Source organism: Chrysemys picta, chromosome 3 (assembly GCF_011386835.1).
Source record: "Chrysemys picta bellii isolate R12L10 chromosome 3, ASM1138683v2, whole genome shotgun sequence".
NCBI lineage: Eukaryota > Metazoa > Chordata > Testudines > Emydidae > Chrysemys > Chrysemys picta.
Genome location: NC_088793.1, coordinates 130415904 through 130471596, shown reverse-complemented (window position 1 = coordinate 130471596; position 55693 = coordinate 130415904). Strand labels below are relative to the sequence as shown.

At 45.1% G+C, this 55693-nt stretch overlaps 1 protein-coding gene across 3 annotated transcripts; it reads right to left on the bottom strand.

Annotated features, from left to right (window-relative positions):
• Positions 1-203: 203 nt before the first annotated feature.
• Positions 204-17109, bottom strand: CCSAP (centriole, cilia and spindle associated protein). 3 transcript variants are annotated; one of them, XR_006174010.2, is made up of 4 exons: positions 16629-17109; positions 9445-9713; positions 7753-7920; positions 4752-4959 (listed from the first exon to the last, which is right to left on the bottom strand). XR_006174010.2 is itself a non-coding variant. In XM_008169738.4 (3 exons), the coding sequence occupies exons 1-3, from the start codon at positions 16963-16965 to the stop codon at positions 4786-4788; spliced, it is 780 nt and encodes a 259-aa protein (XP_008167960.2). In that variant the 5' UTR covers positions 16966-17092; the 3' UTR covers positions 204-4785. The 3 variants fall into 3 exon arrangements, 1 of the variants encoding a protein (XP_008167960.2); XR_010600174.1 differs by having other exon boundaries at positions 7803-7920; XM_008169738.4 differs by lacking the exon at positions 7753-7920 and having other exon boundaries at positions 204-4959; positions 16629-17092.
• Between the last annotated feature and the right edge of the window lie 38584 nt (positions 17110-55693).

The following is a 55693-nucleotide window of genomic DNA, read 5'->3' as shown; positions in this document are numbered from 1 at the left end:
TGTGGTGGCTCAGAGTACAGGGTGATAGCTAGGTAGGGTTGAAGCCAAGGTTACTGAATTTTTAAATAGCCACTTGATGACTTTTTTCCACTTTAAGGCCTGCAAAGTCAATTAGTACTTGGTTAGTGAAGAGGTGGTTAGATTCACAAAGCTTTACCCCCACCTTCTGTCTGTACCACTGTTTAAGTCAGAGTCTAAGCCAGTTAAGTCACTAAATTTTATTCACATGTACAAGTTGACCCTACATTGTGTTAAATACAAATACAGAAGCTTTAAAAACATTCTAAAAAAGTCACATATTGCTTCAAGCTTAGATGGTATTTTCCCCATAGTTCTTAAAGTGAATTCAGTGCTCACAAAAGCTAACTAAACAGCATCAGGCCACTTCCCCCCCACTTCTACCCCTATTTTTAGAGGAGCCAACTGTAGAGTTGAGTCAGGCTCCATTATGGCTTTGCTGCTGAGTGATCTAGGAATGGACTGAAACCAACAACTCATTGCACATAGATCCTCAGCTTAACTTTTGGTCACTATAACCATATGTCCAACTCAAAGACTTCTAGTGCCAGTACATTAAAAATATTTTTTTAATGTAAAGACTGATGTACTTTCCCCAGAATGGAAAATTGGGTGGTGTACATCTGCTGCCTCAATTAAAGTGGATCAAAACAAGTTACTAGGAATAAGACATCACAAGTCAAATTTGGCTCTATATCTAGACAATATCCCTTTCAGCATCTTAAACTTTGATATTTGTTACACTGAAATTTAGATAATTGCATGATTGAACAAGCATGCTCCTCTATTGTACAAAGGCATTCTTTTACAGTTTTCATTGTAACACTGTACACAAAGTACACCAAACTAGTCTTCATAGAACTTGTGAAGTTGACAAACTGCAGCATTATATTAGTGAAATCTATCAAGTTTCACTTAATGTAGAGTGCTGTTAAGTATCTAGTGAATGAAGGGACACCCTTCAGAGTTTTAGTGAAGGCTTTGGTAAATATTTCATAGTATTTTTTGCAAGTATAAAACAAGTCTTGTCTTTAAAATGAGGGTTCATTAAACTGGTAAATTTACTGTCTCTAAACTGAGAGGGTTGTGACATTTAGTCTAGCTGGATGTTTAAGTTTCTCCTCATCAAAGAGGCAGTCTGCTTCAGGTGAATCCATCTCTAAAGCAAAGTAGCTGTAGCTAGCTAAACCATTATAGGTATTTAATAGGAGTTTGCTTTCCATCAAGACTTTGCTCCAATATCACATTACCACGTTTAGTTTAAAAGTGGTTTACTGCAAAACCTGTGTTTAAGAAACTGTCTTGGGAATGATCAGCCATGACCACAAGTTAGAGTAAGTCTACATTTACAGTGGCATGTAGAACAGATACTGCTAGCACAGGTGTGAATAGTAGTGTAGACAGTGAAGCACAACTTAGGCAAGTAAAATGCCCTATGCATCTCTCTACAGGCCCAAGCCAACCTCCCACCTCTACACTGTGGTTTTTAAACAGTATGTCCCACTATCTCCCTGCTGCTGTGAAGGACTCCAGCAGTGGGAAAGGCTCAAGGCAGCTCCCCGTTCCAGAGCCTTTCCCCAGCTCAGTGAAAGGTTCCGGAGCAACTTCTTGCTGCCAGAGCCTTTCACTGCTGCCTCCCCCATCAAAGCCTTTTGTTACCGTGTCTTGGTACACATCACAGTGAGTGTGGGTGCAGCCTGCCTGTCACTGCAACATGAAACTACACATACTCTACACTGCCACAAGTGTAGACAAGCTCTTAGATGTCAACGCTACAATTTGTGCCCACAATTGATAGCAAACTCCAAGTGGTCAAGATTAGGACTCTTAAAAATATGGCCTCAAGTGTTGACTGAGGTGTTTATTTTCAAATGGTTATCTTGAAGAGTCAGAAGGATCAGCAGCTTTCCCAATTTAAAAAAAAAGTCTTCAGAAAAACCTGCCTCTCAACTCAGGCTTTACCTGAGTTACCAAAAGTCAGTCCATGCACATAATTCAATGCTGTTTTTAGCCACAGCCTGATACTGCAGAACCATCCAACTGACAGACGTATGACCTGATTTTGTGACACTACTGCCTTTTAGCAAGTTAGTCAACAGCTGTTCCTGTCAAAACTAACTTGGCCAGAGGGTGAAAACAGAACAACCCCTTTAAAAAAAAAGTTGTCAACATAGAAACTGATGCTGTAGCTTAAGTAGGACATAAGCCTTATATAGGATATTTAAGCAAACCTACTGAACCTTTAAATACCTAGAAGACCAAGGCAGTAGTTTGGCTGATTTGATATCTGCACTGAAAGTATGGAACAGAGACTAAATATTAGGTACTTCAAAATATTCCAGCAAAGCCAGAGAAGCACCCAATGTTCTGAGTAAAAGTAGTTTTTAGTGAAGTCAGTAGAGAAACAGGCACCACCACTTGTTTATCCAATATAGTTGCTAACATACAGCTACTGGAGCTTCTGTGCTGTTGTCTAGAGGAGACAAACTAACCCTGAGAACAGAAGAGGACATTTGAAACTAGACCATGTTTACAGCAGATGTATCTTGAGGGAAAGTAAACCCAATAGTGGAAAGATCTGTTAAGTTAAAAAAAATTGACATGCAATGGACTAGGATGTCCTCAATACTGGGCATTGATCTGGAGGAAGGGAGATCTACTAAGCAGCATATTTTAGTCAGTTACTAGCCACAAATAAAATTTACAGAATATTTTCAACTGTAGACAGAAATTAGTTCTGAAAAGCAAATGGTCAGTCTATTAAAAAACCTCTAGTGACTAGTTTTAGAAGGCTAGGCTTGTAGAAAGTTGTATAAAATCTATGTTTTGATTTTTGTAATTGTATTGTAAGTGAAAAGCTTTTAAAGCCAGAAAATGAGGCCATGTCTTAGTTTTATTAAAATACAGAAGGATTTAATAAGTCAGTTTTAATCATCTCTGGCCTCAGTGACATACAACTTTCAAAATATTATTTAACCTAATAGTATCCCTTGAAACTTAAATATGAAAGCCATGCTTGCTCAGTCAATTTGGCTAGTTTAAGCCAGGCTTTCATTGAGGAAAGCCTGACTATTCTAGACTGAATCACACCAACTCCTATATTACTACTAACCTTAGATTTTTGGATTCCAGTTTACTTATTGCTGTTTACTTTATTTTCTGCATTTCACTACAGTGAAGTTAAGCAGACTGGTCAAATGCATTAAACACACTGTTACTACACTTCCAATAATAGGGGCATAACATTTCTCATAATAGATTTTAAAAGTCTTGTTTAAAAAAATCTGAAATGTGAAGTGTGATCAAGCGATGTCCATGATCCCAAAGCAGCCTGTAAAAGAATGAACCTCAGAACTATTACATTACCACCACCGCACTTCAAAGAGATCTCAAAAAGCACACAGCTACTGCAAGGATCTGTTTAAGCTCACATTTACTACAAAACTAAAAGAATTCCATTTAGAACAACTGAGTAAAGAAACAAATTGAGGATCCAACATCAATTACTGCCAGTCCTATGTTGTACAAAAAACAGCCAACCAAGTAAAAATAGCCACAGATTTCATTAGTCTCCAGTTACTAAGGGGTTTATTTTCTTTCCCCTTGGCAGGAAGTTATGAACATGCCTCCAGGACAGATATGACCCCATGAAAACTTCATTTGTAAATGTTTATCAAAATTGTTCTACAAATTTAAAACCTCTAAGTATTAACCATACTAAACCAAATGGAATGCATACCAGTGAAATACACTCTCCACTCTCCAGATACAAAACATTAAAAACAAACAAGACTTCACTAATGAATCAGCTGGTGTCTGGTCAAAGTATATTTTGAAATATATACAGTCTCCATTGAGAGGCTGGTATCAAAGTGATTAAGCATAAAATGGGTATTTTTACTAGCTCAGTATGAGGTTGTCAGGTCAAGAGTGGTACAGCAAGCAACTATTGACCAACAGCCATCATATAATGATTGTCTACATCAGTCATTTGGTGTAATAGTCACAGTAATTGCAAATTAATCCAGTGACTTCTCACTTGGAAAACAAATTGCCACAACAACTGGATCATATTAATCTATTCCACTGACATTTTAAAACAGCAATGAAACAATTGAAGAATATGTGCATGATTCAATAATTACTGAAAGTTTAGAGAAATATTACCAAGTTTTTAAAAAAGTCTCCAATATATAGCAGACAACCCCTAACAGCTGTCTTCATTAGGCCGGTATTCATTGTGTCTCAGAGCCGCTGGCTTCCAGGCTGGATATTGTAATCTACATGGTATTTTGAAGGTGTTGAATCAAGTATTTTAAATAATACAATGGCACATACACCACACCCTAGGAAAGGTTTCCAACTTCACCATGATCACATGATTTGAATTAAGCCCCCCCCCTTTTTTTTTTTTAAAAAAAAAAGGGCAGTTGAAAGTTTGTGAAATGAACCAATTCTAAAAGATTTTGAAAAATTTACTTAGACTTTCAGTATTTTGAAATCATAGTCTCAAAAGGTCCATTGAAATGCCTCTTAAAAAGACTTCAGAAAAGGAGAAATATTTAAAAATTTAAGGAACTATATTTAAAAACATCAAATGTTATGGCTCCAGCTCTACACTCTACTGATGAGGTAGGTAGCCAAAATACAAACGATTATAACCGACTGCTGGAAACCCCCTATAAAAACCTTGCATAAGTAGTTTGCACCAATGTCCTGATCTAATATAAATATTTAACTTAGAAAGATGTCCAAGCAAGTTTTGATTCACCGAGCTCTTGCTGAGTAGCATCTCATGTACTCAGTCATCCAGGGATTATCTGGCAGGGAAGGCTTTACTCTCCAGGTTCGATCCACATCTGCAGAGCGCACTCGCTTTTGAGACAACTTCCTTTTCTCCACTTGCCTTCTGTTCTTTGCTCGTAGTGCAGACTCATGAATCTATCAAGGATTTAGAATTACAGTCAATTTTGTGGAAAGAGGAAGAAGTCTAATTTTTATTCAAGAAAACAAAGGTTATTTAAAAATTGACCCTCAACCTTCACTCCCCAAGTCAAAGGGAACAATTTGATTCCACATGACTATAGGATTCCAAAGAGATTCTAGAACACCCTGGGGTATACATGTTGCTGCCACCAATCACAAAAGGGAGGCATTTTAGTGTTTGTGGTCTCAGATTAGATGAAACTGAACTTTACAAACATTTGGTATTTCTGCCCCCTCTGTTTTTCCTCCCTTCATGATTTCACTCCAAGGTAGAGTTGAAGTTGCTTGGGAGTCTTGAGTTTGCATTTCTATACCTTAACATGTTTGAATCTGTCAAGTGTAACCCTAACTGTGAATTTTAAAAATTATAACATCCCTCTAATTTTAGTTCACCCTTAAACTGGAGTTACAGTTGAGTACATCTCTAACACTTAATTTTTCCTTCCTCTTGGAATTTTTGGTTTTTAAAAATAAAAAAAAAATCATACATGAACACCAAAACCCAAAAGAATACAATCATAAGATATTTCTATTGATTTGGAAAATGAATCAACCAGCTTATTTTTATTTTAACTTAAGGACAGATTCACCAGTACACCACAGCAGTCCTTAACATCCAAAGCATACTGTACTTACACAAAACTGATCCTTAGTTTGCAGCTGACATATTGGTTTAAAGGGCAGTGTTTGGAGACCACAAAAAAGTAAGTAAAAGAGAAATGGGAGCCAGCCCCCAAGTCCCAACATCTGGGCCTGCACTCCTTTCCTCAATTATCCCAACAGTACTCGGAGCCATAGGGAACCTTTCAAGCACTGATGCCCAAGCTAGTAGGCAGCTGGAGAACCTTGAAGGAGGATGTGTCAAGTCTCCCTCATACTAATCAGTCAATAGAATGGTTACATGCAAATAAGCTGTAGAGCAAGGCTGATGGTTGGCTTGTGTGAACAGCCCCACTTCAGAGTCCCCCGAGGTGTTGAACTGACCCTGTAGAATCATAACAGTTAAATACAATAATTAATGTAGCTTAATTACAGCCCAATTTCTTCAAATGTAATTATGCACAAGATCTCCACAATCTTTAAGTATATGGAAAAGTTAAGAATGTTATTCCATTCTTATCATTCAGAAAAGAGGAAAGACTACAGCAAAACTTTCTTAGAACCCACTGTTAGCTTGAGTTTTAAAATTAACTGATTTGCTTGTACATTTTAAAAGAATGTCATGGTGTACTCTAAGTGCTCTAGGTTCAGAGAGGATATACTGCATTTTTCATAAAGCAACGATAGAACCTCAGTGTAAGAGGAAGACAGAGCTCAGCCTTATCTCCATCATTTGGCCAGCATCCATGAGTATCCCAAGATTAGCCTAATAAGGTTCTACATTCTACAAGATAGACTAAGGAACATGCTATAGAGGGGGGGGGAAAAAAACAAGCAAGTCTTTTTCTATATTAAGAATGATTAATATGTGGACTTCCAAAAAGTTGATTGGGGGGCTCATACAGGCTGCTATGCAATAATATACGTTTGCACCTATTTTCAGTGGCATTGGTCATAACCTCCCCCGCATCCCAAAAACCTGTTGGAATAATGCTTCTGGAACACATGTATTTGAGAACAAAGTGATACCATATCCCAGCAGACCTAAGTGGCCAATAGTTACACCAAATTAAAAGGCAACATGACTGAGGGGGTGAGGAAACAGTCACTCTGTACATAAAGGCCCTATATGCAGAGCGATTATGCAGCTGCACAAACCACTACCCACTTGCAGATGTTTAATCATAAGCCTTCAGAAATATCTGCTTCTTCATGAAAAGAGTTCTGGAACCAATGCTAGTCATCCCAGGTCTGCATGATGTGATCCCACCAATCTGTGCTTCTGGTCCTGCTCCAGAAGGATCAGCCTACATATGGGGAACTTGTGACTGAAAATAGGCACAAGCAGCTTCAGTCAGTTGCAGCTGCCATGTCTGTGACCCCCTGCCAAGAGATGCTGTCAATAGGATAATTACTGCTGCCAAAACATCCATCAGTATCTCTCAGATGCTCTGCCCAATTCCCAAAACAGGAGAGAATGTGAGCTGAAGGTCTTCCTCCAATGCTGGATCCAAGTTGATGACTCTGGATGCTAGGAGCATGCAGACTCAAAAAGCGTCTTGCCTGGATGCATTGGCAGGCTCCCATCAAGTTCAACAGGATGGGCAGAGATGTTCTCCCACAATACATGAACCACCAAGCCCTAGAGTGTCCGTAGCTAACCAGGGTGCTGAGAAACCTGGAATATGCCCCAGAAACCTCAATGTCTGACTCTGGTGTAACTCTGGTCTGCGTAGTGGAGTGGGGATGCATTGGCATGCCTGCGAGACTCATAGCAATGCAGTGTGGAAATTTGCATGTGAGCTTGGAAAGAATGGGTCCCACAGACCCAGGTTTGCTATGCATTATAGCCATACCCTTGGCCCACTGTCACGGGACATCAGGCCTTGACATATTCAAATGATGAGACCTAGTCTTTGTGCATCAAAAACACCTGTTGACTTGAGCAGGAGTTTTGGGTGAACAGGCTCAGGTCCAAACAAGGTCAGCCATTCTGTAAGATAGTGCGTTACAACAGTCAGAACTTTCACCATTTTGGAGTAATGAGTTGTTATTCAGACAATGTTTTACTTGCCAGCAACACTATCAGACTCAACATTTACAACTTCATAACGTTATTCAGCTTCCAAGGGATAGACAGGAACTCACTCATCAATAGCTGAACCACTTATGTCATTTCTAGGCTTGAGCTAGTCTACCTGTCTGCCTGCTTTGGGACACTTGCTGCTAACTGCCCACTTCTGATAGACTTTCTTTCATGGAGTTCAGACCGTGAGGGTACATTTATTTCATCCACTTTTTTTTTTTCCAGTAATGCTGAAATAAGACAAAGAACTATGCATTAATCAGAGACTGCACCAAGGGGTCATTTAGTCTGGAACCTTTTGAAAGTGATTGGCAGTTTAGAAATTAGGGGACATGGCCTTAGTCTACATTTAAAACTTCTATCTGCACAGCTATATCAGGGGTGTGAAAAACAAAACACACCCCTGATTGACCAGCTATGCAGACAAAAGCCCTGGTATAGACACAGCTGTACTGACAGAAGAGTGTTTCTGTTGGCATAGCTATCATTTGGGTGGGGGTGTTCCTACACCAGCAGAAAAACTTGTCAGCATAGGCTGAGTCTACACTAGGAGGCTATGTAGACATAGCCTCAGTTGTGTGAGAACTACAGCAGTATTCTTAGATCCAACCAAAACCAGCTAGAAACTTAGTCAGTGGTTTTCTTACAGTAGAAGCTACAGAAGTAATCTCTGTGCTTGAAAAATTAGTGATGGGACCAAAGTATCGGTCCAAGTTCATTTGGAGTCTTCAGACAGGAGATTTTGATTCTTCATAAGCAGTTGCTCTCCCCACCCAAGCTCTATAATGAGACAATCATGTCCAATGACAATCAGATAATTGGCATCTACATAGATAACACGACCCAATCTTCAGCATCTCACAGGAGCAGTCCCTTAATGAAGAGGGGAGGGGAGGGGAGGGTTGGGACGTGCGTTCACTATACTATTTGACTAGGAAGAAGTTTATAAATTATGTAGTGTATGACAAAGTAGCACAACCACTACAGTTAAGACCAAGGCCTTTTAGTTCTTGTGATCACTGAAATAAAGGCTTGATTGTGAATTTGATTTTCTTCAGGGTAGAATTAAGGTAGGTTGCATTCCTTGTTTGAAGAGTGCAACATTAACTGAATTTCCTGGAGTATTTTAAATTCTAATGTTCTTGAAAGGTACCATGCACTCAAACCACTGGTTTGACTTCAACCTTCGAGTTTGAATTGAAATTTATATAAAGAACGTATGCATTAATACACTGGGGCAAAGGGTGAAAGCCAATGAAAGGAAAGGTATCTATTAGCATTTCTAACATTTTTAGGAAGTGGCTGATTTTTGCTGTTTAAGCCTTAGCTTTGCATGCATAAACAGTAGTTGTCCTCTGCCCTAAGTGAAAGAACACACTACATGGAACTCAATTTTCCTAAACTTGGAAAAGTTAAGGCCAAGTGAATCCTGCAGGACTCAGGCCTGGAGCTCTAGAGAATTTAGGAATTTCAGACCTAATGCCTCCCAGTCCACCATTCCCAAAGTATCATTCCTTCTAACTAATACAGAGTGACAAAATAGCATAGCAGGACTAAGCTAGGAAAACTTTTCAAGACATTAATGCCCCAAAGTAGTCCTGGATGCAGGTTAAGGAAGGTTAGTAAGAGGGTAGTGAATTTTATTTATAAATAATCAGTATTATTCCTCTTTCCCTATAGATGTGGGGGGAAACTAAACTGTAAAAAAAAGTTTTATATATTTATATATATATATATAAAAAATGTTTGCTTACTTCCTGCACTGAAGCAGAAGCACAGACGTTGTGAGTTTTCTGGCTCCCTGTATCTGTATGTTTTTCTCCCCAGCCATATAAAGCAAATGGATGTTTATGCTCCTTTGCTGAATCTGTCCTTTGAGGACTCTTAGCTGATCTTCGATCGTTCCGACTGGACAAGGCACTTCGATTTGGATGTTGTCCTGTACGGCTGGTTGATTTGTCGGTTTCTTTTACCAATGTCTGTTCTGCAACTTTTTCTTGGTTGTCTCCCTCTGTCTCTTTCTCTAAAGGGAAAAGAAGAAATCAGTTCAGCTTTAAAACATTTAGTTGAAAAGACCGCATACATCTACGTGCCTGAACGACAGTTAAAAAAGCTCTTCCTAAAGTTGTATTGAAAGATAGAGAAGAGGAACAGCCCCCAGTTGCATGACTGCAGATACACCCCATTAAGTCTTGTTTATACAAAACATCTTCCCCTCGTTAGTGTCAGACTGGCATAAGGAGTATGCTAGTCGTTCTGTAGTTTTGGACATGAAGTATCAAATACTTAATATAAGGGTGTGACCAAAGCCACCTAGCAGCACATGATGGCTCTCATGGTACTCAGGCTATCAACAGCATTTCCACAGACTCCCTAGCCTACCTATTCCATCATCTTCTTGCAACTTTTTCCACTTAGCCAACAAATACGTTGACATATGGCATTTAAACTCTACCAGGCACACTGAAGATAGCAACAGATTTCAGAGTATGTGAAATATGACCTCACACTATAGGAGCATCTACCCTTAAAAAAGGTAGCTTTGAATTTAGGCTTCCTCGTGAAAGCTTGTGCTTCCTGATTACACACACTTTTGCCAACTGTATCCTGCTGATATTTTCATGGGAAACACTCCCCAAAATAGTCTGATGTCTAAGTGTCCCACTTAACACACACTGCCATGCTTGGCCCAGAGCCTGTAATACTGCTCTGTTAGCTTTTGGTGTTTTGAAAGGAATCTGCAGAGTTATATATTTTTTTTAACCAGGTATTTGAGGGTTTGTTCTCTTTTTCTGATGTTCTTTTAAGTAAGCTGTTGTACACTAGTGTACTTAATATGCAAGTGAAAGAATGGCCAGCAAATTCAACTGTCCAGCACTGCAGGACTTCAGTGTTGGAGAAGCCATCTTGCGCCTAAAAATCAAGTTTTATTTCACAATCTGCCGTTGCAAGAAAAAAAGTTAGACTATTGCTTGCCTTCAGATTACCTAAGCTTAGTTAGAAAGCCTATGCTCATTCTCCCCTGCCTCCATCAGATCACTAACATTCAAACTGAGCCCTAGCCTCCAGCATGCCCAACTGTGTGCACTGCTCCCAAGACATTGCTTTTGACATCAGCTACTCTCCATCATACTCCACTCTAACTGGCAGCTCTGCTCTAGTGTTTGCATTGCTCTTCCACCTCCACAACTGTTCATTGTGCTCCACTTCCTCTCAGCCTTTCCAGACATCCCCACTCAGACTAGCAACTCATTGCTGTTGTCCCTGATGTTAGTCAGCCTGCCTGCAGCACCACCTGTTGACCATGCACAGTGGGAAGCAAAAGTGACACTTTACCAAACTGCATTTCTACTTGTCCTGAGTGGACACTAGGATTTTTCCACAGCCTGTTCAGAGATTATGGAAGGACTGCAGAATAGTCTATTCTGCGAGTTCTACTTTAAATAAAAGCCATCTTTCTACTGTTCTGAAGACAACGATCACAGTGTAAATCAAAGTACATCCTGTTAGTGGTCTCTATGCCCAAATGAGCTAGACGACTATGGAAGTCAACAGGAGAGGGGGAAGTTTAAGAACATTACAAAAAGAAGAAACAAATTCAGTAATACGCTTGCCTGCAAAGCTTCACAAACAAAAGGGCAGCATGGAAGGCTACAAGAAGGTAGGGGTTAGAAAGAATATCATCCATACACATCAAGTACAGGATGAAGAGTCTTCCGAGTACAATTCCACAGTAAACAGCAGTCATTCTTGCCAGCCTCTTCTCCAGCACAGCACTATCATCAGATCAACACCTCTTTAAGCAACTTAACTCTGGATTGGTCATGCTACAGCTATATAGCATTTGAATAATTCTCCAGCACAGGCCTTGTCTGCACAAGAACCTGCACCAGTAAAAATTACACTTAATAAAACCAGGACAAGTTCTCGTGTTGACACATCCATATGTGTAAGAGGCAACAGGGGATTCTTTAAGGAGGATGAAAATTGAGATGTCAATCTATATCCATCAGTGACCTTTGCAGTGCCATCATCACCTCCACACCAGAACCCTGTTTATGACAGTTTTTTTAATATGGGGAATAACTTTTCAGCAATACTACCACCTAACCTGTATCTGAATGAGTCAGTATGATGCAGTTGCTAAGAAGGTTAATATTCTGGGATGTACTAACAGGAGTGTTGTATGTAAGACATGGGAGATAGATATCCTGCTTGGTGCTGGAGTGCTGTGTCCAATTCTGGGGAGCCACACTAAAATAGATACGGAAAAATTGGAGAGAGAGCTTAGAGGTGATTAGCAAAAGTGATAAAGGCTTTAGAAAAACCTGACCTATGAGGAAAAGTTTAAAACCTGGGCATATTTAGTCTGGAGAGAAGACAACTGAGTGTGGACCTGACAAGTCTTGAAATATGCTAAAAACTGTTGATTAATTGTTCTCCGTGTCCATTGAAGATAGGCCAAGAAGTAATGGGCTTAATCTGCAGCCAGGGAGATTTAGGTTAAATATTAGGAAAATCGTTATAACTAGAAGGGAAGTTAAACACTAGAATCGTCTTCTAAAGGAGGTTGTGGAATCCCAGTCATTGGAGTGTTTAAAGAACAGGTTAGACAAACGTCTGTCAGAAATAGTCTAGGTATACTTGATCCTGCCTCAGCACAAGGAGCTGGACTAAATGACTTAGATCCCTTCCAGCCCCACATTTCTATGATTCTATAGAACTTGTAATGTGGATGCATTAAGGATGTTAAGGAAAGAAACAGTTTTCAAGTTAGTTGACAAAGGCCATGTGGATGGGATCTTTATTTGGCACTCCACAACTCGTGTTAAGTGGTTCCCTTCCAAATGAACATAAACCTGTGTGATAACTTTCTATTGCGATAAGTTTTAAAATGTGCACTAAGCATCCAGCACTGAAATCTAAATAGGACTTATTTCTTTGGGAAAGACTGCTACACAAAAGGACCAAGGAAGGAAGAAGCAGTAGTCCCCATAAATGTCACTGCAGCAGTGAAATATTCCTAATTCGAACAAGAAGTGCTAGCCACGGGGAATGCACAAATCTCAATAGCCATATTAAAAAAAAGCACAAGATTTTTAGTACAAAACTAACCTAATGAATGAAGTTGCAGTCTTAGCTCTTAAACAAAAACAAACAGAAAATAAATGTATACTGCATGATAACAAACAAGCACATCTCCTGGTAAGGCCCTATCCGATAACTGCAGTGTGTGGGTGGATGTCAGTCACAAAGCTTGGAAGAGCTAAGTAAAGAAAATGCTGATATTTAGCTACCCACACAGCACTTCTAATTGTAATGAAATTTTCCAAGAGAAGTGGCTGAAAGTGTAGATACTACCTCTTCATAATTTTTCCTCTCCTTGTGCTTTGAAAATTATAGGCATTAAGCAAAGAATGAAATGGGGGGAGGGTTTCAACCCTATTTCTATAGGGTCCTGTACAAGAGGGCTCCCAATGAAGATGAGCAGCTGTCTATCAAGATCACCTGAAATCTATCTATGAGGAATGACCAGAGAGCCAGCCTCCAGTCTATCATTTACTACCCAGTGTAGCTATATAGATAACTTAATGGAATATCTTCTATAGAGAAGAATGTCAGAAGTTGTGGCTTCCCGGCTTGAATCTAAGGGTCTACACTGTAGACGCCTTACAGCAACACTACATGCCCCTCTTGCCCCCAACACAGGTATAAATAGCAGTGTAGATGCTGAAGTAAAGACACCTGTCAGTATTGACATTTGTCAGTACATATCCTACATGGCTCTCTACATGCCCAACCAGTGCCTTCACTGTCTACACTGCCATTTTTAGCAGTGTAATATTCTGTCACTCCCCTGCTGTGGGGAAAGGCTCTAGTAGCAACCCTGCCACAAGGAAAGTCTCCAGCAGCTCTCCTCTACCAGAGCTTTTCCTCACTGCCTCCCCATACCAGAGCCTTTCAGTGCCAAGTGTAGGTACACACAGCAGTGTCAACACAGCCTGATTTCACAACAGCACATAACTACACACACCTTACATACCACCATCAGTGGTGTGCCATGTAAACATACTCTAAAGTTACAATGTTCTCAAAACTCCAGTAACTGGCATGTAGCCTTCCTTGCTGCTGCTGCTTTTTGCCACAGAAACTGCTTATGTAATTATAAAGATACACTGATACCATAGCAACAATTTACATAAGTAGCTGTGAGTCAGGATGAGAGATACTGCCACAATTTGTTTCTTTAAAGATGCTCCACAAATGCCGCAGTTACAGTTTCCCACTAGCCTGGGTCATGACAATTCATGATTTACGGTCATCAATGTACCTGGTACTCCAATACCACCTTCATTTTACAAAAAGTGCTGCAAGAAAAGAGGTTTTAAAAGGAATACACGGAACTTCAGTGGTTAAAGTGTTTCGCCTCACAAAGCACTTAACTGTATAGATGCCCTAATAAATCTATATACACAGTATGACTGCTTATCATTAAGTTTTTGTACATCACATCCTCCATTTTGAGTGTCACATTTTTACTTAATTTACTGATGTTAGTATACTGTAGATGTGTCAGAGTCTGACTTTGAGGCATTGCACGTGCCAGGTACCCATTCACTACAATGGGAGAGTCAATTGCTCAGGAACTCCCAAGGATTAGGGCCTATGGTGTCTGCCCGAATCACACTTAGTACTTGTGTGACTGACTATAATACAGAACAGTTCCGTGATAACCGAAAGTAGTTACTAAACAACGCTGGGTGACAAGAATAGATAATGGGCAAGGGTCCACATAGCAAGTTATCACAACTAGCATGGCAGTCTTGACAGATAAGGAATGAATGAACCTGAGAATCAGCTGCACTTACCCCGAAGAGGATACTTCTAGGGCATGCAAGACATCAGCAGGAAGATGCGCACAGAGCTTCAATTTCCAAGGTTATTGTGTTTATGAAACATGCCAGATATTCACTTAACCTGGAATTGTAGAACTCCCTGAGCTACAAATGTATGATACAATGCAATTTAACATCCCACGCTGTTGTTTTTAGTAGTCTTATTGCTAGGATAAACTAGACTCAAGGATTGTCTATACTATCTCTGGAGATATTTAAGAGTAGGTTAGATAAATGTCTATCAGGGATGGTCTAGACGGTATTTGGTCCTGCCATGCGGGCAGGGGACTGGACTCTATGACCTCTCGAGGTCCCTTCCAGTCCTAGAATCTAGGAATCTATTCATTACAGATAGGACTCAAAGGAAAAAGACACGGGGGAGAGGGGGGTTAAGACAATTATTTACAGTGCCACATAACACCAAGCCTCATTGTTTTCACAAACCAAAATATTTATTCTCCATATTTCAAAGAAAAATATCTAATTTAATAAAATCTCTCCACATTTCTAATTTTGGAGTTTTCTAAATACATCACAGTAGTATCTAGGCACTGAAAATAAGGTAAAATGAAAAGTAAAGGATTCAAGCAGACTAGAGCCTAGGCTACAGTCACATATACTTGCACTTCCCCATTCCATCCCAAATCACCACTTCTGTTATCACGAATAAACTTCAACACTGCATTCTGCATTAGGCTCTGAAGGTGGGAAAATTAGAATACAAGCTGATCTTTGGCAAACTATTCCACAGTAATGGACTAGAACCTAAAATACTTTGTCTCCAGCTACCAGTGGCCTCACTCTGGGTTCATCCAGTTGATGAACACAGGGGTCTTGGAGGAGGGTTGAGAACCAAGTGGCAGGCACAGAGGTAGCTTGGTCCAAGCTCCTTAAGAATTATAATGGGGCCAGGACCTTTAGTTGAACTCAGAAGCAACTGGAAAAGCCAGCAAGAAGGTGTGGAAAATTGGTACAGTGTGCTCTGTGGTTAGCCTCCTTCAGGTAAAGGGTATTATGAAATCTAAGGTGAAACCTTATGAAAGGGTATTGAATTATGAAAGGAGGAGTCAACTGCTAGACCTTCAGCTTCCAAGCAAACAATAAGTTACTAGGCTGCAAATAAACAGAAATCGCTTGAGCAAGGGGGCTAAAAAAACCCTTATTTGTGTATCACCCTCCACAAGCAGGAAAGTGGTCATGTCAAGTGAGGAGACCTACATAGTGAGTTCCTGCAGAATTTAAACCTTACAAGGAAAAATATGGGTCAGAAAAAAAGCCTTCCAAATGGGAACGGAGCATAACCAAAGCAGCGTTATCTGTCTGAGCCTACAGGCAGTCCTCCCAACAGGCCCCAGCCAGTAACAGCTTTAAAAAGAGTGAAATTCACAAGATCTTCACAAGGCAGGCTTTCAGGGCAGCTGCTCTGGGAACCAAATCACCACATTCATGGGCACAAATTCACAGGAGGATTGGGATGGTTTGGTTTTTGTTTGTTTACTCCTGCACCTTTTGCGTGGGGCACTGAAAACGCTTGTTACTCTGGGTGACTAGGGACCCGGATACTCATCACTTTCAGTGATGCCTTGTGGGCATCCGCCAAGCTGTCAAGAATCACATGATTCTCCTGCTGCGCAAAGCTGTGAGCGACAGCGGGGACCATCAGGGCTGGAGCCCCCCCCCCCCCCCCCCCCAAGAGAGAAGCAAAGGGGACAGTGTAGCTGATTCTCCTCTCCCCCACCCACGGGCGAGCAGGAAGGCCCGGGTCGTACATCAGTCAGGCCAGGAGCAGGTGGAGGCAGGAAGGGCCTTCCCCTTGCACCGCCCAGAGCGGGGATAGCGAGGGGGGATTTAATCCGAAACCCGCTAGCGGGAGGCTGCTATGGCCGATGGAGCGGCACAGTCTAGCAGCGACCCAGGGGCGGCCCGACGCGCCCAGGAGCAGCCCGAGAGGGGGAGCAGGAAGGTTTGACGCCTACCTCCCACCCTGGCTCTCCCAGCCCCATACCACGGAGCACCTGCCCCCGGCCCCGCCTGTTACCTACCCGCTGAGCGCAGGGGCTCCGCCGGGCTCGCCTTCCCCGCTGCTCCCAACTCCCCAACGCGGCTGCTGCCGCCGGGACCGGGCGCGCTTGGAGCTGCCGCCTCCTGCTGCTGCGCGGCCGGGGGGCTGGCGCTGGGGGGCGAGGGGGAGCCGGCGCTGCTGCCGCTGCTGTCGGGCTCCCAGCCGTCCCAGAGCCAGGGCCGGTGCGCCTGCTCCAGCAGGCGGCGGCTGAGGCGGTAGCGCAGCAGCTCCTGGTAGCAGGGGCCGCACGACTCCCACTTGGGCTCCTTGAAGCGCTTCATGTACTCGCTCTTCACGCGGGGCCGCGCGGGCACCATGCCGGGGCCGGGCCGGGGCCGCTCCCAGGAGCCCGCTCGAGAGACCCTGCTCGGCGTTGTCGCTGCCACCTCCCCCCGCAAATAGCGCCTGGGCCCGCCCCTCCCGCTGGAACGTTTAAACCCAAACAGCGACGTTCTGTGCCCGCCCCTGCCCCGCTCTGGCCAATCATCGCGGAGGCAGCGTCTCTCTCTCTCTCTCTCTCTCTCTCTCTCTCTCCTACGTCACAAAGGAGCCCTGTGGAGCGGCGCCTGGGGGCGGGACGCTGCAACCTGCCTCTGGCCGAGCCCGCTCTGCCTGCTGGGGCTCCGTCCTGCCTTCCCTCCCGCTGGGGCTGTGATGGGGGTGGGGAGCTGCAGCCACTGTTGTCCCGGCGGGCATCTGGGGGACTGGACCCCGTATGGGCTGGAGCAGCGCATCCCGCTCCCCTGTCACAGGCGGGACTGTCCTTGGACAGACGGTCCCGGGCAGATGCCCCCAGCTGCCGATCAAGGGCTGCAACCCCTGAGCCTGAAGGGGCAACCGGGGGCACTAGTAGTTGCTACTGCTTGATAGCGGAGGGGGTTGGAGCTCAAAGCCGGATCAATGCACCCAGGAGACCAAAGCGAAGTGCAGCTGGCAGCCTGGCTCCTCCCTGACCTGCCCCTCTCCCTCCAGAGCCATGGGGTACAATCTACAGCCTCCCTCCTCTGTGTCACCCCATCAGCCTTCTTTTAACATACTCTTTAATTAACGCTAGTCCCAGGGATGGAACTGGGCCAGATCAGCAAGCCAGTGCTTTTTTAAAAAAATGTTGCCAACCTCTTCTCCAGAATTTCAGTTTTCACTGGAATAATAATAATAATGAAACGCTCTAGCCCTCATGATTGCAATGAAAACCTTTACAACTTGAACAGCATGTAAAGGATGCAGTGATGTCTGGCCGAGTCTGCAGGCAACCTGAAACAATCACTCTGGGAGCTTTAAGCTGCTCCATTGACCTCTGTGAGATAGTAACTGAGATGCCTTGCCTTTAATTTTCAACATTGTTGACTATTTCACTGCTGTTCAAAGCATGTCAGAAAGGAGGGGGACAATCAAATTATGAAGGGCTGCACAATCTACAACTCAGTTTGGTGCCATGAATGAGTGGCACTTGGGAAAGTACCATTTTCCCAAAAATTGCCCTGTGAGTGTCAAAGGGGAGGACTGGAGCACAGGAGGGCATCTAGTGAGTCCCACGAAGCAGGAGCCAATCCTGTAGAGTCTAATGGGGTAGCTAAGTCCTCCTCAACTAGCCCTCCTTAGAGCAGTGGGGGCCTAGCCTGCTCTGGGGGTGAGTGTGGAGCTATGCAGTTTCCTTTCTGGCTCAGTGGGTGCTGTTGGGTGCCTGCAGACTCAGGGAAAGAAACATCATTAACTCAATGTAATTGTTTTCAAGCCATTTTCTGCAACCCTGGGGACAAGAAACAATTTCATTTGAAATAAACTCTTAGATTTTGATGTTATTGCATGATGCTGGGAGCGGAGACCCTAAAGCATTTGCCTAAAATGTAGGTCGGGTCTACACTGCAAACTTTTGCCAGCTTAGCTATGTTGGTAAAGGGTGTAATCAGTGACTACTTTAGCTGGTGCTATCAAAAGCCCCTAGTTTTACATTCAGTTATACCAGAAAAACTACACTTTTTGTGGAATATCCTATTTCACTTGGGAGGGGTGTTTTGCTGATACAAGCTGCATCCACAGTAGAAGCGCATGATTGCTGGTATAGTATACCTGTATAGCCTTAATTGGGCTCTGCCTAGTATCAAAACTCCATTGAGAAGCAAAAAGCCTGAGGGACACAACTGATCTTATTTTTAATATCTGCACAATCTACTGAGTGGTGTCCCATTTTAGTATCTGAGGTAGGCAGAGCTTGGTTTAGGGGTGGAGTTTGAGGAAAGTACCACTATATTTTTTTCCTTCCCAGTTCAAGCCCTCAAGATCTATTGAGTTGTGGAATAACCTAGCCGCATTGCTTGAAGCATTTTAAAATGGATTGGTCAAAACAATAGAAAATAAACCATAGGGGATAATCCTATAGTGGCAGAAGGGTGGATTGGATAATATAATACATCTCTTCCATCTTTATCATGAATTCAATTCAAACTAAAGTGGGAATTTACGGAAACAGAATGTTATTACCTAGGTATTGAACATTTTCATGGGGAAAAACAAGTTTGTAAAGTGCTTTGAGAGCTTCAGAAGTGCACAGTATTGTCACATTATGGAAAATACTGTACCAAAACTGAATGTAACATAAATGGAACGAATTAGTTTTACAAACATGAGGTTAGATGGGAAATGGAGACATTTCCTTTGCACTGCAGGCCTTTCACCACTAACCTTTTAAATTATGTTTCACGATTATTTAGAACATTTTATTGTTAGTGAATGCTGGCTGTATGTTTCAAATGCCATTTGTAAAGGGACACAATTAGGTTAAAAGAAGAACAGGAGTACTTGTGGCACCTTAGAGACTAACAAATTTATTAGAGCATAAGCTTTCGTGGACTACAGCCCACTTCTTCGGAAAGCTTATGCTCTAATAAATTTGTTAGTCTCTAAGGTGCCACAAGTACTCCTGTTCTTCTTTTTGCGGATACAGACTAACACGGCTGTTACTCTGAAACTTAACAATTAGGTTAAAAATCACATTTAAAAGTATTTCCTTCCCTCTGCTATTAACCCCATCTTAGATTAATAAAAACGGAAGAATTTTAAGATATAATTTACTATTTAACACTTACGTGCTAATGAGGACTGGACTTAATGACCCAAGAGTTCCCTTCAAGTCATATGTCCCATGCTGTGTACGCTTTGCCCTTCATTCACCATAGACCATTCTTTCTGTTGTTACGTCATGAAAATGTTTCTTCTAAAATATGTGTTTGTGATTTGGGTTAACAAAGCACATATTTTTGGCTTTAGCCTGACAAGCATCCCTCTCACAGAATTAGATCATATAAAAAGCATTTTTTTAACCATGAAGTCCCTTTTATCCACTGAATAAAAGAATAGGTAGAGAAGCAGAATTATGCTGTGCCATCTTGCTTGTTTAACTTTATTTGATTTGCTCTTGAGAGCAAATAAAACTAGAAAGGCTTCATATCTTCCCATAAGGATCCTTTGCAAAATATACAACTGGAAAATAAAATGTTTTTGCGACAGCTTAACTAGTCATTATAAACCTGCTGTTGAAACCAGAACACTTTCAAATTTACCCACTTGACATCCTGAGGAGACTTTTGCTTTTCATTTTCCTCCCATAATTGTTTCTACATTTATGTATGTATGTTGCACAGACTATGCAGTAGTACTTGGCACTCAATATTTATAATGTAAATTATGTTACAGAAAGTATCATAACTAGGTATCTGTTTCTTCTCTACTGAGTTTCTGAAGTAATATCCACTTAACCATTGTCAATAATTCATTGTTTCTCCTCTATAAATGACTTTAAATATCCCAAAGCTCTTTTGGATACGTCTGCATGAAAGGTACTATATAAGTATAAAGGTATTTGCTGAGCAATGGATTGTTTCTGCTGGCACAAAATATTTTGAACCGTGGGAATGGCAGATTTCTCATAAAAATAATTCTAGATAGAATAGTGTTGTTGTAGCCATGTTGGTCCCAGGATATTAGAGACACAAGGTGGGTGAGGTAATATCTTTTCCTGGACCAATTTCTGTTGATGAGAGAGACAGACTTTTGAGCGTACACAGAGCTCTTCTTCATCTCTGGGACTGAATAGAGACACTGAAGCTGGGTCTACACGACAGACCAATATCAGTATAACTGTTGCTCAGGGGTGTGAAAGATCCACATCCCTGAGTGACATAGTTATGCCAACCTAATCCCCCGTGTAGACAGCATTATATCAACGGAAGGCTTCTCCTTCATAGCTACTGCCTGTCATGGAGGTGGATTAACTGTGCCAACAGGAGAAGCTCTGCCGTCGGCGTAGGAATGTCTTCACTTAAGCACTATAGAGGCACAGGAGCACTACAGTGGCACTACTGCCTGGAGTAGACAGGAGATATTGGATCTACTGGGCCTGTGGGGAGAAGAGGCTGTGCAAGCATAGTTCCGAACCAGCCATAGAAATGTGGACATCTAGGAGCAGATTACTCAGGGGATGCAAGAGAAGGGCTACGACACCAGCAGCAGTGCCATGTGAAAGCCAAGGAACTGTGGCAGGCGTACCAGAAGGGCGGGAGGCCAACAGCCGATCTGGTGCCGAGTCACAGACCTGCCGCTTTTACAATGAGCTGCATGCCATACTTGGCAGAGACCCCACCTTGGCCCCACACACCACCATGAATACCTCCAAGGAGCCTGAGTCACAGGCCCCTGCTGTGAACAGCAAAGAGGGGGAGGTAGATGAGTAAGAGAAGGAGGAGGGACAGGCGACTGGGGAAACCTGCTGTGTAGTGAGCCAGCTGTTTTTGACTCCACTGCAGTCCAGCCCATCCCGCCACTGAGCACAGCTGAGCCCAGTGCAGGGGAAGGAACCTCAGGTAAATGTGTAAATAAATTTCCCATTCCAGGGATGGCGCCCCCAAATTAGCCTGACACAGGTTTTGATTTTTCGTTAATTTACGTGTGCTAGAAGAGGAAGCAGTACAACCAAGAGTGGTAGCGGTGCTATCTGCTTCTCATTCCCTTCTAGAACTAGGCGGAGGGCGGGGGGGGCAAGGCATGCGGAACAGTTTGTTTATGGACACAGGGATGTCCCTTGAATCCTCCTGAGAGATCTTGATGAAAACTTCCATGAAGGTACCCTGCAATCCATCTCCTCTAAGGGTGACAGCCTTATTTCTTCCTCCACAGTAGGGCTCTTTCCCACACCAGGGAGTAATAACTTCAGCAGGCACCACTGCAGTACACAGGCTAGCAGCATACAGGCCCAGGTGGCTTTGGGACACCAGCAACAGCTGTGCTCTCTGTGCCTTTGTTACTCTCAGGAGTGAGATACCAGCTAACACCACCACCGCCTGTGGAAAACGGTGCCAGTATTCAGCAACATTGCCCTATACTCATAGTTTCATACATCTGAGCAATACCCTCCTCGTTTCCTTCACCCGTGGTGGACCATACTCACCACAGCTTGAGCTGAGAGCGGCACCAGGGATCAGGAACTCCAAAACAGAAATGTCAATGAGCTTGTTTTGTTTAACACTTTAGGAAGCAAGGGAAGGGGGGGATTTCTGAATCTTAAATTTCACTTTCTCTTTCTACTAGCCTAGTGGTGGGCAAACTTTTTGGCCCGAGGGCCACATTGGGGTTGCAAAACTGTATGGAAGACTGGGTAGGGAAGGCTGTGCCTCCCCAAACAGCCTGGCCCCTGCCCCCTATCTGCCCCCTCCCACTTCCCGCCCCCTGACTGCCCCCCCTCAGAACACCCGACCCATCCAACCCCCCCTGCTCCTTGTCCCCTGTCCGCCCCCTCCCGGGACTCCCCACCCCTAACCGCCCTCTAGGACCACATCCCCTATCCAACCCCCCCTGCTCCCTGTCCCCTGACTGCCCTGACCCCTCTCCACACCCCCGCCCCCTGACAGGCCCCCCAGGACTCCCACGCCTATCCAACCCCCCCGCCCCCCGTTCCCTGTCCCCTGACTGCCCACCCCAGAACCTCCACCCCATCCAACTGCCCCCTGCTCCCTGTCTCCTGACTGCTCCCCAAGACCCCCTGCCCCTTATCTAATCTCCCCCGCTTCCAGTCCCCTTACCATGCTGTGCTGCCCAGCAGGAGCAGTGGGCCAGAGCGCTGGTGGCACAGCGAGCTGAGGCTGCGGGGGAGAGGGGACAGCAGGAGAGGGGCCGGGTGCTAGCCTTCCCGGCCAGGAGCTCAAGGACTGGGCAGGATGGTCCTGCGGGCTGGATGTTGCCCGCGGGCCATAGTTTGCCCACCTCTGAACTAGCCTGATAATGGTACCTTGGTGTGTTTTATGTGTAGCTGCGGCCTTGAGGTGTACCCCCTCCTTGCCAGCAGAACAACTGACCCAAGTAAGGAGGAGAAAAAAGAGGATGCAGGAGGACATGTTCTGCAAGATCCTGCAAGCCAGTGTGCATCCAACCTTGGACAGAAGGCCTGGAGTGTGAATATTGCAGACTGTATGGAGAAGGAAAGAGCACACAGGAGAAAGGCTCAGGAAAAGGAGAGGGAGGTGTCCTAGGACATAATAGGGCTTCTCCAACAACAAACTCAGAGGCTGCAGACTCTTATGGACCTCCGGTTCAACAAACCCAGGCTCGACTCCCATTGCAGTCTGTGGACAACTGCAGCATAGTGCATCTCTATATCCTCTACCCCCAGAATCTCTCACGGCCAGCATGCCTACACCTACCATTCTACACTGGGGGGAAAGCACGGACAACCACAGCTTCATGTACACTGACCTGTGAGAGCCACAGTTGATGTATGTGTAGCTACAATGGCCAATGTTCCTTCCTCTGGTTTATTTATTAAGGTTCCTAAAAAATTTTAAGTTCAAATATATTTACTATTATGTTCTTGGGGGGGGGGGGGAGGGTTGGAGCTGTTTTCGTTGGTGAATAAAACGCTTTTGTTTTGAAAGTGATTCATCTCTATTAGTTTACAACACATGGTGTATAATACCTGCTGGCAGTGAAAGTAATGCTCGTTTACTCACTGCTAGGGTGACCAGATGTCCCGATTTTATAGGTACAGTCCCGATTTTTGGGTCTTTTTCTTATATAGGCTCCTATTACCCCCCACCCCCTGTCCCGATTTTTCACATTTGCTGTCTAGTCACCCTACTCACTGCCCATCGGCTCAGTGCCAAATAATGCAGTTGTCATAAATGTGCAGTAAATCCCCCAACATTACTAGGTGTGCTGTCACTGATATATGCACAGATATGCACCAAGTGCCACACACTTCCTAACAGGCCCCCCAAATGCCTCCCCAGGTAGAGCACAGCACACTACAACATATTACTGTGGCTCACTGTTAAAGTGCTCTTTCAAAGCCTCCCTAAGCCATATAGTGCCATGTTGAGCTCTTCTGATAGCCCTTGTGTCTGGCTGTTCAAATTCAGCAGACAGCTACTCCACCTCTGCAGCAAGTTTTCCCTCTTTGCTTCACAAATATTATGCAGGACATAGCCGGAAGCTTCAACCATTGGGATATTTTTCACACTGAGGTCCAATCTGCTGCGTAAACAAGGCCAGCGCCTTTTCAATCTACCAAAAGCACATTCAGCTGTCATTCTGCATCTGCTGAGCTGATCGCTCAGTCTTTCTTTAGTGCTGTCGAGGTGGCCAGTGTACAGCATCATGAGCCAGGAGAAGGGAGAGGCTGGGTCCACCAGGGTCACTATTGGCATTTCAACATCGCCAAAGGTAATCTGCCAGTTGGCAAATAAGGTCCCTGCTTGTAGCTTCCTGAACAGACCTGTGTTCCTGAACAGACCTTCCCATGCCAGCCAACATTGATGTCAGTGAAGCATTCCCATGCATAACCATGGAAAAGCAGCCCTTTCTGTTGATGTACTCTGTAGCATGGTGCTCTGGGGCCAAAATAGGGATATGTGTGCCATCTGTCGCTCCACCACAATATCCCAGAGCTACAAATCCATCCACTATATCCAGCACATTGCCGAGAGTCACGGTCCTGCATAGCAGAAGGCGATTAATGGCCCTGCGCACTTGCATGACAACTAGGGCCGGCTCCAGGCACCAGCATTCCAAGCAGGTGCTCTTGGGGTGGCAATCTGCAAGGGACGGCAGTCCGTGTGTTTTTGCCACTCCAAGAAGCGCGCTGAATTGCCGCCAAGGACGGCAGGGGCAGTCCGTGTGCCGTTAGGGCGGCACACGCATTTCTGTGGTGGTGGCGGCAATTCGGCAGCAGCTTCTATGTTCAGCTGCCTGTGGGAGAAATTCGGCGGCTTCTGTCTTCCGGCTGAAGACAGAAGCTGCAGCCGAATTGCCGCCGCCGCGGACACGCGCGTGCCGCCCTAACGGCACATGGACTGCCCCGCCATCTGGGGCGGCAATTCAGCATGCTGCTTGAGGCGGCAAAAACAGTAGAGCCCGCCCTGATGACAACAGCCTCCACATTGGGTTTTCCCACTCCAAAACGACTTCCCACTGACTGGTAGCAATCCGGCATGGCTAGTTTCCACAGTGCAATTGCCATTCACTTCTCCCTGTCAGTGCAGTGCTCATTTTGGTATCCCTGCACTGGAGGGTTGGAGGTGAGCTCACCACACAGATCCAGGAATGGGGCCTTGCACATCTGAAAGTTCTGCAGTCACTGCTCGTCATCCCAAACCTGCGTTACAGAGCGATCTCACCAGTCAGTGCTCATTTCTTGGGCCCAGAAGTGGTGCTCCACTGTTTGAAGCTGCTCTGTGAACACCACCACCAACGTTGAATTGGTTCTTGTTATGTACCACAGCAAAATTACTGCCAGGAAATCATCATGTTCCCCACGGTTCTCCTTGGGGCTCTGCAAATACCAAAGGATTGTGTGTCCTGTACTTGCAAAACTCATGACAATAGTGCAGAGTTGTGCAGACCTCATGCTACTGTTACAGAGATGGCAGACAGCAACAAGTCCTGCACGGGTTCATGGAAATTGAAAATACGCATGAAAATTATAGGATAGAGAATATATTATGGGATGGAGAACATTGCATTATGGGAAGTTGACCCAGTGCTCACAGTAACCCCCATACAAGTTGTTTCTGCCTCACCATGCATTTCCAGAACTACCCAAAAAACAGTGCGCTAAAGAGTGGCAAGTTGAACACTGGGATACCCACTCATGGTGCACTGCACTGTGCATCGACTCAAGCACTCCTGGTGCGTATGTACTGCACTAATGCAAGGAGCCAAGTATCACAGGCACAAGCGATATACTAACTGTTGCAGCTATATGCTGACGTAATTTGCTGTGGCAAAAACTTTGTAGTGTACATGGCCTCCCCAAGTTAAGGGTCTTGCTATGCTCCACTCATGCACCAGTAATCTGCATTCTGGCAACTGTGGGATTTGGAAAAGACCTTTACTACTTGTATATGGGTCCTACAGCCTACACAGGGACAAAAGACATACAAAGAAGCAGAGGCAAACGCAACAATCCACATCTAGGGCCCAATCCACTGCTGGCATAAGCAGGCACAACTCACTGGCTACACCAATGTATGGATGTCTACATGCACACGCACACAGAGCAAGTATGTGCCACTTACTGACCCCTTTGGATTCCTACTCCTTGATCAAGACAGCAACACCAGCATCCTGCCTCTGAGGGGAAGCCGGATTGTTTTGTAGGTGCAGTTACAGAAGGGTTTCAGTAACTAGGCAAGGGGGTGGGAGACCCTGGAGGGGTGTTATACAGCCCACCCACCCCCATTCGTCTTATGGTGGCAGCTTCAGTCCCATAAGGCTGGCTGGGCTCAGCTCCTTGCTCTGGGTGTTGCGATGTGGTGCACAGGGTTTACAAAAGAGGCCTGAGCTGAGAAAGGTTGAGAACCACTGGTTTACAGCCTTCCCATAACACCATACATCCTGTTCTCCACCATCCCAGCCAGGATGAGAACAGAAGATGCAGTCTTTGTCTCAAAAATAAGGCACTCACCTGCTACATCTTTCTAATCACAGCACTAATAGCAAAATTAATGAGGAATCATAGCTAATAGAGAGTCTAGTGAGTGTTTGGATGCTGTGGCAAAGACCTATTTTTAACACTCCTGGTGTACCCACCACCATGGTACCTATGCATCCACTGGAAATCTCTGTAAGCTGTGACTTCCTCTGTTATTTTTGCTGGAAGTCCTGTGTGGCCACATAGAGAGGGGATTTCGTTTTAACTGGCAAAACAGCACTGGAGGATGGTTTGCTGAGGTTAGTGTTAGCTGGGAGGGGGGAAAAGTGATCTGACAATTGTGTCAGCTGTGGGGAGGCAGAAAAACTAGCTGCCATCTGTGACCCTTGTATCCTTTACCCTCAGGAGGAGTTGGAGGAGGGAGCACTCACCGTTTCCTTCTCACTATAAAATAGCTTTGAAGGTTTTATTGGCATTTTACTGCTTCCCTATCACATGTACACTGTTTACAAGTAAAATGGAGGTTTTCTCCCTCACTTCTAGGCCAATACATTCAGTTTGGGATGGAGCATCAAGCTGGGTGTTTCTTTTTTATGCATCATCTCCAGTAGTAAAGATGATGCAGTGATGCCCCAAGTGACTTCTGGGCAATTCCCATTGTCTTCAACTTATGTCCCCCACTGCACCTATGCAATCCCATTGTCTTCCAGCTATGTCCTCAGTCACATCTTTTGCAACAGAGTGTGTTTGTTGGAAAATAATGAGGCTGCACAGCTGTATCTGAAGGCATAATTTGGCCTCCAGCATCTTTACACCTGGCAAACCCAGATGTAACTGAAAGAATAATTAGTGATTAAAGAATGAAATAAGTTACTTCATTTGCAGTAACCTCCCCTAGGTGTAGGGGAGAACAGACTATTTTAATTGAGAGAGAGAGAGAGAGAGAGAGAGAGAGAGAGAGAGAGAGAGAGAGAGAGAGAATGAATTATGGCTTGTTGCAGGCTGGTGACCTTCTGTGATGTTCCCTTGGATCTAGAAGGCTAGGGGATAAGGATTACTAACAGATTTAATGTAAGAGGACAGGCTCCCAAGCTTCATTTCCGGCTAGAAAAGATGACAAATTTATGAACAAAAGCATACCAAATATCTCCCTGGCAGTCATGACTCAGAGAAAGCCATTCATGGAATACATTATTTTAGAAACGTTAATCATTCTTTTTCCTAAGAGAAAGCTCCCACCAATTTCGGAAGAGATGGTGGCTGTAAGGTACAGGGATGCTGTCAGGTGACTTACAGCTGATATTTTGCAAGCCAAATGTGCCTCTTGTATAACTCTGTTGACTTGAGTGGACTCTACTGAAAACATACTTCTTCCAGGAAGCCTATATATCCTAGTCCTTCCCTCTAAGTCATTAACAAAAATGAATGATTTAAAACAAGTCACCAGGCCCAAAAAGGTAGGAACAACAAGTGTGCACTAAACCTCACAGTTCTGTCACTTCCACTGTGTTGCTTCCCATTTCCTATCCTTCATCTATATGTTGTCTGTTTAGACTGGACGCTCTTCAGGACAGGTACCTTATCTCCATATTTGTCTGCAAAGTGTCAGCACTATATAAATAATGCAAAACTTTTGCTAGCTACTTTCGTGAATCCTTTCCCATCGTATACTATTTACCTTTAAGTTGTTTTTCCTTGGTGGTATGAAAATCAGGATTCATACACCACTGTCCACTGTAAAAAGCTGTGGTTTCACTCTAGGACCAAAGGTCTCTCACTTTTGTCCATACACCTATGATTTTCCAAATGTACTGCTTGCATGTAGATACCACACTGATAGATTTCTTAGTAAAACCTAGGATAGATCATCATCAGCTAACATGCAGTTCAGAAGAGAACACAAAATCTTTTGTCCTAGAAACATAAGCTGCTGTTGGCTGAACTAAAAGAGCAGTTTTGTTAGCTCAGCATGGACAGGGACCGCAGACACATGAGCAAGCAAATCTAACATATTCCACCCAGTAGATGGCAGCAGTAATCATGCACAAGCCACTGCACGTCATATTCTCCCGTATAGTAATTGATCAGTGCAGAAACAAGAGACCTTATTTTAAGATTTTATTTTTAATGGCTTCTTGTGCACCTACAGAAACATGTGTTCATGTGTGACTTGACAGCAATAACCCAGATACACAGCCCAGTGTGCTTGTATCTACGGCACCCAAGACGTTTCCGGTGAAAGAAGAACATTAGGGGGGTGGATAAATTCTGACCTTCATACTTGCAAGGTAGAGCAACTTTCATGTACTGATCTTTGGGATGTGTGGTGAACTTCTTGAGATAGACAGTATTCCTTTAACTAATTAAAGTGTTTTTGCTTTCCTGCCCACCGCATGGGAATATGCCTTAGATTTCAATATTGTTTGCACTGTTGTTGCACCCAGTATATTAGACACACAAAAAGGTGAGTGAGGTAATATCTTTTATTGGATCAACGTCTGTTGGTGAGAGAGAGAAGCTTTTGAGTTGCACTGACTGAAGAAGAGCTCTGTGTGGCTCAAAAATGTGTGTCTTTCATCAACAGAAAAACTTTGTCTCCCATATTTCAATAGTCATCAGCCTTAGGAACATAGGAATTGCCAGACTGGATCAGACCAAGGTCCGTCTAGTCCAGTATCCTGTCTTACAGTGACTAGCACCGGTTGCTTCAGAGGAAGAGTCAAGAAACCCCACAGTTGGCAGTTAGGAACACCATGCTCAAAAGGAAGTTTCTTTTGGAACCCCTTCCGTTAGAGTTGATGCTTCAATGAGTGTCCAAATCCCTTCCCATATTCGTTTTCTCAGTCTTACTGCTGTAATTCTGGATGTTTTCATTTATCCATATAAATGTTCAATTTTTTTTAACCCTGCTGAGTTCAATGATATCTTGTGGCAGTGAGTTCCACATGCTAATTGTATCAAACTCTTAAGTAACTCCAGCTACATAGTTTTCAGGATAAAAAATGATGATACTGGGACACTTTCATAAATGAAGAGATATTAGAATTATAATATTAGAATTCTAATGATACTTAGCACTTTTACAGCACTTTTTATTTGAAGATTTTAATCCGCTTTACAGACCCTAATTAAGCTTTACAACACCCTTCTATTCTATTTTACCCGTGGGAAAACAACAGCCCAAGTAAGTTAAGTGCCTTGCTAGGTTTGCACATCAAGCCAGCAGCAGAGTTGGGAACAAAACCAAGGAGCCACGACACCCTTTCCTGTCCTACCCAATTCTAAACAGAATATCGCTTCCCATTACAAAAGGAAGAGAGACAAGAAAGCTACATGGACTGGAAACAGTGTTATTTGCATATGGAAGGTCAGCGGATGCAAGGAAGATATAAAATGATTATTAGAAAGGAGAAGATAGAAAAGTAAGAACAGATCTCTTTTCTTACAAGTAATTTCTACGAAGAGTAAATATAATCATGTATATTATATGCCAAAGTGCCTATTTGCAATCCTAAATGATAAGAGAGGATAGCAGCTGCACTATATGTGGTAGAGGTAGAAAATTACGTGTCAACATAGCTTTTCAAGCTACAGCCTGGTTCTAGGCCAAAACCAGGAATGATGGTGATCTGAAATGGGACTGCTGAATAAGCCCTTTGGATAATGGCTGGGCGAGAGAGTGAGCCACAGAGGGGAAAAGCATACTGTTTCTTAGAGAGACAGATTTTTTAGTTCCTGTCTGGTTCACTAAGCAAATTAAGCAGCAGGAAAACCCAACAAATGGGCAAAATAAGGCTAGTAGATAGAAATAAACTGCCTGGACCTGCATCCACTGATGAAACTCTGCCAAAAACTGTTCCTAGGCAATCACACTGGTAATAGAAGGCCTGTTAATCCAGTAATTGCTGGGTTTTTCATTTCATGGGCTGTTTATCCCTTTAGGCTTGTACCAACTGTGCAAAGAGTAATGCTGTCCTGGGGGAAGGCTCAAGGGAGCTGGTGCAAGTACCGTACAAAGCAGTTTAGCAGAAAGCAATGTATTTTGCTGCAAAAAGTACCTCAGACGCAGGGCTGGTTCTAGGGGTGGGCGAGCAGGGCAGTCCCTCTGCGGCCAACTTCCAGGGGGTGCTGAACTGCTGTGCTGCTTGGCTTCTTTTTTGTGCTCTGCTCCTAATTGGCCAGCTTGGGGGAGAGGGGTGCTCAACTGCTCATGGGGGTCTGAAAATATTTTCCACCCTGGCCAGCAAAGAGCCACGCCTTTCGTACAACAAACCAGAGAGCTTAGAAATAGTAAGTCCAAGCTTATTGTAACCTGGACAAGTCACTTGTGACTCCACCATGCCTGCAGTTTTTACCTAGCTAAACTCCTATGTCCCAGTTATTGTGAATCTCACACTCCTTCCATATCACATTCAAGCTTTTCACCCTCACCTTTACAGCTCTGAAGGAGTCTTTCCCTCCTTACATGTCTGATATTGCTTCCTACTTCCCTTCTTGTTCCTTCCCCCTACAATAACCCCCCCAGAGCTGGCCTTTGGGCTTTGATTTGGAGAAATTAGAAATGCAAAGGAAAATTCATCTTTCATTGAAATAAAAACAGTCACACACACACACACAATGCTGAGCATCCACCATTCCCATTAAAGTCTGTGGATGCAATTCACCAATGTCTTGCACCTTAGCTAGTTTTCACATCAGTGCCAAGTAAGTATAAAATGCTACCAAATCAGAATGGTGCTGTTTTACACTGGGCTACATGACAGCCCAACGTGCTGGGCCCAATGGGAACACCTTGCAAGATTGGGCCCATTCTTCTCAGGAGGTAATGTGGCTGCTCTAATCTACATTAGCTTTGAAAGCGTTTCACTAGCAAGAGAGTTCTTTTTGCCTGTCTCAAAAATGATTTACAATGGTATTAAGTGATGAAGGAAATTGCGATGGCTGCATCTTGGACCATCTAAATTGATCTAGTTTACAGCAGTCTAGCCAGCCTTTGATTCTCCAAGCCTTGTTTGTAAGAGCTAGTTTTTCTGCATTGCATTTTTAAAAAGATGGAAACCATGAGAGACTCTAGGCCTGTGTCTACAGAAGACTTCTTGGGGAAATCTCCCACCATTGTGCTACCCTCTGGGAAGTGTATTAGCACAGGCACACCAGGTATAACTGCAAGGGTCAATCATAAGACTGACACCCTCCTCCAAGGGTCTGGGACATGGTTTCAAAACTGTAACCTCTGAAACAGCTTGTGTTTCTATAGCAACTGTCACAGCCATGTCTTATACCGGTACACTGTACTATTAACTATAACAGAATGATTAGCACAGGGGTAGGCATTCAGCACACGAGCTGATTTTCAGTGGCACTCACACTGCCATGATCCTGGCCACCAGTCCGGGGGGGCTCTGCATTTTAATTTAATTTGAAATGAAGCTTCTTAAACATTTTTAAAACTTTATTTATTTTACATACAACAATAGTTTAGTTATATATTATAGACTTATAGAAAGAGACCTGCTAAAAAGGTTAAAATGTATGACTGGCACGCGAAACCTTAAATTAGAGTGAATAAATGAAGACTAGGCCCACCACGTCTGAAAGGTTGCCGACCCCTGGATTAGCACTTAAGACAGTAGTTCAATTTCTTATCAACAGCCCTCTTTGCAATAACTTGGTGGATAGGCCTCCCCTTTACCTACCCCATATCTCTTTGCAACATGAATTGTCTCTTATTGTCCAGTCTTTCTTATTTTCTCTTTTATTCCCCCTATTCATTCTGGTTATTTGCTCCTCTCAGCTGCTGGTTCCCTCTGTTACTAGAAGGCTACCAGCTGCTATCGGTGGCTCTGTGGGGCTGGTGCAGGGGCTCTCACAGCTGGGCTGTGTGTTTGCAAAAGCAGAGACTGTCTGGCAAGCTGAGCTGCTTCCTGAGCATGTACTCCATAGGCAGGAGCAGTTCCCGGGGCAGCCTCAGGAGGGAAGGTGCATTTCAAAGGCTTGCCTGTTGCTTTCCCCACTCTACAGCAGCACATTTGCAGGGGGGAACCATGGATATAGTTTGGGGAGTGTTGGAGGGGGGCATTGCCCTGCCAACTGCAAGCCTCAGGCAGGTGCAGTATTCCACCTCCCCTCCTCTCCCCCCCCGACACACACACACACACACACATGTGGCCCCGTTGGCCTGACTGGAGCTGCCCCACCAAATGAAGATGTGAAACTATGCCTATGGGGGGAACTGAAGTGGATCCAAGCCCATACATTTCTCCACACCCACATTGCTCCCTTCTCGTGTACCTGTCTCTTGCCCTCTCCTGGGCTGATCTGTCATCACCCCAGCTGGGAAACACTGACTCAAATTAAAGTCATAGTAAACATGGGGTGGAGTCTCTTCCCTGTTCTGCTCCATCTGTGCCGCTCAGGCAGCACAAGGAGTGGAAATAACCCAGGCCTAGCAATCTGATATCCTTCATAAGAACTAAGGGTGAAATCAGCCCATGGTATGGAGGGCCCCAGCAGTAGGGTCTCCACTCCACATATATCCCATGTAAGGGCTGCCTGACAGGGACCATGATTGGAGCAGTTGTACAAGGGGACCTCTGAACTTCCAATGTGCTGCAGAAAGTTCTCTGTGCCAGCACCACATGGGCTGACCTGGAAAATCATGATGGGGCATGCTGGAGTCAGGCCACGGGCCCTTATGCAGATCTGTAGCCATAGCAACTCACACAAGTAGCACAGAGGAGCTGAGGCTGGTATGCCAGCCATAGAAGAATAGCAGCCATGGGGTGAGAGCCTACACAGCAGGCGCACACACTGGTCTTGGTTCTAAGAGGTGGTGGATATATCCCCTTTCCAACCTCTCCCCTCCTCCCTGCCCCCTCTCCTACACAGCACAAACATGCTGGCTTTAGGGAGGTGAAGCCGGATTTGCCCCAATTTTTTTAGTAAACTGCACATTTAAAAAAAGTGCACTCAAACCAGCTTGTTTAGTGGATGTAACAGTCATTGGACCAGACCCTGATCTGAGTTACACTGGGATAAATGTGCATGAACTCCTGAGGGGCATCTCTGGATTTCCATCAGTATAACCGAGAGCACAGTATGGTTCCTTATCTACAGACAGGAATCTGCTATGGAGATTCAACTCTGCTATATCCCAAAACAGCACTATTGCCCATAATCATCTGGCACACATACTGATCTGCTGTCTTGGTCCTTTGCCTGTGGCCAGTGACTTACCCCTAAAATCCTGATCCAACTATTCACAGCAAACCAGAACACACTCTTTTTCTGTCTCCTAACCAGACGTCTCGTTAAACCCTTGCACCACTTTTCTGTGATGTTGCTTAACTATGAGAGTAGTGTATTCAGACCCATCCAGCTCCTCTGCTTCCCTCTGAATACACACCCTCCTCCCCTCCTAGCAGACTAATCCTTGCTGCCAAGTTTGCCTGTTTCCCCTGGGTTGGGATGTGATGTGACTCCCTGCTGTCTCCTGTACAGTGAAACACACTTGATAAATTGGTCACCACAGCTATCAGATCATGGGCAGACTCAGCAGCTGTTGCCACTGCTGGATCTCTGGTGTTTGGTCACAATTATCATGCTCTAGAAAAGTAACCTGAGTGGACAGTGAACTGTTACCTCCCCAGCCTGTCCCCCTAGTCCTTCTGGCCTATGATCCTTTCAGCTTTCTCATGCATGCCGCCACCTGAAAGTGTGCGGGCCAGACCCTCAGCTGGTAGAAATCAGCCTATCCCCACTGCAGTCAGTGCGGCTTGGCTGATTTACACCGGCTGAGGCTCTGGTCCGGAGTGGCTGTGTCCTGCTCACTGCCCTTTCCCGGAGGGAATGGCAGGCCAGCTCCAGCCTGCTGGATCATGTTGCCACAGGCAGAGCTGCCAAGTTCCAGCTCAAGGTGAGAGATTTGCTTGGTGCGGGAAGGTGATTCTATTTGTGTCTCCCCTTTGTTCCTCTCCCTGGCCCCATTTTGGCTTCCTCTTTGCTTTTATCTCTTCCCCTTTACTAGCTCTCCGAGTCCCACACATTTAGTGTCTTCTCACCGGTGCTGTAAACAAACTCACAACAGCAAAGGCAGCGCTGGCCCCAAAGAGCTTGTGATACTGGGCCAGTTTCTGCCACGTTCCTTCCACTGAGCAACACCTTGCTCCCCAGGTAGTCCCAGTGATATCAATAGGCCACTCAGGGAGTAAGGTGTCACTCACTGTGAGTAACAGCAGCAGAACCTCACCTACCTAGGCGGACGTTATAATTCAGACACACGGGGCACCACTAAGGGAGAGGGGTAGAAGTTGGACTTGTATCTGATCCTACCCATCTTCCTCCTCCCTCACTCTGGACATGAGGACAATGCGACCGCTCACTCCTTTCTCCCCTCCTCACGCCAGTAATATGTGTTCTCCCCACGCTGCCTAACAAGCAGGGCCAGAGCATAGAGACAAGCGCTGTTCCAAGGAACGGTCCCATCTGTTAAGCAAAGTGAAGAGCTCTCATCTCATCCGGGTGGAAACAGGAGCAGACCCCAGGGAGCCTAGTTTAGCAACAATAAAATTAATTTATCTGGAATCCTTCACCAAAAGTCACTGACCTCTGACCAATGCAATCCAACAAAACTATCAGTAACCAGGATTACATCTGGGGGAAGGGGAAGGAAAGTGTTACTCAGGCTCTGGATGTTTCTACTAAAATTATGTGCAGTAAAAATACTTAACAAGACTACTATTTAAATTGGTCAGCACTGGACTTCAGGCTTAGCACTGAGTTGAGCTGAATGGGTGCAGTTCCCACCACTCAGAACTGTTCTTTCAGGCTGGCTGGCTGCGTACATTCAGACCCATGAAGGCTAGATATTTATCTTGTTTTATGTGACATCCTACATTCTGCAGAAACTAAAGGGGCTACTAGAGAAGGACTGATACAACATAATGCTTCATAAAATCTCAGTCCAAGCTTGATGGTCATTTAGAGAGAGGGGGCAGGGCTTCTTCTTTGGTCTAATCACAGGTGGGCAGAAGCCAAGAACTCCTTGGGACCTCATCACCATATCAGTTGCCCCCAGGTGCACTTCTGGTACCCAGCTGCCATCTGAGCCCCCAAGTACTGATCCTGAATTTAATATTGACACCTTGTTTGGTCTTGGGCAAGTCACTTAACCTCTGTGTTTCACTCTACCCATCTGTAATGTGGAGGCAATAATACTATCTACACACATCATTGTGAAGCGTTGTGAAAATTAAAGTAGCTAATGTTTGCAGAGGACTTTAAAGATGCCAAGTACTAATTAAGAACAGTTATGCAATTAAGCAGCAGGAAACATATTCCTAAATATCAATTTGAAATGGCAGAAATTGAGCAGGCATTTCTGAATAGTAATTCTTTGCTGTTTTTGTTGTTGGTTGTCTTTTTAAATAAGGATAAAATCCATATAACTTACGCTTATCTGAAATCTATGTTTGTTTCTTTCTGAACATAGTCTCTTCACCCCAGGATTGAGACCCTGCACACAACTCCACTTACAGACCTGAGGGATATATCTTGTGCTTTGAGATCCTTGATTGGAAGGTGTATTGAAATTCACATTATTATGAGGCACTCAGGTACCACCCCAGAAATGCCTCTACATCAGTGGTATGGCAGGCTCTTTCACCTTGGTGAAAGGTAGTTTTAAAAAAATTCCTAGTGCTTTAAGTAAAGTATGGAGCATGAGCTGTAAGCTTGAATAGTGCTGCCTTTAGACCAATGACAATTGCAAAGAAGAAAGCAATTTATACTGGGCTGTACTATCAGAGGAAGGAAGTACAAATATTTGGAAGTGGTATATTCTTATAGAGGGCAATGATTAGGCTTAATTTCCAGCGTAGCATGCAACATGAATGTATTACCATGCTTTGTGGAGGGGGTCTAGTTCAAAGCAACTCAAATAATTTTAACTGTGCATAACAAATGAGACATCCAGTGCTGTTCTGGCTAGATGAAAGAGGACTCTGTTGGAGTTTCTAAAGGAGGAAAGAAAATGCACATTGCACTTGTACAAAGAAAGACTACATTGCCAGCAGAGGAAAGTGAGGATTTCCCCGTCTCTAGTGGCTGGTGCAGTGGCTTGTCTTACCTTTCACTTGGTTGGGGGCAATGCTGGTTTGGGAGATTAGCAGACAGCCATTTAGAGTGACCAGATGTCCCGATTTTATAGGCACAGTCCCGATTTTTGGGTCTTTTTCTTATGTAGGCTCCGATTATCCCCCACCCGCACCCCCGTCCCAATTTTTCACACTTGCTGTCTGGTCACCCTACAGCCTATGGACATATACCTCCTTTCACTCCTACACACCTCTTAACTGCTCCTTTCACTACCTCTTTAGTCAGACTAGAGGGAACCTCACTGATTGCTGCATTGACTGGGAGTCCTACTGTGGGAACTGTGAGAGAGTAGGCTTGCTACTGAGATTTGGTGAATGGAATTCCATATATGGTAGTAGCTTCTGTGATTGGTGGTAGGTGCTTGAGGGTAGAATGTAGTCCCTTATAAAAGCATCCAGGTCCTCACATGAATGCAAACCTTTCTGGGTTTTAGCAGAGATAGGGTGAGGCTGGCTTGATATGTGAACCAAGTGTGCCTCTTGGATATTATCCAGGCTTACTTGGGTTTCAGCACAGCAGTAAGTGGTTGTCTGGACTATGTATAGCTTATGATATTGACCAGAATTTTATGGACTTCAGCAAAGAAAACCCTTGTATCCTTTTTCAAGTAATGCTTAACTTCTGACAGCAATTCTCTTCTACTATAGTAAGTCACCCTGATAAAACATCTACTTATAAAGTAATAACGGTGGCCATGAAGTCACTGAGCTGCATTTTGAGCTCAATCATACCTGTGTATATCCAAATAAATCCATTCATTTTGGTAGAGTTTCTCTGGATTTACACCCTTATAAGTGATCTTATGCCTTGTCTATATGAGAAAAGTTGCACCAGTTTACTAATCATTTTAAAATTAAACTAGTTAAACTGGTGCTAGCCAATAGTGTAAAATCTCTCAAACTAGTTTAACCCTTCCTGAAATCAGTTTAGCTTAATTTGGTAACATATTGACCCAAACTGAACTGATTTAAATGCAGGTTAAACTAAATTAGTTAAGTGATGTTATGGCTACACTAGAGAGCTCTCCCATTGACGTAATCCACCCCCAATGAGCAGCAGTAGCTGTGTCAGCAGGAGAAGTTCTCCCGCCCACACAGCGCTGTCCACACCAATGCTTAGGTCGATGTGACTTATGTCCCTTGGGGGGTGGCTTATTCACACCGCTGACCGACATCAGTTATACCGACGTAAGTGGTAGTGTAAACATGGCCTGAGTCTACATTAGTGGCTTGCACCAGTTAGTTAAAATGACACAAATTTGCTTGTATTATTTGTATTATCGTAAGGCCTAGGAGCCCTAGAACCCCATCGTGCAAAGCTCTGTACAAACACAGAACAAAAAGACAGTCCCTGCCCCAAGAACCTTAGGCTATATACACACTACAGTTTAAGTCAGTATAAGTTATGTCACTCAGGGGTGTGAATAAACCACCCCCCTGATTGACGTAAGTTACACCGACCCAAGCGCCGGTGTGGACAGCGCTATGTTGGCAGGAGAGTTTCTCCCACCGACATAGCTATTGCCACTCACGGGGCCTGGAGTAATTAAGTCTATGGAGAACCCTCTCCCAGCGGCTTTACAGCAGCACAGGTTCAGCTGTGCCGCTATAAGCTCTGTAGCGTAGCCATAGCCTTAGAGAAGGCCTTCGAATCTGGCCCTCTGTGTTAAAAGCTTAGCTACCATTGTTTTGCTGCTAATTGTTATTCTGCCTTGTGCACCCTCTCTGCTTTGTTTTGGCTTTGTCTCTCTCTCCTTCAGTTAGTGGTCTTAGAAGTGCTTGGCCTTGGGAGAAGTGAATTCTCAAACCTGGTTTTGCGGTTTCCCTTCCTCTGGCTTTCCATTTGCCTCCCCTGACTGTAGCTTGACAAGTGGTTCTCTGACCCCTTCTCTTTCCACAATTCCCATATTTATAAGTCTGCCTATCCCCACGTTCACTACTGACACCCACTTCTCTGTGGCCTTCCCATGTTGAGCTCTCCCCACTTCAGTAAATGCAGAATTCTGCTAGCTGTCTCCTCAAATGTACAGAGTATACCATGTCTCCCCTGGCTCCAGCAACTCCACTGGAACCCCATGCATTGCAGGATCCAGATCCAACTGGCCTTTGTTTCTTTTGTTAAATGCTCCATGGACTTGCTCCTCATCTGATGGACTTTGTCTCTGTTTACTCCCAGGCTTCCTCATGTATTTTGGTCACCTCCTCGGTCCTGTCACACACTCTCCCCCCTGTTGGTGTGCGAACCTTCCCCTTTGCAGGCTATGCCATTTGGAACAGTCTTCCTGTGACACTCCAATTTGCTGACACTTCATTTCATTTCAACATCTGGTCTCCTTTCACTAAACCTCAAAAGGATGTATCTTCACTGCAGAAGTAGCAGGGGCTCTTGCCTGGGGTTTTTCCCTATCACCCAAGTTTGGTGGTGCTTTCAATCCAGGCTAGCTGGCACGGCTGGAGTTACAGGCTACAGTTCCCCTGCCACTTACTTTTTGGTTGATAACCCACCCACTTGGCAGTGAGGATAGATGCTAAATCACTCAAGTGCTGAGTGTCCTTCAGTGCCTTCCCACAATTCCCTCTAGATGCCCAGGACGGACAAGTTCTCCCACAATTCATTGGGAAAGAATCAGAGTGGCTCAGCTTAGTGCAGCACAAACAACCATGAGATGTGCCCCCAGAAGCCCTAGTAATACCATAACAGGGCTTGAGGGGTGTAATCCAGACCAGTGAAGGGTTGTGTCACCACTTGCCCTGCAACCCTGGGTGCCTCACAATGCCTTGCTGCTGTAGCTCTCTGCCTAGGACGCTCACAGTCAGCAACAATCATGCAGGTTACACTATGAGTGTGTGCTATGCAGCCATTTCTGGTTCAGCAGCTCTGACCCCAACAGCCTGTCTACAGCCTCACATTCCCACCCTGGCTTCCACCAGTCTTGGTTACAACCAGCAAGGTGACCCCCAACACACTCCCCATCCTGAATTTCCCCAAACCAGGTGCCCTGAAATGTCCAGCCCACTCCTGGACTACTCAGAGAAAAGAGAAAAAAACATATTACAGCTTATTAACATAATAGGGGTAAATACATCCTTCCCTTCAAATACAGTGTTGAGTTGGTTTATAGTAAAAATAAAACAGATGTATTAACAGTAGGACTTAGGTTAAGTGATGCCAAATAAAAGGAATAAACTTAAAAAGGGTAAGAGGAAAATAAAAGTGAAAGCATGCATCTCAAAGTGTGAAAGGTAATCCAGCAAGGTGCAGGCTTTGTTCAAGACGGTCTCTCTCACCAGTCATTCTGCTTCCCAGCCATTGTTAACTTTCTCTCAGTCCGCAGCTTCCACAGCAGCACAAGGGTCTGGCTTCCCTTGTCTTCCTAGGTGAAAGATCTTTGCCTCAGCAGGCTTCTCACCTATTTTCAGTTTCCAGAGACTTCAACCCCCCCCTGAGTTGAAGGATCCATCTTTCTTAGCTTGTAAGAGCTCCTTTCCCTTGTGTCTGTCTAGGTATCGATGCCAAAGAGGGTTTCTGTCTTTGCTTATATCGTCCAAAGTTCAATGACCTGGTTTCAAGAGGCAAGATGACCTTATGCTGTTTTCCCCTTCTTGTGGGCTTTCCATCTCCCTGTAAATAGGACTTCCATTATTTCTGGTTACACCTTGCTTAATGTCATTGGAGACAGCTAGATAGATAGCTGCCTTTCCTCCTGTCTGGGGAGACCTGTTTCTCCCTTTTGTTCGGACGCAGACCGTAAAGCCTATTATCAACGAGGATCCATAATTCCTTACATAGTGTTAATATATTTTATGATGTTATCACCAGTGTGTCATAGGTTTACATAAAATACCTCACTCAGTACACTTTTATAACACAGTAATATTGTATCCAATCAGGTGATTCAACTGCTTGTCAATTGAGGTTCAGCCCCTCCACCCCACCCCACCCCACCCCACTTTATAAACCAGTACATCTTTGCAATATATTCTATGACAAGTAAACCCAGACCAAGCATCTCTCTCCTGCAGTATGTAGACACCCAGCTGTCTCCTCCCCCACTTGTTAGCTTTGTTTACCTGATATGTAAATGTACTTTCATTGTCTTTGCCCGATGACCTGGCTGGACAGAAAAGCAAACACATTCCTTTTGGTTTACCAACTCCCCCTGACATGTCTGTTTTGCTGATACCAGAGTTAACACTGCAGTGAAGACAAACCCTTCCTTCTGCTAACTCACATCTCAAATAATTGATTGCAGGAACTGACAGCAATTATCTGAACTGAATTTGTTAGTCTCTAAAGTGCCACAAGGACTCCTCATTGTTTTTGCTGATACAGACTAACATGGCTACCACTCTGAAACCTGTCATAATGGAAAAAGTTCACATTGTTGTATAAAACAGCAAAAAGACCCTGTCTTGCTATACCATCAGCTGAGATACATAAAATAATTACCTCCTGAATGTATGCCAGTGTCTCTAATTTACTGGATAACAGGCACCACACACATAGCAGCAGTGAGAACCAGAAATGTGCTAGCAAACACAGTTTATTTCCCAGTTTAAAACAAGACAAATGGATGGCAAACACACTCCTGCAGAAACAACCTTTGGAAGGGAAGCTATCCACATACCTATTGTTCAAAAAAAAATCATAAAAAGGTCTTGATTAAAATGCCACTGCTAAGATGCTTCCTCAGATCTGGCAGAGGAGTATTAGAATGGAAATGCATTAGGATGCACGAAAAGCATGTCACACCTTTAAATGGACATGAAATGAGCCACAAAGGGGTGGGCTTTATTTTTAACTCTTTGGAGTCCACAGATGTATGTGTATATCTGTAGCTAGAGAGAGGCACTAAATCAGTCCTGTGGCTTGACTAACGGTTTGGAAAATGCAACTAGAACAGAGGATTAAAGTCTTAGGGTGTATCTTCTTTTGGGTTTATCAAGATCCCGGCTGGCTGGCTGGTTGCATGTGCTAAGCACTCTTACTCCTACTGTACATCAGCTTTGCAGTTTTGCCTTCCAAAGGGTTCTGTTTAGTCAGAGTTCCTAACCTACGTGTTCAGCCTGACAGTGCCTGTGTGACTGAGACAACAGCTGCAGGATGCCAGGGAGCCCCAAGAAGGGTGAAACGTATATCTGTTGCTTGCTGGTTGCTGTTTCAGTCAGGATAGGGCTATTGTGGAGGCTTCTGATGGCTATCAGCATTGCTATGAAGTTAGCATTACTTGACACTGGCTTTTTTGGCCTATTGCATAGCATTACTCAGAATACGAAGAGGTTGTACTGTTACAGTTCCTGCCCTGGCATAGGGATGGACTAGATGACCTAATAGTTCTTTTCCAGCTCTAGCTCTATAATTAAACAGGACACTTACATTTAGGTGAAGGAGAGAGGGCTCACATACAGTATTACAAGTTGCTCTCTGCCCTAATATATTCATGTGAAGGTTTCTATATCTTGTCATGAGCCTTTCTTGCCGCCTTGGTGATGAAAAAAGTCAACACAGGCAGCATAATTGCTCATAGAAAGATAGACATGGCTATAAATAGCGCTGATCAATCACTGCAATCACTTTTCTGTGACTATTCACATTTTTAATGAATTCACTTCAGCTATGTTTGTGTCCCTTTTGCATTCTCTGTGTACAAATATTCTAGCAAATTAGTTTCTCAACAACAAAAACAGTGGATCATAAGTGATCCTTTCCCTATTCTTGGGGGCTCCCACCACAGGGGGACCCAATCATCACACGAGGAGGGTCTCCACTAGCATCCCTCCCCCTCGACCCCCAGCCAGCACCACTCTCAAGTGTATTGGCAGGATGGTTCCCCCAGCCCCCGGTTCACATTTGCCACCAGGGGGTTAGACACAATGCCCCCAGCTCATAAGGAGATGTCCCCTGGATGCCCACTTTGTTACCTTATTGGATCTGGAGGCTAAATCAGTGAGTTCCTGCGCTGGGCATTGGCCATGAGAAGGAGCCAGCATCAGCGTGGCTGCCTCCACCCCATCTCACAGGGGCTACCCAGAAGTTCGTCCAACCCAATACCGAGATCATCCAGGAACAAATCGGCACCTACATGTGCACTCCGTCCTCTCGATAACGCTCAGCCGCACTCTGGGCTTTAAACTGAGCCACTTCAGGACTCCAGCTATGTCAATACTTTCCAGTTGGGTTCCATTAGGCCCTATCCACCTTTTCCATGGGTGGATTGCCATGGGTTGTCTGCCAACCCCTGTGAACTGATATCTCCAACTGTCCTATCCCCATGCCAGGAAACCATGTCCACCTGCAGTCCAATAGCCCATTTAGAACTTCCAAATCAGCTGGAGCCCAGAGCATAGTCTCAGGTCGTTCTCCCCTAGGTGACTAACAATGATGTCTGGTGTGTACTCATGGAGCACCAGCCGATGCAAAAGAGGCATGAGCTGGTCCCAGTGTATGCTCCATCTGCTGCACCAGTCCCAGGCGGCTCAGCTCCAGGGAGACAGGTGGGGCCCCACAGGTGGTGGGAAATAGAGATTGCCCGGAGCTGGAGGTGCACTGGGGTCGGACCAGGAGGCAGAGAGAAGCCGGCGGGTGGGGCTAGGGGGTGGAGAGGAGCCCTCAGCCGGCCAGTGGGCAGGCTGAGAAGAGCAAGTGATGGGTGGGGTGGGAGACAGCGGGCTGGCGGGGTCTCAGGGCACAGTGCAAGCAGAGCGGGCTGGGGCCCCTTCTGAGAATGGGCCTGGCACTCCCCAGCCACCCTACCTAAGGAGCTACAAGGTCACTGGCTTTCTGACATTGCTTCACATCCTGGTAGCCTGGGCCCAACCCTCTCGCATTCTTTGGATCATGAATTCCTAATAGGGCTCTGGATGACCTGCAGACCTGCAGTAAAAGGCCACTCTAGATAACTGGTTAGCTATAACAAAACCATGAACTGCCAAATTTGGGGTTCTGGTATAGGCCAGGCCATGGGTAGTCCCTCAGCCCCCCTGATACTCCTCCCACGCCGTTGTGTATGCTAAAAGAGTACATGCTGCAATTGCTCCCTTGGCCATGGATACTGCTTCTAGCAACCAAGATTCCATAGGGCTGCCAGCCTCTGTTCTGGCACATCCTTGGCCTCCAGTGCTAGTGCTCAGAATCTCTCAACCAGCAATCAAGAGAGCATTGGCTATGCCGCTGTTACACCCAAGCACGTGCGTGGCAGTGAAATGAATATTGCAGGCACATTTCTGTTTGGTGGTGTTAACTGTTAAACGTCTGTAGCCAGAAGCAAGTGCCTTGAGAGCCTTGGTCCTGTTAAGGATTCCACACAGGAGGAGTCACGCCTTCCCCTCCCTGAGAAGGCTTCTGTGTCCACGGCTAGAAAGGGAAATCCCTGTTCCACAGGATGGTGGGTGAGACATGATGGGAATAAGCCCAGGTGTCCTGCCCTTAAATCATTGCAGTCAGAGTGGAGTGAAGTGCATTCCAGTTCCTGTCAGGGAGGACAGGATACAGACAAGCCCCTGTTCAGAGCACAGTGTGCACATTTCACAAGCACGGACCATTTGGAGCAAGTAGGACTACATCCCCGGGGTGGCTCTGCTCACTCAGCCCCTGAACTGCACTCCCCCTGCCCATTCCAGGGCACACAAGGAGAGAGATGGAGGAAATTCCAACGTTGAGCCATTTCCCATTCAGGAATCTGAGTGTTCAGTTCCTCCAGCAAGGGACTGGTGCACTCACACAAGCCACCCTGTGGGTCCATGAAACACCTATTGGAATGGAAAAATTCTGCACTGGCACTGACTGATATGCTTGGGCAGGACTGGTATGCAAGGAGAGAGATGGACCCACTGAAAGCCATTTAAGGCATAGTCTAATAATCCAGACATTGGCTGCGGAGGCGGGGTTAAGCTTCCACCCACACTAATGCTTTGCCTTGGGGCCCCTGTTAAGACATGGGGCTCAGAAGAACTGCCTTTGGATTCTCCCATTTAACAGGCCAGACTGCAGCCCTGCAATGCTTAAGGCTCCATCATGCTTTGGGGACATGGCTCAGTCTCACAAGCACTGAAGGACAGAAGTACACCAAGGGCTACCATGTTTATCCATATCCCCCGCATTGCAGAGATCCTAGCGTAGAGGTGGCTCCTTACTGAACAAGCAGATTTGCTTTTGCACTACAAGCGATGGTTCATTGGAGGAGAATGTCTCTGTTCAGACATTACACCAGCCAAAATAAGCCAACAACCAAATCAGTTCTGCACTTCACATGCAAGTCCCTTCCCACAGCTCATACCAGTGGTTGCTCAAAGCACGGTTATCACAGGCTTTTCAAGCACCTGTCACTAGATGATCTATTCATACCTCCATTGTCTTGGCTTCCCTTGGAAGGGCTGGGGCTCAACAAGATGTGGGAGTAGTTATTTGTCTCCGAGTACCAGATGATTGTCTTCCCCTAGCTCCATCTGTGAAGCCACCAAACCACACCCCTGGCTAGAATGGGGCTCTCTTTTAATGTTATCTAGTTAGAACACCAAGGAAGGACAAAGATGAGAGATAATGAAGAGTACTTACTGGAAAACAAAAAACAAAACACAATTTTCCAGTAGAGAGTGAGAGAGGGCCAGATGAATCCTGGGTGTAATTCCATTGACATTCCACCAGGGACTAATTTGGCCAAGAGATAAAAGTAAAGAGAAGGGGCTTTTAGTAAACAACGGGTAATTTCAGCTCCAAGCTCTGACATCTGTGCAAACATTTTAGCTGTGTGAGTACAGCATAAGGCTCCATGGCTAATAATGGCACAGGGACATCATACCTGACTGCTTCAAGGTCTCCAGAGGTTATAAACAGACAGGCCAGCAGTACAAAGGAGACATGCGGAGCTGGGCTTGCTGATCCGAGAGGCTGGAACACAGTGCGTGAGTGAGAGAGAAACAGATGGGATTTAACAGCCTGGAGGCTCTAATCAGTGTCCCTAAAGAGGTCTCTGATTTTTTCCCACTGTAACTCCAATGGTTTTACCTGCTCTGGTGAAACCAAGAGCTGACCAAGGGTTCCATCTCATAAGGTGCTGTCAGCATTTTGACTCCAGTCACCCTAAAGCCCAGAAAAAGCTAAAAGACTACATCTGAGAAAGAAGGGGCTAATGTTCAACCATCTTTATAAAGTTATTGAATGTCACTGTCCCTCTTGGCCCTTTCAGTCTAGAGAGCAGCCAGTGTAAAACAGGTCAAGAATTGTTCCTATTGCATTAATGACATTGTCACTACGCTGCCTGCATGTTATTTTCATTATATGGCTTATACATTCTTCCTTTCATAAGAATCAAGGGCAGCTTATTTACTATTTACTTATTTACATTCAGTCTAATGTGAATGCAATAAAGATAAAGCGTGGCTGGCTTTTAAATAAAGCAACCACTTTAGCTCATGTATTCTTTACTCCTGAGGAGATAATCTCCTCTTTCATGTCTCCAAGAAAGCTCATACGTAGAATGATGGTAAAAATGCATGGAATATTTTACTGTAGTAATTATATACAGCATTCCAGCTGATGGGGGGAGATTTTCCCTGCCTCTGGTGCAGATACTATAATGATGGGTGCTTTATAAATGTCAGAGATAAATAGTTTATCCCTTTCCCTAGGCATTGCAAAACTATTCTTGCCAAGGAAGGCTATTATTCCTAGCTCAGATAAAAGACCTCTCAAGAGGGATATTTTTTGCCCTTGGACTGAGCCAGATCACATCAAATGACGTGAATTTTGAAACAACTTTCCTATGGAAGGATACCGGTACAAAGACTTATTAGTTGTATAATTAGATTTAATAGAGGGGGTCAAAAGGTCCATCAAATATTTTTAACAGAAAATAACCTTTTATTCTAAATACAAATTCCCTCCAACATTTTTCATTTCTTTTGAGTTTTTAAATGAAAAAACACACCAATCTTCCCCTCAACCACCATTTTTTTTTGTATTTTTTCAAATTCTGAAAAATTTCATATTTTCATCCTCCACTCCTCATTTCTCATCCTTTTTCCTCCTTTTTTTCCCATGGACACCAGACAGGCAGAGAAGTAGAAGGGAGGGATTGAAAATGTTTTGGTTTGGGGTTTTTCATGGAAATTCCCCAAAAATTTTGCAGGAAATTTTTGGGAATATTATGTATATTTAAAAATAAATTATTTCTTGCAAAGAAACATTGGCATTTTTCAGCTAGTTCTATTTATACAGATGCTAAAACAGAGAGCACCTAGCCAGAAAATAGTTCATGCTTATTACGGGGCAAACATGCCAAACCCGTGGGAAAAGAACACAGAAATTGGGCTTGTTTTTGGCTTAATTGGCTGGTGAGTTGCTTGTTGGCTAGTTTTTGGCTTGTAGCTTGTTGCAGCTTGTTGCTTCTTTTATTTTATCAGCTCCCGGCAAGCAGGGGCAAGTGATGGGCAAGCAGGGGCAAGGGGCAAGCGGGGGAGAGAGTTAGGGGTGCACAGCGGGCCCACCACAAAGACTGCACGCTGGGGAGATCTAGTCACATACAGTTTTGGGGTTCTTAGGGATTGGCTTGTTTTGGCCTTGTTTTGAAATGGGATTAACTTGATTTTTGGCTTATTGTGAAAGTCGGGGTGCGTATTTACCGCGTGAAAAGTTGGCAACTGTGGAGTACCTACGTGTAACACAAAGGCCCATTGGTGCCAATTGGCAAAGGGTTCACTGAACTTCACAATCAAACTGAAGCAACTCTTGTCTCAGACCTGAAAAACTCACTACACCTAATACACCACTTTCATGGTATTTATCCATGAGGGCTAATATGTGAGGTCTCTACTGAAAGCGTGTAACTTATCAATACTCATAATCAGTGTGAGATGTATGTATGAGTAATATTTAAGGAATAATATAACTATACTGAAAATTATGCCCTTATGGTCTTGGCATAAAAGTGAGTCACCAGTGAACCACATGTCTTGGTGTGCAAACACAGAATTTCAGACAGTCCCTGCCCCAAGGAGCCTACAGTCTAAATAGACAAGACGGACAGAGGGTAGGGGAAAGGGACAGAACACATCAGCAGGGGGAACAGAATAATAGGTTGAAAACAGCATACTGTACATTAGTGCCATGATTTATTGGTTGAGGTTTTGTTAAGGGGGCGGCATTAGCTAAATAGAAAGATAAAGGAAGGAGGAGAGGAGAGGATGTAAAGGTGTGACAGACTGCTGAGGTCTAATGGATGGATCAGCACACTGATAGCTGTAGCCTCAATTAGTTTCCCCAGCGAGGGCTGATTGAGAAAACAGGGAGGAATGCACTACTCAGAGGAGGAAGCTGGGTGAGTAAAGGAATTAAGTGGCCCATCAGCTGACGAGCTGGATAAAAGGCAAGAAGGCAGCATTAAGGGGAGGGCTGGTCTGGATTAGATTAGATTGGATTGAAGGAGATTCCAAGGAAGAGCGTTTCATTGCATCCCAGGGCCCTGATGAATAGGGGCTGAAGGTCATAGGGATTAGGACTGTTGTGTTGCTCTGTACAGCTGTGGCTGGAGGAGACTTGAATTAATTATACAGAGTGGACACTAAAAGAAGAGCGTCAGAGCAATTCCTGGGGTAGCCAAGGATGGATGGGGCGGGGGCATGTGTCCTGTCACAAGTGGGAGCTTGTCCAAGATCTTGATTTTCCCCAAACACACGGTGAGTGAAAATTCATGGGGGGAAGCTGGTGAAGATTTGGCATCCGGACATGGAGCTGGCTCTGCAGAGGTTGGAGCTGCAAAAGACAATGCAGACCTTCCAGCAATCCCACCACACTGAAAGGCAGTCCCTATTGGCGTGGCAGGCAGAGCAGCAGAAGAGCTGGCAGGCATTCATTAGGGAGTAGGCACCGATGCAACAACAGTTGGTGCAGAAGTTGGTGAGTCCCAGAGCGGTGATCAGGAGTCATAAGTAGGGAGTGAGTCTATGCAATATGGGGCCAGTAGATGGCCCAGATGAATTCCTAGTAACTTTTAAGAGGGTAGCCATGGGAGCTGGATGGGGTAAGGAAATCTGGGCCCTCCAGGTGCCGCTCAGGTGGCTGACGAGGCCCTGAGCAAAGAACAGGACTATGATGTTATGAAGGTGGCCTCTTTAGACTGAGAGGGGCTTTCTGCCAAGAAAAACTGGCAGAAATTTCAGGCCATTGGCTGGGCTGGAGGAGTATGACCCAGGGTATATGCACAAAAGCTGACAGACTGGGCTACCGCTGGCTGAGACCAAATGTTTGACTTATGAGGGGAAATTATGGACCTGGTGATACTGGAACAATTTCTCCGGAGCCTCTCGGAGAGTGCCAGAGTCTGGGTGAGGAGGCACCAGCCCAATACCCTGGAGGCTGGTATTAAACTCTCTGAAGCATTCCTAGAAGCTGATTTTCCCAGAAGAGAGGTCTAGCGCCTTAGGGGCCTGGAAAAAGGGGTGGATTGAAAAGCCCCTAGAAGCAAAGGGAGGAGATGATAGGAACTATCTGAGGGAAGCAGGGAATAGTGTGCTATCAATAGGGAAAGCCAGGTCATATAAAAGAGGACTGCCCTGAAATGGAATGTGGATTTGCAGAATTCTGCAGAAGGACTGGGACTCTTGGGGCAGGATAAAAAGGAAAACATCTACCATCCCTACAGAGGTGGGAACGAGAGGCCAAATGGGATTGTGGAGGCTGCCTCGGGATCTGGGGGGATTGAGTGAAGCCCCACTAGGGGCTTCTGTGGGAGAAAGCAGAGACAGAATGCATTTATGGGGAGAAGAGTCTCTGCCAAGTGGCAGAGGTACCCCTAGAGGTAAAGGGGAAATGTAAGTGGATGGGGGTAGTGGAGAGTCTACCCTATCTAGTTGTAGTGAGTAGAAATTATATTGGTACTTTTCATTCCAAATCCAATACCGAACCAATACCCTGGCATTGTGGTATGGGGAAGGGGGCACTCTGGTGCTAGCGGTGCCGTTTTGTGAATGAGATGAAAACTAAGTATTCTGACCACTTGTAATTAAGGATCGCAAATCACTTTTCACAAGCGTAGGAATGCTAGTCTAGGTGCCCTAGCAATTCCAATAATGATGTGCAGCCTTCTTGCATTCATCCTGCTCGAATGTATATCCTGCTCTACTTTGTTCTCTTTCTTATTTTCTGTCTTAAACTATGTGATGTTGCTGAGTATTGGTAAACTGCTGACTTATTCTACCTTAGAGGTGGGTGAATTGTACTGCTGGGTGAAGTAGCACTAGCATATGCATCAATTAAATATTGCATAGGGCCTTCACATTTGTAAAAGATGCTCAGATGAAAAGCACCCCAACGGTACAAATAATTATTACTAGCTTAACCTTTTGGTAATATTTGTGTTTCCTACAGCAGATTTGTCTTCTTAAAACTCTCTTCTTCTTCCACGTAACAATGGAGCGGTTCTCTTTCAGATGCAATTGCGTGATTCCCATTTGCACCAGTATGGGCCTATCCATTTATATAGACCCCCAGCTCCACAGTAGCTGAGCACCTCAGCACTGATTTGTTAAATCTCACAATGCTCCCATGAGGTGTGGTAGGTATTATGCCCATTTCCAAACAGAGCGGGTACATGCACAGAAAGTCTGTGAGAAAGAGCCATGGATTGAACCTAGACCTCCTGTGTCCCAGTGCAGTGCTGAACATAGACTACCCTTCCTTCTACCTTTATCTGATTAGTATTTCCATAGAGACAAGGTGGGTGCCTGAGGTAAGATCTTTTATTGGACCAGCTTTTGTTGGTGGGAGAGAGACGGGCTTTCTTCTTCACCTCTGTGGAAGCTCAAAAGTCTGTCTTATTCACCAACAGAAGCTGGTCCAATAAAAGAGCTTACCTAACCCACCTTGTGTCTCTAATCTCCTCCCCATTCCCCCTGCTGCTAGACCTGCACAAGGGAAAGAGTGGCTGGGAGGGAAGGGCAAGCGCAGCGGCAGCAAGCAGAGGTGGCAGAGACAGACTGTAGCGGGGGCTCAGGACTGGCACTGCTGGCTGCCCCCTATCCACACAGTTCTACCCTTCCTCCCCTCCCCACACTGTCCCCATTGCCCCCGGATTCCAGAGCTCTCTGTCTTCTCCCCTCCCCCAAACTCAACTATCCCTAGCTTACCCAAGCTGTGCTCTGGACTGCCCCATTAATCTAGCCACCCCCAGCTTCTCTTTGTCCCCACAGACCCCAACTTCCCTTAGTTATTGCCCTGCTTGTCCCAGCAGCCTCCACCCAAACAATTCCTGTCAGCCTCCCCCATCTTCTTCCCAGACACCACTCCCCCCCCGAAACCAAGCTATCCCACCTTTTCCCCTCCACAGATAGCTCTCCCACAGCACTCCTCGGCACCCAGCCACCCACCTGTCACACCCTGTGCAGCTCCATGTCCTATCACCAGTACCGCTTGGGAGTGGGGATTCTGTGTGGGGTGCTGGGCAGCTGTGGCAGGGCTGTGGGCGGGGGGGGCACTGGACAGGGTTGGTGGTGTGCAAGGCGCTGTGCATTTGTGGCAGGGTCTGGGGTGGGGGGCGCTGGGCATAGCGGGTCCGAGGGGGCTCTGGACGCAGGTATTTGGTGGGATGGGGTGTTCTGGTGTTGGGGATGTGTGGCGCAGCATGGCCCACTCAGTGCGGGGAAGGGGCATGCTGCCAGCACAGGACTGGGCAGGCCACTCTGTGTCCGGCAACTGCCAGTTGTAAATAGTGCCCTCGCACTGGGCTGGGCAGAGCGGGGCCGCCCCTGTCATGCCATACCCCTGGCCGGCCTCTCACTCCGGGGGCCGACCCCCCTGCACCACCCTCCATTGCCCCCATGGGGGCCCACAAATATGTTTGGTGCAGGGTCCATAGGCGCTGACTCCGTGGGTGCTCTGGGGCTGGAGCACCCACAGGGAAAAATTGGTGGCAGCTCCCTGCATCACCCCTCTCCCCAGCTAACCTCCACCTCCTCTACTGAGCACACCATGTGCCCGCTTTTCCCCTCTCGCTCCCAGCACTTGCTGCCGCGAAACACCTGTTTCGCATGGCAAGCACTGGGAAGGAGGAGGGGGAATGCGGTGTGCTCAGGGGAGGAGGTGGGGTTGGGATTTGAGGAGGGGTCCAATGGGGGCATAGTTGGGGCAGGGACTTTGGGGAAGGAGTTGGGATGGGGGCGGGGCAGGGGTGGAGTCAAGGCGGGGCCGGGGGCAGGGGGCGCGAGCACCCACCTGCGCCATGAGAAGTTGGCACCTATGGCTGGGCCAACAAAAGGTAAATCCGGCCCTGGTTCTGGACTTACCCCTGCCTCCACCTGGGCTGGGGACTGAGAGAAACCTGGGAGGCTGAGCCCTGAGCTGAAGCCTGACTGCACACAGGGACTACAGCCTGCCTGAAACCTGGGGTAGAAAGAGAGTGTGACAGGCCCTGGGAGTGGGAGTGAAACCCAGGAACTGGGACAGGTATTGGGATGGCTTGAAGCTGGGCCTAGCTTGCAAACAAGGTGGCTACCAGCTGGGCTGAAGATTTAGTTGTTTTGCTGTTTTCTATCAGACTTTAAGTGAAGGGCTTTGAGGCCATGCAAAGGGCTGGTGGACTCTGTTACCTGTCTTGGCTGGAGAGCCAGGTCATTCAACAACTGAAATAGGCCAGAGAAGACACTGAGGAAACTGAAGCACACCTCTTGCAAAGCCACATATAGCCACTAGGGGCATGGTCTGGTGTCTCCTTTGCCTCAAGTCTCATTGACTTTATAAAGATGCTTTCCCGGATTAGCCTCACTTTCACCCTCTCCCTCCTAAAACATTTGCAATTTGTACTCTGCCAATAACAAAACACAGCTAGGACGAAGGAATCTTTGCACAGATTTGCTGTGCCTTTTATAATTACACTTCTAAATTATTCCTGAGGTCCTATAATATACCACCAGAATCCCATCCACGCTTTGGAATGCTTATTTAACAAGTCAGATATAGCAAGGCATGAATTTATAAATAGAGAGGGGCATGGTTTGGGGACTGTGAAGTGTGACTCACAAATCAAACTGCCAGGGAGCAACTTATCAGACATTGGCTTTAAACATTCAGTTAGCAATTCCAAACGTGGCTTGTCGTTACCATATAATGACATATAAGCAACATACACATGTTGAATCAATTCGATTTAGGGTGATTTCTCCAAAACTAGTGTGAAACCATTTATCATCCTGCTGTAGAGATATAAACCATGATGTAAATCCAACCTCAGCATCTGATCCTGCTCTCACTTCCACCAGTATAAGGCCTGATCTACACTCAAAAATTATATCAACCTGGCTACATTGCTGAGGGCTGTTGTTAAGTCAGCCTAACCCCTGGTGTAGACGTGGTTAGGTCAATGGAAGAAATCTGCCAACCTAGCTACCACTGCTCAGAGGGGTAGATTAACTACATGAATGGAAAAACCCTTTCCATCAATGCAGGAAGCCTCTATGCTACAGCAGCACAGCTGCCGCACTGTAGTTGTGCCACTGTGGTGGCTTAGTGTAGACATGCCGTAAATCAGTTGAAGTCAGTGGTGTTATACAGTCATAAAATGGGTGTAGCTGAGAGCAGAATGAGGCCTTATGCTTGTACTCCAATTTCTTCTTTAAAGGTTTCTTCTTCAAAGCATCTTACCTGCCAAGCTCTATGAAATATTTGTAGCCTGATTTTTTTTACATACATACTTTTTTATTGCATGCCCTTTTCCACTCTGTTTCTGTGATATAAAATAGAGAAAAAGAGACAGGTTTGAAACTTACTTTTAAGAAAGTGGGAAACAGGCAGAGGTTTAAAAATTACAAAAAAATAAACAGGCAGAGGGTTTTTTAATTTTTTTAACTAATCATTTTATAGGCTCAAGTTGTGCCCATTACTGGACCGTATAACTAATAATATTACTCCTCCCTTCTTGCTGCTATTGTTTTTGGTTCTGTTGGGGTACCATTAACAGCAACTAAATTGAGACCCCCCCTCAAAATGTATTCACAGGAACATTTCTAATGAAGTTTCTTTGTAATGATGCATAAACAAAGTTGGAATTTGAATGAAAAACCCATCTTTAAAAAAGATAAGAAATGTTGACATTAAAGAATCATCATGTTTTCCTTAACTCCTCCTCTCCTTTCTAACAGATCAAGGATAGCACAGAATTACACATAACATTGAAATATAAGAATTATTAATGGTAAAATTAAAAGTTTTTAGTTCTATGTTAACTATTTGTAGTTACAGATAGTGAATGAGTACAGATGAGAACACTTATGCCAGCAAGGCCTTGGCCTAAATGTGGTTTTGCCAATTCTTCTTTTATATGGAATAGCTAATCTGCTTAAAATCAGAGGGTAGCCGTGTTAGTCTGTATCTACAAAAACAACAAGGAGTCTGGTGGCACCTTAAAGACTAACAGATTTATTTGGGCATAAGCTTTCGTGGGTAAAAACCTCACTTCTTCAGATGCATAGAGTGAAAGTTACAGATGCAGGCATTATATACTGACACATGGAGAGAAGGGAGTTACTTCACAAGTGGAGAACCAGTGTTGATAGGGCCAATTCAATCAGGGTGGATGTAGTCCACTCCCAATAATAGATGAGGAGGTGTCAATTCCAGGAGAGGAAAAGCTGCTTCTGTAATGAGCCAGCCACTCCCAGTCCCTATCCAAGCCCAGATTAATGGTGTTAAATTTGCAAATGAATTTTAGTTCTGCTGTTTCTCTTTGAAGTCTGTTTCTGAAGTTTTTGTTTTTCAATGATAATGACTTTTAAATCTGTAATAGAATGACCAGGGAGATTGAAGTGTTCACTTACTGGCTTTTGTATGTTACCACTCCTGATGTCCGATTTGTGTCCGTTTATTCTTTTGCGGAAGGACTGTCCGGTTTGGCCAATGTACATAGCAGAGGGGCATTGCTGGCACATGATGGCATATATAACATTAGTAGATGTGCAGGCGAATGAGCCCTTGATGGTGTGGCTGATGTGGTTGGGTCCTCTGATGGTGTCGCCAGAGTAGATATGGGGGCAGAGTAGGCAACGAGGTTTGCAGTTTCCTCAGGAAGTCGGTGGTGTCTCGAAGATAGCTGGGAGTCCTCAGAGAGACTCAGACCCTATGCTACCAGCACTCCCAGCTATCTTCGAGACACCACCGACTTCCTGAGGAAACTACAATGCATTGGTGTTCTTCCTGAAAACACCATCTTGGCCACCATGGATGTAGAAGCACTATACACCAATATTCCACATGAAGATGGACTACAAGCTGTCAGGAACAGTATCCCTGATGAGGCCACAGCACGCCTGGTGGCTGAGCTTTGTGACTTTGTCCTCACCCACAACCACTTCAGATTTGGGGACAACTTATACCTTCAAGTCAGTGGCACTGCTATGGGTACCCGCATGGCCCCACAGTATGCCAACATTTTTATGGCTGACTTAGAACGCTTCCTCAGCTCTCGTCCCCTAGTGCCCCTCCTCTACTTGCGCTACATTGATGACATCTTCATCATATGGACCCACGGAAAGGAGGCCCTTGAAGAATTCCACCTGGACTTCAACAATTTCCACCCCACCATCAACTTCAGCCTCGACCAGTCCACACAAGAGATCCATTTCCTGGACACTACACTGCAAATAAGTGATGGTCACATAAACACCACCCTATACCGGAAACCTACTGACCGCTATACGTACCTACATGCCTCCAGCTTCCATCCAAGACACATCACACGATCCATTGTCTACAGCCAAGCCCTACGATACAACCGAATTTGCTCCAACCCCTCAGTCAGAGACAAATACCTACAAGATCTTTATCAAGCATTCTTAAAACTACGATACCCACCTGGGGAAGTGAGGAAACAGATTGACAGAGCAAGACGGGTACCCAGGAATCACCTACTACAGGACAGGCCCAACAAGGACAATAATAGAACACCACTGGCCATCACATACAGCCCCCAGCTAAAACCTCTCCAGCGC

Excerpts from the sequence above, each read along its gene's own strand:
- CCSAP (XM_008169738.4), bottom strand. The coding sequence starts at position 16,965 with ATGGTGCCCGCGCGGCCCCGCGTGAAGAGCGAGTACATGAAGCGCTTC. Across the intron at positions 9,714-16,628 it reads GGAGCCCCTGCGCTCAGCGG|AGAAAGAGACAGAGGGAGAC; the intron begins GTAGGTAACAGG and ends TTTTCCCTTTAG. Across the intron at positions 4,960-9,444 it reads CTTCTGCTTCAGTGCAGGAA|ATTCATGAGTCTGCACTACG; the intron begins GTAAGCAAACAT and ends AATCCTTGATAG.